A 72,089-nucleotide genomic window follows, 5' to 3' on the forward strand; every position below is an offset into this window, starting at 1 on the left:
TGCTGTGATTTCAGTGTAAAGGGTCCTGAGTGTAAGACCTGCAAGGGCTGTTCATTTTGCTGCTGGGCAGAGCAAGGGCTGTTGGATACAGAGTGGTTAAGGCAGACTGTGTGCAATGTAAGCCACACATGTCAGTATCACGACATTGCTAGGTAGGGGTCTAGTCGCAGTGTTGGCAAGTAACAGTGTGCATGTATGTGGATGGGTCTACAACAGGTTGCAGGGTATACATGCCTCACTGGGCCACCTTTTAATGTGGCACAGGCAATATTCAGTATAGTAATCTGTGAAATGTGTTCAACTGTACCCCAGATATGTCACTGCCATGGTGTCAGCACAGTGACATACCCCATTGTGCAATATGACTACATCCTCATGCTGACACATTTACACCTACAACACACATGGATAACATTTTAGAGACCACAACCAAGCAGTGTTACTAACAGCTAGAAGGCACCATTGCTGGACAGCTACACTACCTGCCAAATATACCTCACACTCTACTCCCTACAACATGTTACATTGCAGGACTGTGGTACACTGATGTACAGTCACTGTGTGCATCAGAACCATATCAGCCTGTCCCTGCATCGATAGTATGGATGACAGGGATGGGGCACAGGTATCATTATATGACAGGGCATCCTCGTGCTGACACATGTACACCTACAACACAATTGCATATCACTTTAGAGACCACAACCAAGAATTGTTACTAACAGCTAGAAGGCATCATTGCTGGATGTCTACACTACCTGTCAAATATACCTTACACTCTACTCCCTACAACAGGTTACACTGCAGGAATGTGGTACACTGGTATACAGTCACCATGTGCATCAGAACTATATCAGCCTGTTCCTGCATCGATGGTATGGATGACAGGGATGAGGCACAGCTATCATCATATGCACTGGGTGTGGTGTTGGTTTGCCAGAGGCCAAGAGTGGGCCATACATTTGACACCATGTGTGTGGGTGAGAGGTGTACTTTGGGGAGCTGGCTGAGGTGATGTGGTGTGTGTAGGTATGAGGTTGCCCTAGATGTGTTTGAATAGTGTGTGGGTATGCATGCACACAGTTCTACCATATAGTTATCCTACACAGGTGTTTATGGACACCTGCAGACCATACCTGGCAGGGTGTGCAGTTCACTGCCTCCGGCCACAGACACATAGACTGTGCCTGCCAGGGATTCCTAAGGAATGCCCAGGTATAGGTGTTGATGTGCTACTCTCACCTGCTGATGGCATTTGTCTGCTGATACCAGGTCCCTCCTGGGACTGGCCAGGACCATATGCACTTGGCCTGCTGTGGTGTGGACAGCATACACCCAGGCTCTGTCGGGGCTGCTACTGCTACTACAGGAGCCCCTTGGTGTCCCAGCACACCCATGTTGACTACCAGCTGCTGGTGTTGCTGGCCCATGTCCACCTGGGTGTCGCTGCATCCCCACCATATGTTGAAGCATGGACACACCACAGCTGATGAGGGCCATCATCTCATCATGCTGTCTATCCTCTTGCTCGGTAGGAGCACGGATGGCACCCGACAGTTCACGGAGGTTGTCACTTACAGATGTGAGAGCAGCCCTCTGCAGCCTAAGGCACTGTCTGGTGTAATGCTCAATATGTGCCTGCACTGCCATTACAGACTGAAACATGCTTCTGCTGGTTGCAGCTATGTCACATATGCCAGGGGCATGATGTTCAGTTGCCCTACCACAAGCACCCTGGGACATCTGCCTATGTGGCAGCCTGCTGGGCATTCAGTTATGCCCACTGTGACCGGACACAGTAGGCATGGTTACCACACTTTCCTGTGCACTGCCACTGAATGCCAGCTGTCCCTCTGATATAGCCACTGGTGATGGGGGTGTGTATAGGCACTGTAACTGTGTGCAGAGGTGGGGTGGCTAAAAGGGGGATGTCAAATGTTGGTGCAGTGTCGCCCCCTGACAACCCCACCTGTGCCTCAACATTATTATCATCATCATCCTCGATGTCTGTATGGAACCTACATCAGATTAGATGCAAGAGGGACTCTGACCCACCTTGCCACCTGTGGGGGAAAACAATAAACATACTTTAAAACCTGTACAGCATTGCACACACACACACACACACACACACACACACACACACACACACACACACACACACACACACACACACACACACACACACACACACATCTCCATAGCTTTACAGACAGTCTCATGTATATGTCCATGTGTTACCCCATCCTGCATAACACTTGTTAACATACACACACTGATACCATTCATTAACATCACAGTCCTCTAAATGCCCACACAAGTGGCCACAACACAAGGCCTGTTGCTACTTTAATTGCCTGACCTGTGTGTAGTGGATTTATATGGCCTCACTGCTGTCTTTCGGTATGCACCCTCTGTATGGCCGGAATGATGTGCATGGCCCCTATATGTGTGGGCTACTATGTTGTATCCATAATAGCTCCCACTGGTGTGTCATGTGTATGTAATGCTCAGTACATGCCAGATATGCTGCTCTGTTGGCCCATTTTGTGTCAGCTGTAATATTTGGATACATTCCCTGGTGTTGAATATTACTTCCCCAATGCATCTGTATAGCTGCATACGTGGGTTGTAGGTGACCTCTCTGCTGACTGCAATATTAAGTGTGAACCTGGAGTCTACCTTCCCTCTGCATGCCTGTTCCATGCTACAGACCATATTATGCTATTTCCTGTCCTGTGATTACAAGACAGGTATTGCTGGTGTGTTATGTGGCAGTCCATGTCCATGTCCTGCACAGTCCCAAAGGGGGGGTACAGTCGTATGAACACCCCACAATCACACATGTGCATACATGGCTGCACACACAAAAGCACACATGCACACACATCATACAAGCATCTACCTCCCACCACTTCACCAGAGTGGTCCTGCAGGCAAATTAACTAACCATCAGGATGCACACACACACACACGCACACACGCACACACGCACACACGCACACACACACACACACACACACACACACACACACACACATACAGGTGAGGTTGCACAATGATTGTACACACAATCCTCCCATTACCAACCTGCCAACATACAGAACATATGGTACAGAAGAGCATGCAGTTCAGCTATAGTCAACCCATGCTAGCAACAGTATACATATGCATGATGCATGTGCTGTGACTAGGTGATGCCCCTTCCCCTGGATACCATTGCAACCATGTACATAGTATTGCTGTGCACCTGTTCTGCACCCTGCCATGTACTATGCATCACAACTCACAGATGTACAACCCATTGCGGAATATATAGTATGGTGTCAGTTATGTCAGCTGTACTTCTCACAGCCCCTATGTGTTTCAGCAACACATACCTGGGATGATATGTGGACAGTTGTCATTGGTGAATGCCTGATGCCTGATATACAGCTGTCAACATCAACAGACCATGTATGACCACTGCAGAAGTGCTTACATTGACAACCATCAGAGCATACCATGGCATGGTACACACCTTTATTGATTTTTCACACACATCCTTGATCTGCCATGGGACCACAGCACCGCATATCTTAGAAGTACACAAGCCCGGTATGTAACATATGTCCTGTACTTCTACATGCAGTGTCTACAGTTTGTGTTAGGTGTGTAGCTGCTGACCGCAATGCATACACACCATGTGGGCATATGTGTGCTCACCCTTATCATGACGGTTTATAGCACCTCATGTTGTGTACTACAGAAGTCACTGCTCAAGGCAGGGTATACCAGAGTGGGCCTTCTGCAATCACCAGTGTATGTTCAGTGTACCCTACACATATCCCCTATTCTGCATGATTGCAAGGTCTACTCATGTGCACATCCCATGGTGTTCACACAATGCTGTCACTATTGCAGTGTGGGTAGGGTTATGACTGCCACAGGTCCTGAACCTGACTATATGCAGATAGAGCCATTCCTACCATCCTTAGGATCCCTGCTGCAGTGCACTGGTGTGTCATGCTGAGACCCCCCCCTCAGCTTTTATGCAGATGCATGATGGGTAAGCCCTACACGTGTCACCTTGCAGTGTCCCATACACTGAACACCACGTGTTGCAGCCTAGACCCAGCTGATAATGTGGACTACTGTAATGCCTTATGCCATAGTGTATCTCTGCAGCAGTTGGCATTGTCCTACAGGTATAGACACTGGTGTTGCACTGTATGTGGTTGTTCTTCAGAACATGTCACTACTGTAGGCCATGCCTACCAACAGTATGTTACTCCCTGTGGACACATTCCACAATTGCAGGATGTTAGTTGTCATGCAGGTGTGTGACATACCCTTTCAATACCCAATCATGGTCACCTCTGTGAGACCATGCATTTCACAGCAACAGTACATGCACATGTTTAGCATGCATTCAGGGTAGGTGTGTTAGATGCATGCATGGAATATACCATCACCATTACATATCCAGTGTGTTGGCATGCATCTACATAAAACATACTTTCCAGCTACAGGCTGCTGCCTTGTTGTTACCCCAGAGGGACCTACATAAGAGGGTGAGAGATGCAATGTCAGTGGCCACACCTGTGACACTGCTACAGGCTGGGTACAGTACTACCATACATCAACGGTAAATTCCCACAATACTGCCACATCTGGACATCTGTTTATCACTACAATGCAGCAACACAATATATCTATGACATGTCAGATATACATGATGTACCTGTACCACTGCAGATATTTACATAACAGTGGTCTACTGATGTGACCTGTGTCCTTACCTGCACACTCCTTGGCTGGTGTGTGGGTGACACCCACCTCCACGAAGGGGTGCAGTGGTTGTTGGTATTCTGGATGGGCAGGTGCCATGAGGCTGGATGGCATGGCCACCCCCTGTGGTGAGGTGATCCCCCTGGACTGTGGCAGCACGCTGAAGGGAATTGTGAAGCAGGTCGCTGCAATGATGCTGAACCTGCTCATAACTGTGGTTATGCAGGCAGACATCATTGACCTTGTGGACTAGATCATTCCACAGGGTGTTCCACTTCTGCTGGTCATGGGCTGTCCTGCCAAAGAGAACCTGTTAGTGCTGTACCAGGTGGTTGATGATGACCTCATTTTCATCTGCTATATACACAGGTAACCTGCTGTGTGACATCTTGCCCGGAAGACATAAAATGGAAACAGGCCTGAGCAACTCATATGGCAAGGTTACCACAGTTTGTAATACACAGCTCTGTCACCCCCCACCATATCAGCTTCAACAGACTGTACACACAACTCATTAGGTATGGCTACAGCTTAACTACCATTTGGACAGATTGTGTATTGTATCACACTTTCTGCTATGTGATTGTAGCCATGTCCCCTGTGTGGGCACTAACATTGCTGGCCTGTTACAGACTATTCACTTGCATGCCATTGTCATGGCCACTGTGGTTACATATATGCCAGTGGTATGGCTGCTCTGAGATTGCTGCACATCTGACAGTCTGTGTTATTGGGGAGATCTATGCATGCTGTTGGACATGTACTGGGATTGTGTAGACTATTAATACCAACAAATGTTCTATAACAGTGACACAATAACATGCATATGTTCTATTAACCAGTTGATCCACCTCTTCACAACCATCTGACCAGGTTACCTGGCCACATCACATATGTGTGCCAACCTGGGGACTCCTCGTGTACTGTTACAGCAATACCATCAGGTGGAACCACCTAGGGGATGTTGCCGCTTGCCAGGGCACACACCAACATGTTCTTGTCCCCTGAACTCAGGCCTAGGGTCTGTTCCATACTGGGCTCCACAGACACATGAGGGATGTGCTACATCAGTCTGAGGCACCCAGTACACATTCACATGACCAACATGCTCCTCCTGCTCGGACTCCAGACCATGTACCTTCAGGACATAGACTGCTGTTGTGAGTGGCAGTTGGTGGGAGCCTTGTTTCAATTGTGCCCATACTGGGGATCATGGGGCATCCACATCACAGACCACACACACACCATCCATGGTGTTTACCCACCATGTGTCACATACCACCCCTGTAGACTGTCCTCTATATCTACCAATCTTGACCACCTCAACATGTGTATCTGCCATACTTCACCATATTCCCATTGCATACTTTACAGATGGGGCAATGTGGTGCTAAGAAGGGACTAATGTGATATACCTGTCCATGGTGCACACACTGCCAGCTGTATATATCTGTGTGTATTGCTATGTGTGCTGCTGCCTCACACATAGCACACATCACTGTGGTAGTGATACAGTGGACATGTCTTTACATACATATGTGTTTGTATGTGTGTGTTTGTACATATGTAGACATGTGCATATAGGTGTATATCTATATATGTGTAGATATATGTGAATTCATATATATGTGCACATATATATGTCTACACATGGGTATATGTATATTTCTGGACATACATGCTGATATACATTTATCTTTATAAATTATATATGTAACATATGTACACATATGCATACCTATATGTGGGGTACATTCAGACATCAGCTCCACAATATCACAACACCTTCCTGCACAGCTGCACTGTTCTGACTTGCTACAACACAGACAGGTGCCACATATGGACAGGCCTGACATTAGTGGGGTATATGTGGGACCTGTTTGCAGGTAACTCACACACCTATGGCATTCCAGCATGCTACATTACAGATTCACCTGAGTATCCTGCCAGTGGTGGTCCCTGGCTCCCACATGTCCATCATAATGGCATTACTTCCACCACCAGCTATTGACCATGTCATATACATACTTTCCATTACACAGCACACACTATGATGGCTTACATCTTGTCTGATAGTGCTGACCTGCACAGTTAACAGCTATGGCCCACTACCCACAGGGACAAACACGATTGTCCATAGCAGTTGTTCAGCTGAACATCATCACAACAACACCTGATAACACACATAACTCATTCCACATCATCTATTCCATTATGACAGACCAGGTACTACATTCTAATACATGTACATATACTACACATGCCTGTTGTGAAAATGATGTATTTATGAATGGCAGCTGCCTAAATGCCTGTGTTTTCAGCTGTTAGTTTGCTGAGCTGTATTTTTTCTGCTTTCCCTTTTGCTTTTTCTTGCTTTCTCTTTCTTTCTTTCTCTCTATCTCTCTCTCTCTCTCTCTCTCTCTCTCCCTCTCTCTCCAGTGAATGGATTGAGCTGCTTTGAGTAGATTGCAGCCTGGCTTTATTAGGTGATGCACTTAATCAGGTGATGGCCTCTGCACCAATCAGTGTCCTACACATGCTAACTGCAAACAGCTTGATGTGTAGCACTTCCATTTACCGCTGTCATGGCAACCACCTACTATAAATCCATACATCATGTGGGTGTGTTCCCTTTACCTTTCTTGTGTGATGGACATCCGTGCTGTGTGTGGGCATTAGTGTTACAGACAGCTGGTAGCAATATCTCTTCCAAGGGAACCGGCACACTCAGGCCAGCTACATATTTGTAGGAGGTTCCAGAACTACAGACAGAGTGTGAGTAGAGTTGTGTTATGCTTTGTATAGTACTTGTGTTACAGGGTGTGTGTGTACATACTAGTTTACCTTGGAATGCAGTCTGTCTGCATAGGTCTCAACTGTGGGCCTATCCTCTTGGTGGCCAGAGGTGTGCCTATCATATTTTGTCTGTCCACCACAAAGGTCCTGTGTCAGAAATTTCACTGGCAGTGTGTGTGTTGAGAGCTATCAGTACATGGCTACATCCATTTTTGTTTCTAACCTCAATTCCCTGGCCAATGGTATGTTGCAGACTATCCTGTAACACCAGCAACTTGCTTAGTGTATGCCAACAGTTTTCCATATATGAGCCTGTGTTCCAGCCTCTGTCCTCCACCTACATACCAAGCTTTGCACATATGACATGCTGTCAGGGGTTGTTCTGTAGTGGGCTCTGTGAGTATCACACTGCAATTGCTGCCATAAGTCCACTGCTGTATATTGTTTGGGGTGTCTCAACCCCATTAATGGTGCATGTGGACATATTTGTTTTTGATATTCTACCATTGCTATCTACACATGTGGCCACATAATATACCCATCTCTCTCTCTCTCTCTCTCTCTATATATATATATATATATATATATATATCTGCTTACAAATATATATAACTATGTCCGTATATACCTGCATAGATATATATCTGCTTACATATAAGTAACTTGCTGTGTATATGTAGACATTTAGGTGTAGACATATATGTCGTTGCAGGCATTTTCATGTATATATGTTCATATATATTTATATATATGTGTATATATTTCTAATTTTATATATATATTGTATCTGTTTAGATATTAATATATTTACACACACACATATATCTAGATGTTGATATACATTCTCTGTACTGTTACATGACTGGGCTGGATGTTATGTTTCTGAAAACATCAGGTTTATGTATATCTGGCATGGCTTAATGGCAAATCACTTTGTTTATGGAGTGCAGGGTCCTGGGTTCAAGACTTGCAGAGGCTGTTCATTTTTTTGCTGGGCAGAACACAGGCCACTGGATACAGAGTGATTAAGGCCCTTTAAAGAAGTTGTGAGTGGGTTTGTGTGTGCTTGCGCGGAGGTAAGCACTGCTAACTTGCGGTTACAGTTTCTTACACTCTGCTTCTAATTTTCTTATCGTGTGTAGGCATTGCTTACCCCCTCGTAAACAGGCATAAACCCGCTTACTGCTGCTTAAACATGCTTACTCCCGCTTACCCCTGTGCTAATTTCTTTAAAAGAAAAGAAAAAGGGGTTGATAGGAAAGTGGTGAAAAAAGGGACACAAAGAGGAAACAACAATAGAGAAATTAGCAAGGGATGTGTAGGAAGGGTGTAGGGAAGGTCCATAGCTGCCCATTTCTGCTACAGCAACAGCTGTGTATATACACTGAATTTGGGGGAAGATTTGGACACTCAAACCCCTGGGTGGGGGTGAGGACAACAATATATCATTGTGATGCCAATTAGACCAAATTACATGTATCCAGTGGACATGTGTGCGAAAGGGACAGCTATGTATGGAGCCAGATTTTTTTGTGGGAACAGATTACCCATTTTTTTTCTTTTCAGGTGAGAATAGGATGTTGGGGAGGGGTAGAAGGTATATTTGGGGAGGTAGGTGGGGTATGGTAACAGACAAGACAAACAAAATGCATACAGGGGCGGTACATGACACATGTGAGGGGTAAACACCTTGGATGGGGAGGGGTGTTTGGAAGTCACAAGCCCATGATCCCCCAAATGGAAACAGTGGGATTGAGGTCCCCACCCATGGACAGTTTCCACTGCAACTTCACTGCCCCAAAGGTGGCTGTGCCTGGGTCTGGGTAGGACGAGAAGGCTCACCCTCTAATTGCACCACGTGGCCCTCAAGCTGGCATAGCTTATCTCAAATCTCATTGTCGAGCTTGCTACGCAGCATGTCCCGGACCTGACATCAGGTGACAAGTACCTCTCCTTCCCTGCTCCCGGGGGGGGCAAGCCCCATCCCCTGCAGTGGTTCCACCCAAAGTTGGTGCAGGGCCAATGGAGGAGGAGGTCCCAGGCTGGGCCCCAGATGTGCTGGTACCTGATGCTATGGCCAGCTGAGGTGGGACAGGTGGGACAGGTGGGTCCGCTGGGACCAACCTTCCCATATGAGCTATGGTGCTGCAGTTTTAAGAAAGATATCAGTTAGTAATAGTCAACAGCACTCAGGATTAGTTATAACAGCATGCATAGGTATTTCCATTAACTCAAGACACTAGATTTACAACAGTTGCAGAGCGAGCAGAACACATGCATATATGGAATAACAGTGGCCATTACAACAGCATGCATGTTTCATTTATGGCAACAGGCCACCAATATGGGAGTATTTTAACATGGCACATGCATGGAACCAAATGTGAATATTTATAAACCAATAGGACATATGTCCCAACAAACGTTTGGAGTGTACATATACCCATTGAGGTGTGTAATTAGACTATTGTTGCACATATGGTGGGGTGAGAGAGGTCAATTAACAACTAATATATCCCTGTAGTTTTCACAACTTTCTTAGTTACTGCAGTGATCTGTCCCTTACATGTATTATTACACTACCCAATATCCTTACTTTGTACAATGATATGTTTGTAGATTAGTATATGCAGGGACTGTGTCTCACTTATACGCTACACCTCTTACCTGTTATAGCTGTTGAGAAAATCATTGTTAACACTACCTGCCAATTTCTACACATACTCCCAGCTTTTATGCTTGTAAACAGGTATATAAGTGAACTTTGTTGTACCTACAGTCTACACCTCTTATCTGGTACAGCTGTTGAGAAAATCATTGTTAAGACTACCTGACAATTTCTACACATACTCCCAGATTCCATGCTTGTAGACAAGTATATAAGTGAAGTGTGTTGTACCTACAGTCTACTCCTCTTATCTGTTATAGCTGTGGAGAAAATCTTTGTTAACACTACCTAACAAACTGTACACATACTCCCAGATTCCATGTTGATGTTATACACATACCTAACAATCTGTTATTGCACACACTCTGGTCAAGGCTTGACAGGATGCATGTGTTAATGTGACATATTTTGAGAATTGCTGTCATACACTTTGGGTGAGATGCTACAGTGACAGGTTTGTTTCCATATACATTTTCTGACTATGTACACGTCTGACTATCAGTTATATGTCAGTAAAAGCTGCCTACATTTCTTGGATCATCACACTGATTTGTCAGGGGAACAGGTTACCGGGCAGCAGATTTGGGCCATTTATCTGGACATGCTGGACAGATCAGAACAGTTGAGAGGTATGACTATGCATGCAGCTTACTACCTGAACATTCTGCCACAGTCTGTGCAGTTGATTGTTATGATTCTGCTTACAGCTTACTATCTGAACATTCTAGCAAATTCTGTACAGTTGGGTCTAATTATGCATACAGCATTCTGTCTGAACATTCTCACATAGTCTGTACAGTTGTGGGGTATGATTATGCATACAACTTACTACCACTCCCGGGATTCAAACCCCTGCTGTGTGTGGTAAAAATATTACAGTTGAAATCACAGTACACTGCACTATCAGGGAATTGGTGTAAAGCATTCCAGTGTTTTCTAAGTCTCCCTCAGTTGTACAATATGACTGACCTCTTGGGAATTCCAACATTGTTATACTGAACTTCTTAAACATTTTATCTGTGTTCAACAATGTGGGTAACACTGCTTAATACAACAGTACTATTTATAGAATGCAACACTACAACATATGAAAGCAGGATGTACACAAGCACTCCAGGGGTTATACTTTTATTCACAAGATATTACACCTTTATTTGCACACAACCTATATGACAGTCTTCCTGCCATATTGTCTAGTTTATTCAGTACATCCCCTACACAATACATTTTTATACTGGTACTACACTTTCTAGAACTGTTATATTTATTTGTTACGACAGTGTGTGCAAGATTATTACTAACCTGCCTCGCAACGCAGCCTTTGCAGCCTAGCAGCATGGGCTTGGTGGTTCACAGCTCGCTCATCTGCAGCTGTCAGAGAGATACAGTGATATTTAACCATTACCTATCCATAGTATACATAAGCTAGGCAATCATTATCTTATGTAGTAGAATGAGTACTTACTTAGTGCTAGGGCATTGGCCATCCCCCTTGATTCTTGGATCCTCTGCTCCAAGAGATCCCCCGTCTGCTGCTTCAAGTCAGCATGGTGATGCCTGACCTGCTCACCAGTCTGGGGGATACCAGTGGCACTGATGAAGTCATGGGCGAGACTGTCCCAGGCCTCCACTTTATACTGAGAGCCCTGGTACTGGCCCTGCAGTAGTCTCTGCTCATGGTGTTTTACCAGGAGCCATACCATGAATCTGGACTCTTGGGTGCCCCAGCACTGTGATCTAAATCGAGTGCCTTCCCCAACTCCAGCCATTCTGCCAACAGTAGGGAGCTGCAACCAGTTATGGGAAGTATTCACACCTGTGGGGTTTAAATACACCCAGTTTCCCTCACTTTTCCTTGACTGGACAGTTTTGAAAAGGCTAAGCTATGGGCACATCTGCTTACCTAATGGTGGCATTGCTTATAGGGGAAAACCACTGGGCAGATTGAGTTAGCCAGCCTACACATTACTTACACCAACTAAGCTGAGCTGTGCAATGCTTAGTATTGCTTAATATTTAAGGTGCATTATATTTTCCTTTTGGAATTAATTTATTTGTTACATCTTATATATGTGTCTGGTATCCATGATTCATGTGTACGTACACTGTATGGGGTCCTGGGGACTTCAACACTTTATTACAATAACACCTCACATCTGACTTTACTGCAATACTCCAGTTCACATATTTATGTTATGTAGCAGGTTATACAACATCACTCTGTACATAGATTCTTTCACATGTTCAGTTTGATTTTCCTATGGTGAGGATTTGTTTGTTGAAACCTCAATTGTATGCACTGCTATGATGGCTTAGTGGTTAACTACTGTGACTGTAGTGTAAAGGGACCTGGGTTTGAGCCTTGCAGTGGTTGTTTATTTTGTTGCTGGGCAAAACACAGGCCGTTGGGTACAGAGTGATTAAGGCACTTTAAAGCAGTCGTAAGCGGGTTTGTACATGTTTGCGCTGAGGTAAGCACTGCTAACTTCCGGTTACAGTTTCTTATACTCAGTTAGCTTCTAAATTGCTTAATCTGTGTAGGCAGTGCTTACTCCCATGCAAACGCACTTAAACATCTTTACTAGTGCTTAAATATGCTTACTACTGCTTATTTGTGCTTAAACCTGCTTACTAGTGCCTTATTCATTATGACACTGACACTTCACATATGCATTTCATGCAGTACTGCAGTTCATAAATAGATGTTATTTAGTGGGTCTTGTAACAATAATATTGGTTATAACATGCTTTGCCATGTAACATAGACTGTGCTGCAGTTGGACTCGAAACAGCAATGCCTGCTCGTTAGGCGAATGCTCTGCCCACTACACTATTGCTGTGCTGCTTCATTTGCATATATATCTTCCTTGTTATCCTCTTCAGCCTTTTAAGCTACTTTAACCATAGCTAAGTGATGGGCACACCCACGCACCTATGGTACAACCTACTTCATAATAAATGCTCAAAAAGGAATTCTTCATTTAATTTATATTTACTGTTGCTGTTGTACATATGGGGGACTGTTAGTGTGGATATGCAGACACCTATGAGCAGTCTCGCTCATTTCTTACCACTTTCTGCTGTTCTACATTCCAGAGGTGTGTTTATTCTGAGAGTTCTGCTCTTAGATACAACCCATGCACTCATACACGCTCAATGTAAACCTAGGAGCTCGAGCAGCGTACCTTATTAATATGCATGGCACGCTGCCATCCTCCTCTTAAACGAACACTTCCATGAAGGACTAAGCTAGTCCTGTATGGAAGATTAGTAAATCTGGGCAAGCATTTCAGGGAGTAAATCACAAAAGTTTACACTGAGGTTTGTGGAAGTATGGCATTAGAGAGAAGTTCAGAAAATATTTAGAAAATATATAACATAATATTACTAATTAATGATAACTTTGGATTGAAAATAAGACTGCGATACATTGTCCCTGAGTGGACCTTTATTTGTATGTATACTGATTCAAGTAAAAGATAGGATAGGAGAAGGGACATGTGACATAGTAGAGCATTACAGCTAGATAAAGAAAAAAAAGTAAAGGCTTTGGTAACACAAGAAATATATTAGGAATATATCTTACAGCTAAAACAAGAGATTTTAGTAGCTAAGTCTGGCACAAAAAGAGTACATTAAGAAAGGCAGGGAAGAGACTAGAAAAGGAGAAATAGTAATCATGAAATTCAATGAAAGTGTCATGCATAAAATGATGCATTTGTTGAACGCGTTTATTCTTGGGTTATTTAATTATTGGTCTGGTGTGTTCAGTCTTCCTGCTGATTTAAAATATGATTTTTTTTCTTTCTTTTTTTTTGTCTGAGTTCTGAACTGAATCCAATAAAATGGGGATTGTTTGTAATGATTATAAGAAGGGATAGATAAAACTAATAATTTTTTTGCAATTTTTGCTGTGTTAAATGTGCACGACACATTAAGAGAAATGCAATTTGAAGTCATATTTTATTGATTTTGTCAGTAAAATATAAGGTATTGTGTGGAAATGTGATGACTGGGAAAAAAAGATTTATAAAGAAAAAAAAAAGAGAGAGCGAGAGACTGTTCTATAAATATAAAAAGATCCAAGGCAAAGGAAAGTACATTTTGAACATTTATTATGAAGTAGGTTGTACCAGGAAGCAATTGAAAATTTATTTGATACTGATGCATGGCTGGCAAGTGTAGCTCAAATTTCCCCCTCCCTCACACCCCAGCATTGAGCCCCTTGAATCTTTCAATGTGACTCTACCCACTATTACTATGGTCCAGATCTCTGGAGCTATCAACAAAGTAAAAATAAAAATTCTATGGACCTGGAACATATGTCAGGTTTCCTTGTTGTTAAAACTGCCTATTGCCCCTGTGTTACAGACTGGTGCTTTTCTCTTTTAGAAGGGTGTTTGCCTAGTTTATAAGATGTTTAGTTGTGTGGGCCTATATTTAACTGTGCTGTGCTGGGCTATACTATGTTTGTTGCAATCACTGCCTAGGTTTTATTTATGAATTGTCCTTGTTCTGAATGAGATTGGATCTGCTTTGCAATGTACAGCAGCCTGAAATGAATTGTATCTTACAGCACCACTGAAATTGATTTAATACTCTTGTCTTGTAACTGGTTTGTGGGTGCCAATGCTTTTTTGTGTTTATCACTGTTTTTCTGCAGTCCTTCATATTTAAACTGAGTCTTTTGATCATGTTCATTTGCTTACAGTTGACTATTTTTTCTACTTAATCTCTTTGGTAATTTACCATAGTTGTTACTGGTCTCTGGTCATAGGATCATAGGATTATAGGAGGTCACTAGAATAATGGTCCCAGGCCCTTACAAGCCTAGCTAAGCTCAACCCATGTTCCCAAGGGTAATAGGGTACCTGGTTTAAGCAGACACCAAAATCATCACCAATTGCCCCCATCCAAGAGAGGCACAGGTGGAACCCCTGGGGTGAATTTCCAGTTATGCAGCCAGTTGTCCAAATTACACTTAAATAGGGCCAATGAGCAGCTTTGATTAACATGAATAGTGAGCTTGTTCCAAAGGTGGGGCAACCTCCGTGAGACAAATCTGTGTCTCCAGCAAGATCTGTTGATGTCACTTACCAGGTTAAGGTCCTTTGGAAAAGTGATCCATATACCATTTGACTTGCAAATGTGAAGCATTTCCATTACAGCTGGGTCAGAGATTGCTCTATATGCAAGGCACAGGTCACCTCCAAGCAGTCTGTATGACACAAAGTAAAGTGACAATGATTTCAGCCTGTCTGCATAAGACAGATCTTGAAGACTATGAATTTTATTTGTAAGGAACCTTTTATGGTCTCTCCAATTGCTGCAGGTGTTTGGAAAGGAACATATCAAAGGGAGTGTTGTACCCTATTATTGGCCTGATGAGGGAAGAGTACAGGGGGTTACAACCTCTTTTTTTCTGGAGGCAATGCCCTTACGTATGAGATGAGCAATATAAAATGACCTTCTTACCACTGTGGAGACATGGTGATCAACGTTAAGGTTGTTGAAAACCTGTGTGCCCAGATCTCTCACCACTGACTGTGTGCTTATAGTATTGCAGTTGATGTGGTAATTTGCAGGAACATCACCCTTGCTGAAAGGGATAATAATGCATTTTTTTTTTTGCATTAAATTTAATACCATGACTTTGGCACCAGTCATTAGTCTGTAAGGCCTTCTTGCAGGATGTTGACATCACTAGTGGTTTCAATGATCACTCCCAGTTTCCAGTCATCAGCAGACTTTGTCAGCCACAGTCCTTTAGTTTTAGCTTGTACTTCAGAGAAGTAGATTCCAAACAGTAGAGGTCTCAGAACCAATCCCTATGGAACACCACTGATGACGGGTCTGCTGGAGGAAGTGGAGTTCCTTATTTTGACTGTATGAGTTTTTCCGTCCCTTGTAATTTTGACTTTCTGGTCAGTGAGAATTATAGTCAGTTACAAGTATCAACCATCTCTGAATCATAGATTCATTGATCCATAAGACATTCAAGGCAAACAGACCAAAGGCCATGTGCAACTTTCCAGTAACTAGTGGCTTTAACACCTTTACCAGGATGGTATGCCTTGTAAATAAATGTTATTAATTGTACTCTAATTCCAGCATGGAGCAACTATATATTTTGAGCAATATTTGGCTTTGACAGTCATGCTTAGAATTTAGGTGAGAGGAAGGGCTCAATTAATATATAAGTGTTGTACTACTATTACTGAATTACTCTGGTCATTTCCTAACAGATGGTAATGGCTCAGTCTTATATTACACCTGCACCAGAAGTATAATGAATGTTTACTCAACAGGTTATGTGCAGCAATTATCTACCTGCACATAAGGGGGTCACTTGGGTGAATGTTTCATATTGGTGCACGTACATACCAGGAAATGTTACAGAAGGATCGTTTGGGGAAATATTTCATTCTGGTGCTTGTGCAAACATCAACACTTTATTGAGGGTGTCGCTTGAGTGAATGCTTCATTTTGGTGGTTGCACATACTAGGAAATTACTGAAGGGTTATTTGGGGAATTTTTCACTGTGGTGATTGTGCATACCTCACTTTTTTCCTGAAGGGGTTGCATGGGTGAATGCTTCATTTTGCTGGTTGCACATACTAGAAAATGTTACTGAAGGGTCGTTTGGAGAAATGTTTTATTTTGGTGATTGTGCATACCTCGACATTCTTCTGAGGGTGTCGATTGGGCAAATGTTTCATTTTTGTGCTTGTGTATGCCTGGACATACTAATGAAGATGTTGCTTGGGGAAATAATTAATTGTGTTACCAGGGAAATGCTCATGTATACATGGTCAGAATGCTGAAGTGACCGCTGGGAAAAATAGTTTATTGTGTCATTTTGGGGCATGTGCACACACAACACAAACAACTGAAGGGGTTACTGGGGAAACTAAATCATTAGTGTGTCAAGGAAAAGCTTTTTCATAATTGGACAATCTATTTGGCCATTTTATGTATTTATTTATTTACTTACTTTATGTTTACCAGGCTAGTGCAGTGATTTCAATGGACAACTTGCAGGCACAGCCTAGGTGAATAGGATCACATAAGACATGTTCATAAAACATGAACAAAACATATTTTTTGATACGAGGCAATGATAAAAAAATATGCATTTACAAATCCAAGAGTGTGTGACATTTAGGTCAAAAAACAATATTGAGCATGTAGTCGAAACATGTTTGGGCGGGATGAAAGGTTTAGTGAGATATATTTTATTGTTGCTTTTTGACATTGCTCATCCAGATATTTTGGGCAATATTTCTGCCTTTTTCTTCTTTGTCTTATTCTAACCAGAGAGATGGTTAGGTGAGATAAAATGAATTACTACTTTTGGAGTATTAGTCCTTACAACATGATAAAAGAACTGTGTCTGTATGCTGTACACACACACAGATATCACAGTATGTTTAGGACTTAAGTTATAGAAATTATGATTTTTTTCATATTTTGGTAAATAACTTTGCTATGGAGTGTGACAATGTGCTAAGTAATACCTCATTTTGAAGACAATATTACTCCTTACAACAATGCAAAAGAACTGTGTCTGTATGCTGTACACATGTATAGATATCACAGTTTGATTAGTCTTGTAGGATTCTGAAAATTATACGTTTGCCATAGTTCTCTTTATTATGCCCATATCTTTGCAAGGGAGTATGGTGACAACATGCATGATGCATTGTTTTGAAGCTGACATTGAGCCACACAACTTGTACACTGATATGTAGTTTCTGTCTCTTACAGGTGATGAAATATTATGATTTGTTTAATTATCAATTATGAGAGCTATAATATTAATCATATTTATGCAAAAATTCCAGTAAAGGAGATTCACACAGTAATGGTTAAGGTATCATTTTAAAGCTGAAATTCACACAAACAAATTCCTTACAAATTCTATGGGTCTGCATGTTACATTCAATAAGATATTGTGATTTGTTTAGCCAAAAAGGTAGAAAATATGCATAATATCAGCATTCATTGGCAAATATTTAATAATAACTTAGATACACACTATCAACATTTACACTGCTGGAAAAGTCAGTGTGTGCTGAACAACTTTCGTGTTTACATTTTTAGTCTAGCTCCTATGGTTAAAGAGTTATGAACATTTGTTTTCTGTACGGTATTAAAAATGGATTATTTGAAAATGAGCTCAGGCTGCACTGTTGTTCCTATGGTGGAATTAAGCAGATAGCATTTTCTGAGCTGCTCTTTTAATTTGTCTAAATCTTTTTGGTTTCTAATACCATGATGGGAATGGACCCCATTCCTAAGTCAAAGTATGATTAAAGTTCATGAAATTAGAATTGTTTCAATCTTTGATGTCAGCCAGACGTACTCTTTGCAGCACCCGCAATGTGCCCAGTAATGATTGCTTCTGCAATTCTTATGGTGTTACATGTATTGGTAACATATTTAAATACAATAGTCGATTCTTTTTTATAAGACCCATTGCTCCTATTACTGTTGGGACTGTCTGGGTATTTTTCTTCCACATTGCCTTCATTTCTGCCTGCAAATCCTGATATTTTATGACCTTGTGTCTCTGCACACAAGACCCTGTAGTAACCCGGTGTGGTGATTTCAATGATTAATGCTACTTTTGTCTTCTTTTCATTGACCACTATATCCAGTTTTCTAGCATCTACCTTTTGAACTGTTGGCAATGGATGATCCCATGTGATGAAAAGCTCAACATTTTCTATGATGCTTTGTGGCTCATGTTTCCAGTGTTTTTCACCCACTTCAATACCATAATGTTTGGACAATCCCCAGCTCAACAATTTTGCCACATTATTATGCCTTTCAGTATACAGACCTTTTGCCATTAGTATGTCACAACCAGTAATGAGGTGTGCGACTGTTTCCAATTTGGTTTTACTAAACCTACATTTGTCTGTTTCTCCCACATGTTCAAAGGACTTTGTAAACTAACGTGTACACAGCGCACTATCTTGGGCCATCAATATTAACCTTTCATTTCTTGGTTTGAATTCGCCTCTCCTTAACCATTCCTACATTTGTTCCTGATCAACATGAAGTTCTTCCAGAAGTTTTCTATACTTGCAACCATATTTATGCATTTTTCACATGTCTTGCCTTCTCATCTGGTCCTTCATCTTATATTCTTTCTTTTGTTTTTTTTTTGGCACATACAGTTGCTGCCTGATTTTTATCTACTTCTGGTCTGATTTCCATTCCTGCTTAATGCCAATGTGCTACTGCTAGATTAAGCAGAGAAGTAATCTCAGACTTATTCTCCTCGGGTTTCAATTCTTTCACTATGTTTGGGTTTTGTGAAGTCAGCAGATATGATAATTGCAGATCTCTACATGTAATCAGCTTCAAGGAAGCCCATCCTTCCTTCAGAATGGGGAATATATAATCTTGGTATGCAATGATTTTTATCAATCATTTGGTGAGCTGAAGCATCCTTCTTATTTTCCTATCATCTATCCAACACATTTTGGGGCCAGTCAATCACTCTAAAACTGTAAGTTAGGACAGGAAGAGCAAATTGGTTTATACCTTGGATTTTGTTCATAGATGTCAATGCTGTTTTCAGGATTAATTTAAGTCTTCTAAAGTATTCCTTACTAAATTTTATTTGCATTTGTTCATGCTTTATTGTAGTCCTTTCATCTTTTCCTAAATATTTATGCACTCCCTCTTACTCAAGTTCTTTTATATAACATTCTTGTCCCAAACTGATGTTTTCCTGGTGAAGCAGTTTTCCTGCTTTAAAGGTTGCTTTTGAACATTTATCAAGACCAAATAACATTTTTACATCATCTGAAAAAGTTTTGACAACTAGCAGTTGTGCTTTCAATTCCTCATCTAAAGAGCTATGCAGTTTTAAATCATCAACAAAGAGAAGATGAGAAGTCTTTACAGTTTGTCGTCTTCTAGGAATTAAATTATAGTCATAGCCTAGAATAAGTAGACAGGTTAATGGGTTAAGGGCAAGGTAGAATAGCAGCGGTGACAAAGCATCACCCTGGAATATCCCCCTTTGAATTTTTATCCACGGGGTAATAATTTGTCCTTTATCATGGCTTAATTGCAAAGTGGTTTGCCACTGTTTCATGGTCACTGTAATGTAGTCCATCACTGTACTGCGTATCTTATACATTTTAAGCACTTTTTTATCCATGAATATGGGATACTATCAAATGTTTTTTGTAGTCAATCTATGCCATACTTAGATTCTTGCCCTTTTTTACAGTTTTCCACTATGACTTTATTTAAGAAAAAATGATCATTTGTTCCATATAATTTTCGTTTAATATAAAAGGAAAAATACGTTATAAAGGAAAAGTACAAAATAAGCTATTTATTGATGACCCAAAAAAGTTATAGAGAATTGGGAAACAAGGTAAAGGGAGCTGAAAGACCACCAAATAAAAGAAGAAATAGATACATTTTGGAGAAGTATCTATGAAGATCCTGTGGAACATAACAAAGATGTTAAATGGATAGAAGACATAAAATAAAGAATAAGAAGTTTAAAGGTACAGTTATGAAATGGGATGAAGTAACAGACACAGAGATTGAAACAAAGTTAAGAAAAGCCTCTAATTGGAAAACCCCAGACCCAGATGCAGTACTTAACTTTTGGCTAAAAGTATTAACATCTTTGCATGAAGATTTAGTCATAAGTAAGAACTATTTATATGCACACCCAAACACACAACAACCTGGCTAACAAGAAAGCAATGCTCCTTCTTAAGAGTGAACCTATAAGCTACCCTAAAAATTATAAACCAATAACTTGCCTTCCATTGATGTATAAACTATACACAGAATTGATGCAGACAGAGTATAAGTTTAAAGCTGATATTCATACAAACAAATTAATTACAAATTGTATGGGTCTACATGGTACATTCAACAAGACATCATGATTTGTTTTACCAAAAAGGTAAAAAATATGCATAATAATCAGAATCCCTTGGCAAATATTTAATAATGACTTAGATATGCACTATCAACATTTACACTCCTGGAAAGGTCAGAGTCTGCCGAACAACTGTCATGTTTACATTAATAGTCTAGCTGTTATGGTTAAGGAGTTATGAACATGTAGTTTCTGTATGGTATTAAAAATGGATTATCTGAAAATGAGCTCAGGCTGGAATTTTGTAAACCTGCAGCTGTCCCTCTTGTTTTGGCTGTTTTGCTGGATGCTTTTTTCAAGGCCTCTCTTGCACCTAATTCTCAGCTTCCTACTCCCAAGAAGTCTGACAGATTTTATAGGATACCATATGATTGTTACTTTTTATATAAATTTCTTGCTGCTGACCCCTCTGTGGTGTCTGTAGCCTCTGGTAAGCTATGTCATTTGCTTCCTTCACCCAAGTTATTACCTTCTGACAAGGACAGCAGAACTATCGAAAGGCTAGGTAAGAAGGTTTACACTTTTGCTACCCTAGCTTTTAGGGCTATTAATTAACAGACACATTTGTCTACGTATGTGTTGGCTCTTCTTTCTCAAGCCTGTCAGCTTATTTCTGATTTTCCTGACTCTGAGAGTGAAACATCTGCTGTTTCCTGGCTAGGGACTTCCTCTCAAGTCATTCGTCATTCTATTAAATGTAGTTATGATGCAGCAGATGCCTCTTCTAGAGCTGCTTTTTTGGTTCAGCAATGAGGAGGTATTCTTGGTTTAGGCTTCAGCCTTGACATGCTCATATTAAAGGTAAGTTGATGGATGCTCCTCTGGATTCTAAACTTTTTGTTGGGGAAGCTATTGCTAGTTTGTTTAACTCCATTCAGGATAAGGTTAAGGTCTTACAGGAGCTTAAACATGTGTTTGTTTCTCCTGTCTGAGAATTTTAGAATAATTACCCTGTTCAGCTTGTCTTTGTTCGTAGTCAATCATGCCTTTCTACTAAAGGTAAGAAGAGTAGCAAATGGGCTCCTCCTGCTAAGGCTGTTCAGTTTTCAGGGACTCCAAAGCCTTTTTTCCAGACAAACCAGGTGCTGTAAGACTACCCATCTGTGTGTGTGTGTGTGTGTGTGTGTGTGTGTGTGTGTGTGTGTGTGTGTGTGTGTGTGTGTGTGTGTCTAGACAGAAGAGCATACGTTTGTAGCCTACAGTTACTTCTCCAGTGGCATGGGTGGCCAGTATTTTGATATTTGCACATGCCTACACATCCATTCCATGCAGACCTCCCAACGTCTTGTCTCCCACATGGCCTCCTGATGTCATCTACTGTAAGTTCACCTGCAATCATACAGTATATAAATCAGACTTGAGCAGTGGCATATGTGTTGCGTGTGTGGTCTGTAGTCTGTGTACTTAGATATGTTGGGGTTCTATTCTTATGGCAGCCAACTTGGGAGGGGGCGAGTGTGTATGAGAGAGAGAGCTGTTGCTTGACATTACAGAAAACCTTTTACACCAGTATGTGGGACACTACTATCTTGTCTTCAACAGACACTGCTGATGTAATCAGCTATATTACATTTTTTGATATGCAGTACTCCCACCAGGTCAGGGTCAGAGACTGGCCTGGGGGCAAGCGTAGAGTCAAACTGCAACCAAACTACTGAAAAAAAAAAACAAAAATAGGCAGGCAACAGTAATTCTTAAACTTTTATGATTAGCACTTTCATCAGGTATTCTTACACTCAACTTGATCAGACACTAGTTAAAAGAATGGTAGCCATATTTAAAACCAGATTCATAGTCACATGTTCAGTCACCTCACATGACACCATGTCATCTGATACAATTCTTATTTCTATAACACGTACCTAAAAATTGTATAAAAAATTGTGTAAAAAATGTATATACACTTTCCTATTGAGTTAATACTCAAATGCATACGTACATATACAAAGAATACATAGATATATATGAAAAAGCCAGCTAAAACATCCAAAAAACAATATTTGTTATTGTGTACATAAAAATTGTTACATGTCACTAATCAACCTGAATACATTTCAGTTGAATGTCATAAATGCATGTACTTGTGTATGGGGGGATTTGTGTGTATATAACAAACAGAAAGAGTGCCCCAAATTAAATGTCTATTCACCTGAGGATTAGCCTTGTGTTAACGTTTTAAACTCCTCAAGGGCCAGGCAGAGGTCATATCATCTTATACAATAAAGTTTACAGTGACGTGGCTTTTACTCTATCCACATACATTATGGCATAGTGTGTAGGCCCTGTGTTATCTTTCTGGGAAAGCCCTGTGGTCTCTCCAGCTGCTACATGTGTCTGGTGAGGTACATATTAAAAAAGAGCGTTATACTCTACTAATGCTGTAATGTGGTTTGACTACAGTGCTGTCATGTAATCCCTAAGATATCAATATAATGGCATGACTTATGATGTGCACAACAGTTGCTTTAATTAGCTGTTTGGACTTTGTAGTCAAAGGTCAGATTGCTAACTAAATGTATTCCCAGTGGGCTCCTCCTGATGGGTTTCTGCAAAGCATGACTTTTGTCAATGCTGTGATTAACATGGAACTCCACTTGTCAGACAGACAATATTACAAGTACATATTTCTGCATTTATTTGTAGACAATGTGTCTTTGTCACCATTCAGTTGTGCATGTTAACTCCTCCTGTACTATGCTGTCACCATTGGTGGTCTCAGTGATTGCAGAAAACATGCAAGAATCAGCAAACTTGGGAAGCCAAAGGCCATTTACTCTAGCCTGAACTGTTTAGAAATACAGTTCAAACAGTGAATGGCCAGGAACAGATCCCTATGGGGTTGGAAATGGTGACAGCTCCACTGGTACAAGTTGATTCATCAATTTCACGATACATTCTTTCAGTGAGCCAGTTGTTTACTCATCAACTGATGTAAGACATAATCCCCAGCTTGGGGGGGTTTGTCAATGATAACTGCATGTGTGATTGTGTCAAAACCCTAGCACAGATGGCAATAGGCAATATGCACTGTCTTATCTTCATCCAGGTCTATCACATGGAATCAGTGTGCTGTGACAACATCACAGATCACCTGTGGCATGACCAAGCACATACACCTTCCTGATATAGTGGAATACACAGTTCAACACACCCTCTAAATGGCCAATATTCCCGTATAAGGGTGTACATCAACATGCATCCACTTCCATTGGGGGACAACAGCTGATACATGCATGTATAGAGACAAACTGACTCTCCTCAACTGTGAGGTACACCAACATGTCATCATGGACCTCTTTTACATGTATACTAGTAATATTCCAGGTGTATGCAACAGACCTGTGTGAGTTGTTAGTGCTACATTAGGTCCCCTACATCTGACAGATGACCTCAAAGAGGTTGTCAAGGGCATGCTTGATGATGGTCTATATTATGATGTCAAAAGAAGAGTTCACTGAACATGTTTTTATTGACACGTAAATCTCGACCTTTTAAAATGTTGAATGACCACTTCAGGGAATTTTTTCCAAGGGGAAAAATCAGTTGGCTGTCATCAGGGATTTGCCCTTTTTCCCACAATAGTGCAAAGTCATAGTTGGTATATTTAGTTGGGGGTGTGTGGAGGGCAAAGCCTCCCACTATGTAGGGTTTGAAAGTTTAGTTTGTTTGTGACCGGCCGAGTGATTTTGTTTTTCCCCTGGGAAAAAATTTGCTGAAGTGGCCATACGGCATTTGAAAAGGTCGATATTTACTTTTGATAAAGATGTGTTTGGTGAACTCATCTTTTAGCATCGTAATATAGACCACATGATGAGAGTATCATCTTGCAGAGCTTGAACAGGTAAAGGCATCTGAGAAAATGTCACACTGTGATATTCAATCAACACTATCATATGTGGCCAGAAACAGCTATATCAGCAAATAGTTAGATCAGTGTGTGACATATTTGGCATTGCACTATGCTGAAATGTGTAATGTGACATATATCTCATGTCCAGTGGTCAGGTCAGTACATCAGGGGTGTCTGATATCCCCTTGCATGCTCCTTTGTTAAGTAACGGACATCACAGATGACATACACATGCTGTGTCCAAACAGCTGCCTGAAGGACTACAGCTTGTGGACAATCGTTGACTACAAATGTGATATTAGTATAATCCACACAGCATCAACACATACCAGAGTCTGCTGCCATAGCCATGATAACATCTGCATTGATGAGACACATGGAGGGGATGTGTTGCATCAGGAAACAAACACAACACCCAAGCATAATGTGGACATCACACTCTGTAATCACACCAATAAGTATGTGACATGTTTCCCTGGGTAGAGGATAAGTGGTATATCCACCAGCATCAAACCTCTTAACTGGCCAGATCTTTACAGAATTGCAGAATGACCTGATCTTTGCCTCATATGTTTGGTCTGTCCCACATAGAATTTTTGATTTGTAGTAAATTACCAAGGACTGAAGTGACTAATGACAAAAATTTGAGTGTCAGACTTCATAGCCTTCAGAAATATGCATGCTAACACAAACCATGTTACTATAAAGTTTGTAAGATCAATATTTAAAATCTTGTCACTATTTTGTGCCTTTGTCCCCCCATTATTTTATACTTTGTCCTGATTTCTTGTGTGAAGAAGTTGTGAGGTATGACCTGCATATGATCAAAGGTGCTGACTCCTCCACTGACTGTAACACAAGTACTGGGTATGTGAAGGACACCACTGGTAACAGGTCTGCTGGTAGGGGTGGAATCTCCATCTATGACTCTAGGCATTCTGTTGGTGAGCCAGTTGGTTACCCATCTAACGACATATGTGTTAATCCCCAGGTGGGTGAGTTCTGCAGTGATGCCTCAGTGGGGGATTGTGTCAAAGCCCTTGGGCGTGTTGAGATAGGCATTATGTAATGATTTGTCTTATTCAAGGGCTTTGGTGATGCTATTGAAGAATTTCACTTTGTTTAACAAATATGATATGCCTTAGACAAGGCCAAAGTGAGTCAGGTAAAGAGTTTGAAGGTCACTAATGTCCTTGTTGATAAGGTTCAAGATGATTCCCTCCATGGCCTTACAGACAAGTATGGTCAGGCTTGTAGGTATATACTATCCTGGGTCAATTGAGGGACCCCTTCTCTGCATGGGTATTATGGTGGCTGTTTTTCCCTTTCTAGGTAAAAGCCAGTACTTAGACTGTGGTTGAAGAGAATACCCAGTGGTTCTGCTAACTCTTGCTTTACACTGTTCAGTAAGCAGTCTGAGATGTTATCCATTCCCACAGAGGTTGTGTTTTTGGCATTGATAAGTGTAGTTCATAGGTTCATAGGTTCATAGGTAGGTGATAGGCTATTGGCCCAAGGGCCTAAGTAAGCCTAGCTAACAAAGTTCCCTGGCTTACGCCACCCAAGAAAGTTAATTTCCTGTGCCCCTGTCGAGCAGAGCCATAGAGGTGATCCTGGGGTGTATTTCCTATTTCCCATCCACTCATCAAGATTTTTCTTGAAGAGTAGTAATGAGGAACTTTGCTTGACATAGATGGGTAGCTTGTTCCAGAGTATAGGAAATCTTTGGGACAGAAATCTATCCCTCCAGCATGTCCAGATTATTGTGGTGACAAGGTTTAGGTCCCCAGAACTTGTAGCTCGGAGGGATTGGGATTTCCTTAGGTGTAGCATGTCCAACAGATATGGGTTTAACATAGCTTTATATGTTAGGAAGAGATCTCCTCAGAGTAGGCGATATGCTGCAGAGTTAAGCTGGAATTTTTTGAGACGGTCAGTGTAGGGCATCTGTTTGAGGCTAGTAATACTCTTTGTGAGGTACTTATGTGGCCTTTCCAGCTGCTGCAGATGTCTTATGAGGTACATTCTAAAAGGGGTGTTGTACTCTATAATGGGTCTAATGAGTGCCGAGTAGAGGGGGAACAATGACCTCTTTTTTCCTGGATGAGAACCCTTTTGTGATGAGGTGTGCCACATAGAAGGATTTCCTGACTACTGTGGCAATGTGATTATCAAAGGAAAAACTACTGTTCACCAGGGTCCCAAGGTCTCTTATCACACATTTGGCATTAAGTAGACTGCCATTTATGTGGTAGTTCATGGGTACAGAGTTTTTAACAAAGGGGATGGCAATAGACTTTTTGGCATTGAACTTGAGCCCATGCCTCTGACACCAGGCATCTGTCTCAGTGAGGCCCTTCTGTAGGATGTCTACATCATTTGGGGATTCGACTATGTTTCCTAATTTGAAGTCATCTGTGTACTTCATTAGCCAGAGGCCATCTGTGTTAGTCTGTACTTCAGAGAAGTAGATACCAAACAGGAGAGGTCCCAGGACTGAAACCTGTGGTACTCCACTTGTCACTGGTTTGAAGTCAAATTTGGAGTCTGCAACTTTTACAGTGTTGGTTTCGTCAGTTAGCCAATTGGCAACCCATCTTGTAACGTAGGGATTTATACCTAGTTTAGTGAGTTTAGCTATAATTTCCGAATGGGGGATGGTGTCGAAAGCCTTGGTGAGGTAAAGATAGGCTGTGTGAACCACATTACCCTCATCTACTGCTTTGGTGATGGCCTCAAAGAAGTTGATTAGGTTCAGAAGGCATGATCTGCCTTTCACAAACCCGAACTGGGTGGTGTCTAAAATTCGGAGGTTACCAATGTCTTTGTTTATGAGTTCTACGATGATACATTCCATGGCCTTGCAGACCAGGCTCATCAGGCTAATAGGACGATAGTTCCCAGGATCAGTGGTGGCTCCCCCTTTGTGGAGTGGGATAACTGTTGCTGTGCACCATTCAGTGGGCACAAAGCCTGATGTGAGACTATGATTGAACATGGTGGTTAGGTGGGGAGCCAGTTCATTCTAAAGTTCATGTAAAACACAGCCTGGGATGCTGTGTTTTTGGTTTTAGAGAGTGCAGCTTTTACCTGCATAGATGTGATTACAGGGACTCTGCATTCCTCCTGTATAAATATGGGGGTTAAAGTTAGCACTGAACCTATCTGCCAGGATGTTGGCAATATCAGTTGGTTCTGTAATTTTCATGCTGTTGTGCTGTAACTCAGAGCAGATCTGGGTGTTGCCATTGAGATTTTTGACATAGCTATAGAATGCTTTGTGGTTGCCCTTAGATCAGTGGCAATTTTTTTCATAGCTAGCTTTGGAGGATCTTATAAGGGATCTCAGCTTCTTACTGAGGCTGAACAGGTTGCTCCTCCACTCATGGGATTTTACTCTCTTTTGCAACAGTTTCTTCCTTCTGTCGTAGAGTTCTTTTATGGCAGGGGACCACCAGATTGGCTTCCTTTTTTTGGAGGATAGCGTCTTGGTTCTGTTTGGGAAAGCACGATCCATGCACTCATGTAAGTGCTTATAGAGTGCATCTGTGTAGGATTCAGCAGTCATAACTGTATTGTCCATCTGTATGGGTGTCATGAAGTTTGCCACTTCTGTCTTAAGAAGCATGAAGTTGGCTTTGGAGAAAATTTTTACTGTGGTTTCCTTAATGGTGGGTGGGGGCGGGATGCGGATATCTAGGGTGATTAGTTTATGGTCAGATCTGACCAATGAGGAGTTGACTTCAGGTGTGGAACACCAGTCACTCATGTTGGTAATGACTAGGTCTAGGATACTGCTGCCCCTGGTGGGGTGTGGATAAGTTGATCTAGGGCATTGGAATTTATGAATTCCATAAAACATTGAGTGAAGGAGTTGGTACATGAGTAGTTTTCCTAGTTAATGGTGGGGTAGTTGAAATCGCCCATTATTAGGGGTAGTTGAAATCGCCCATTATTAGGGTGTTTGGTTGAACCCTAATATTTTCCAGTATATCAAGAAATGAGATACCCTCTGATGCATTATGCTACGCAACTAGCCTGGAGGTGTGGATATCCTTAATGAATATGGACACACCTCCACCTTTGGTGTTCTGGTCCAGGTTAGATGGCTGAAAAGTGCGGTATGAGTTATAGCCTGGTAATACAGGGGTGCTGCCTAGAGCCTTGAACCAGGTCTCTGTTACTGCACAGATATCGATGTTCTCCATTTTAAGGAGTGCCTTGAGTGAGTGCATTTTGAGATTTAGACTTCTAGCATTGAGTAGCATTACCCTCAGTTTTTGCTTCCCTGTTCCTGTTAGGGTGGTGACTTTGTCATTTGAAACTTGCCTAAAAAAGGCACTATAGGGGTGGCAAGACCCTTAGCCAGTATCCAGAATCTCAGGGACGACAGGTGCAGGCCATCTCTGGCAAAACATTGTGGTCTGTCTACCATGTTATCCAAGGCAGACATATACTGGATCCCCTTAGAAGGACACCAGAAACTTAGGCAATTGTTGAAGTCAATCATTTTGTCCTTGTACTGCGGTATCATTCTGGGCAATGGCTGGATGATACTCAGGGCTAGGGTCATACTTGCCTGGGCTATAAGATTGGAAAGCTCTTCCATGTCTCTTTTCATGTAGACCAGGGAGGTATGTCTCAGGTCGTTCACAATAACATAGACAATGACAGAGTCATATTTGTACTTGTTGTGGAGTGACCTGAGTGCATGGGTTATATGGCAGATCCTGGCACCCAACAGGCAGCTGACAGTAACCTTCTCCCTGTTTAGCCTGGTGAGTGGGACATCAGTGTGCCTAACTATAGAGTCACCTATGACTAGTGTGTCAGGTACGTTGTTTTGCCTTATGGGCTGTGGTTTATTGGCACACTAAGTCTGTGGGCTATGTGTCATTTGGGTTGCGTTGGGGGGGTGGAGGTTGCTTGCGTTTATGCTTTGGACGTCTCTGTTCCTTGAGCAGATTATTATTGAAAGCATCTGCAAATGTTTTTGTGTTTCTATGTGTGGATTTTGGTGGTGTAAATTTAGTGGGACTATGTGATGAGTGTGGTGTGATGCAAGTGTTTACCTTTTTCTCTTGACTGTCAAGTTCAGTCTTGGTTGGAGAGAGCTTTACCTTCAGTTTGGCTAGATAAGTGCATCTCTCACAGGTTGTGGTGTTGGGTGGTAGGAGGAGAGGGTTGTCTGTGTACATGAGGCAATTTCTACATTGCCCCAAGATGCCCCAATTCATCAGATAGACAGGAGAGAACACTGGGAGCTGACCCTTGGACATGCCTGAATAAAAAACTACTTTCCTCTAGAGAAGTGAGGAAAGTGAGTATAAGAGCTGTTTTTCTCTAAGCAAGTGAGGAAAGTAAATACTAAAAACTGTTTTTCTTTAGGTAAAGAGAAAGGTTGAGTGCTGTAGTAATTTGTAGCTTATTTAGTGCTAACAACAAGTTCTGAACAAGTGCTGAGCATGAATAAGCAAATTCAAGTGCTAAAACTAAGAATCTGTACCTGGATCTTGTGGTAGATAGGCTGCCTAGTGCTTACCACTCCCACTGATAAGTTAGAATGCTTCCCTCCAACACAGAAAGGCATGGGGAGCTCAGAAGCTTACATATAGTCCTGGATACAGCAAATTTGTAGCTGGACTAGACTAGTTACAGGAAAAGTGGAAAACAAGCGCAATTTAAACTAGAAAGTTGAAAGTGATGGAAAAACTGATCAAACGGCCAATAAACTACAATTACTGGGCCAGAAACCACTCTTGTGGTAGATAGGTTACCTAGTGCTTACCACTCCCACTGATTAGCTAGAAGGCTTCCCACCAACACAGAAAGGCTTGGGGGGCTCAGAAGCTTACAAGGAGTTCTGGATACAGCAAATCTCTATCTGGACTAGACTAGTTACAGGAAAGATGGGAAACAAGTGCAAACATGAGCTTTTAAACCAGTAAGTTGAAAGAGATGGAAAAACTGCCAAATGGGCAATAAACTACAATTTCTGGGCCAGAAACGAGTCTTGTGGTTGATAGGCTACTAAGTGCTTACCACTCCCACTGATAAGCTAGAAGGCTTCCCTCCAACACAAAAAGTTAGGACTGTTATTTGTAGATAATAGGTAGAGAACTGTTGACAGGTATGCTATGGGTATGATCAGTGCAGACCGGTGTGCTAACAGGTTGGCTATGTCCTCCAGTTCAGCATGAGTAGTATTGTCCACTGAATTTGGTGCAGGGACAGGCCTTCCGTTTTACATTACAAACATAGCTAAAGAATACCTTGTAATTATCCTTAGCTATGGACACTAATTTAGCTTCATAATTAACTTTAGAGAACTTTACAAGATGTCTGCTTTGCTTGTTCAAGCTATGGATGGTGTTCTTCTCCTGAGAGTGTTACCTGTTCTTTCTGGACATCCGTTTCTTTCTCTTGTTGTGTAATCTATTTATGCTAGATGTCCACCATGTTGGCATTTTTTTCATGAGCAATTTTTGATCTGTTCTGCTACAGCTAAGGCTATACACGTGTAAAGCTGTTTATACAGTCCATTTGTGTACACCTCTGTATAGGTGTCTTTACTGTTAGTGGTGGTAGTATGTTTGAAACTATATATGTCATCACTTAGGAAGCTATAGTTTGCTTTGGAGAGATTTTTCCACCTTTTGGATCCGGAGGGGGGTCAGGCATGATTGTTCCATTGAACGTGACTGATTTATTGTCAGACGTGGGGTGGTGCACTGATCTTCCACATTGGTGAGTTTTAGGTCAAGGGCATTTGAGGCCCTTGTGGGTGTGCACACTAACTGTTCCAGAGCATTTGTGCTTGCAAAGTGCAGGAACTGTAGGTCAAGCATGTTTAAACTCATATATGTATCCCAGTCTATGGAAGGATAGTTACAGTGACCCATGCCTAGGACCTTTGGCTATATTATGAGTAACTCTAGTAGGTCCAGGAAGGCACTATTAGTTTTTTGTGGTTCATGTTGGTGGACCTGTAGCTGACAATGATGTGGAGGGGGTTCTCTCCTACAGTTAGCTAGAGAGTGTTACTGCTGAACCACTCTTGCGGTGTACTTGTCTTTTATGAAGATGTATACACCTCCCCCTTTGGTTCTTTCACATTCCTTTTGCTGCCTGAAGGTTTGGAAGACATTATAGGCTTTTATGGCTGGAGTACTCTCTGTGGCCCTAAACCATGTCTCTGTGGCTGCACAAACATTGACAGTTTTCAAAGTAAGAAGAGCGTCCATTGAGTGTAATTTCTGATTTAGACTCCTAGCATTAAGCAGCATAACCTTGAGGTTTGTCTTTTGAGGATATTTTCATGTCAGGAAGTTTGTTCTTATGACATTGCCTAAAACATTCACTATGGGTGAGGCAAGTCCCTCATCCAGTAACAAAAAGGCAAGAGGTGACAGATTAACACCATTCCTAGCAAAGCAGCATGATCTCACCATATCATCCCAGCCTAACAACTACTGGATCCCCATGGAGTGACACCAGTAGCTAAGCCAATTGTTGAAGTCAATAATTATTTTGTTTCTATTGAGGCATCATCCTGAGTGAAGGTAGAATGCTGCTTAGGGCTAAGGACATACCTGTCTGGGACAGACAGTCTGAGAGGTTAGTCATATCTCTCTTCATATAGTCCAGTGAGTTATATCTCAAGTAAATTACTCCAACATGGAGTATGACAGAGTTGTACCTGTGGATGTCCTTACATTCCCTGCTGCAGTATTCTAACATATGCGATTCCCTGCCATGGAAGCATGACACTTGGCCAGTCTAGCAAAGACTCCTGTTGCTTTATAGATACTCTGAATGTCACCCAAATGCTGCTTGCATTGTATGGGGTATAAAGGTGTCATTCAGGCCTACCAAAAACAGAACTTCTTTGCTGCAAATCTGATTGTATTTTTTCACTATTGGTCTGTTTGCCTGCATCCATTTTCTGCCAGTTGAACGTATTTTCATTCTACAGTGACTACCTATGCCTGTTTGCTGATGGCTTCTTTGCAGTTACAGATAAGTGCCCTGGTGGGCTTTTGTTTTTTTCTTACTTTCTTTGTGCTCCTTGGGGTAAATGTCATCCAAGAAGGGTAAATGCTAGTGTGAGAGACAGATTCACCATAAAGACTTCCACGATAAGTGTCTTTTTTGCCTAGGAGCTTGTCATGACCATACATCTTGCTCTATTTGTCAGATATTCATCCAGTAAACCCTTCACTGTAGACCTTCTCCCCTTTCTTTGTATCTTAAGAACCAGCATCTTAAGCTTCTCGCTAATGATACAATATATGGACTCTCCTGCCCTGAGGGACAACCATTAGGGAAGAAGAGGGTGAAAAAGGTACAATAGGAATCTTCTACTGTCCAGCCTCTGCCAAGTGTTTCTCATGAGGTCCTTACAAACCAGAAGCTTGCCCGGCTGTGTTGTTGGATTTCTCTGCTGCAACCATGTTGAAGGCCAGTGAGGATCCAGTTGGCAGCACATACGAAGAGACTTTGCACGCATCAGTCTTGCACATTCAGGGGAGCCATGGTTACTTTCTCTGAGGGGTCTATGGCAGTTCCTCAGTTTTAGTTGGAAACTAAAACAATGAGTAGAAAGGTCACACAGGAAAACCAATTGGTTAAAAAACATCAAAAGAAAAATCTAGCAAAGACAGCCTTTCTACTGTGTGATACCTTAAACCTCTTGTATCAGAGGCAACATGGGATATATGCAAATTACCCTTTAAGAATATCAGGTGTTTCAGCTAAATGGAAATTCTGAATGTCCATGACTTTTTCTTGTACTTTTAAGTATATTTATGGACAATTTCAGGCCAATAAAGCCAGACCCTCTAGATGTGGACATGCATGTTTCTGCAAGAAGTTCCTACTACTGTTCTCTACTGTTGTCCTGGGTCTGATCCTTCTCAGTTTTTTTAAGGGGACATCCCCAATAAAATAAACAACAAATTAAACATATTTCTTCTTCTCCCGGGGATCCACAAAGTGAGTGGTAGACCTTCACTCAGTGGCTATTTACTACTTTAATGTCTTTAGATCATCCTCAAGGGGTTTTGGTTTCTGCTCCTCCTTGGTCCTTTACTCTCCATAAAGGTCTAAAGAACAAGATTCTTCTGAGGATAAATTGAATTCCAATGATGATTCCCTCAGTTATTCTACTCAAAGTCCTTCTCCTTTGGACTATGGGTCAGAGGAGGAGGACCCTATTAGTCGTGATGTTCCTTTTGAGGAAATTTCCTTTGGGGACATACTCTCTAGGATGATGGTATTATTTAAAGTAGGATTGTGCTCATGTCTCTGATATCCATAAGAGGTAGTATGAGTTGCTGCAGTTGGAATCCCCTAAACCTGTGACTGTCCCTCCTGTTTTGGCTACTGTGCTGGATGATTTTTCCAAGGTCTCTCTTGCACCTGATTCTCTGACCCTGTTCCAAAGAAGTCTGAGAGGTTTTATAGGGTACCTGAGAATTGTTACTTTTTGTATAAATATCCTGCTGCTGACCCTGCTGTAGTGTCTGTAGCCTCTGCTAAGTCATCTCAATTGCTTCCTTCACCCAAGTTATTGCCTTCTGACAAGGAGAACAGAACTATGGAAAGGCTGGGTAAGAAGGTTTACACTTTTGCTATAATAGCTTTTAGGGCTATTAATTATTAGACATGTCTAGGTATGTGTTGGTTCTTCTTTCTCAGGCCTGTCAACGTATTTCTTGTTTTCCGGATTCTGGGTGTAAAACATCTGTTGTTTCCTTGCTTGGGACTTCCACTCAAGTCCTTCATCATTCTATTAAATGTAGTTATGATGTGTCAGATGCCTCTTCTAGGGCTGATGTGTTTGGTTCAGCAATGAGGAGTTATTCTTGGCTTAGGCTTCAACCTCTTCCGGATGATATTAAAGCTAAGCTGATGGATGCTCCTCTGGATTCTAAACATTTTGTTGGGCAAGCTGTTGCTGGTTGGTTTAAGTCCCTTCAGGATAAGGTTAAGACCTTACAGGAGCTTAAACATGTGTCTGTTCCTCCTGTGCCTAAATTTCAGAGTAACTACCCTGTTCAGCCTGCCTTTGTTCGTAGGCAATCATGCCTTTCTACTAAAGGTAAGAAGAGTAGCAAATGGACTCCTCCTTCTAAGGCTGGCCAGTTTTCAGGGACTCCTTTTTTTTCCAGACAAACTAGATTCTGTAAGACAACCCATCTCTTCCCAACAACATTCCTCTTTCTCTTCACCTTGCTTTTTCCCTTCCTGTTCGGCTTCAGATCACTAAGGATGCTTAGGTTCTGTCAATCATTGGTCAGGGGTTCTTCATGGTATAAAAATCCCATCCTCCTTTTATAGGCATTCCTCAGCCTCCTCAGAAACAACTTCCCTTTTACCTCAGAAAATTTTCAAAATCTCTTGACTCAGGGTACTATTCAAGAGGTATTACAATTAAAGTTGTAAAATAAAGATGTATAAAGTATATTTACTTTGTATTTAATATGCAAATAATTCACTATTATATTGTACTGTGATATGTGTTGGTATATATTTATTTGCTTATGCTATTTAATATAGTGTTTGTATCTTTAAATGTTTAATTGATTGATTAGGGGTTTAATGTATAAAAGTATGGCTGTTGTTGAAATGATTTCATCCGCAGAAGGCAAAAACCCGAGGTACCAATGTTTTGCGCTTCATTAAATTGCTTCAACAGCTCATTTCCAGCTCTATTTACTGTTTTTTTTTTGGTTACTATTCAAGACGTGCCTGTGTCCCAAAGGGGGAAAGGGTTCTACTCCAGACTGTTTCTAGTGCCCAGAAAAGAGGGCACTTGGAGACCTAATCTAGACCTCTGTCATCTAAACAGCTAAACACCTTTTTAAAAGTGCATTCCTTTCGGATGTTGTCTCTCAGATTCTGTTTCCTGTCTTGCTCCCTCAGGCCTATATGGTTTCTCTGGATCTCAAGGATGCTTATCTCCATATTCTGATCCATTCTCTTTTCATGAAGTTTTTGTTTTTCTCTGTTGCGTCTTCCCATTTTCAGTCCTCTGCTTTTCCCTTTGGCCTTTCTGCTGCCCAAAGTGTGTTCAGCAAATGATTTGTGCCTGTGATTTCTCCTTACTGGCTCCAAGGGATATACATATTTCCATACTTAGATGACCTACTGATTCAGGCATCCTATCCAGAGATCGTTTTGCAAAATTTCCATTTTGCAGTTTTCTATCTTCAGATCCTGGGGTTCACTATAAATTTCAAAAAGTCTTCTCTAACTCCATCTCAGGATCATGTTTTTCTTGGTTGCAGAATATAGATGGTGCAAATGTTTGCACCCCTGCCACCTCCAGGGGCCTTAACTCTCATTTTTTCTTTCATACTCTTCTTCCTCTGGCTTCCATTACCACCAGGGAGTTTCTGAAAGCTCTGTCTTTCATGGCATCTACTATTCTGATGGTCTCTGTCCAAACTTCACATGAGAAGTTGCTGTCGACCTGTGCCCAGATATCATACCACAGATTGGGTACTCAAGGTGGTGTTGTTAATGTACTTTGCAGGGAAGTCTCCCTTGCCAAAGGGGATGATGATGCACTCTTTAGCATTTAACTTGAGACTGTGGCTTTGGCACCAGTGGTTGGTTTGAGTAAGACTTTTTTGGAGGGTTTCAATGTTGCTAGGGGATTCAATTATCATGCCCAGTTTGCCAGTTGTCTGCAAACTTTGTTAACTGCACACCCTTTGTATTAGCCTGCGCTTCTGAGAAGTAGATTCCAAAGAATAGGGGCCCTCAACACTGAGCCCTGTGGTACAGCACTGGTTACTGGTCTGAAGACTGATGAAGAGTCCCTATTTTAACTGTGTGTGCTCTATTGGTGAGCCAGTTTGATACTCACCTGACTATATACTGGTTTACTTGCAAGTGGGGAAGTTTATCTATGATACCCAAGTAGGGAATGGTGTCAAAAGCCATTTCTAGGTCTAAGTAGGTGTTATGCACAGATATGCCTTCATCCAGGTTTTTGGTGACTGTCTCAAAGAAGCCCACCAAGTTTAGTAGGCACAACCCACCTTTGACAAAGCCAAATTGGGATAGGTTGACTGTTTGGAGGTCACCTATATCCTTTTTGTTAAGGTCCATGATAACTCTCTCCATTGCCTTGTATATGAGGCTGGTCAGACTTATGGGTCTATAGTTCCCAGTGTCAGCAGAAGAGCCCTCTTTGTGGAGAGGAATGACTGTGGCAGTTTTCTAATTAGCAAGAACAATTCCAGTGCTTAGACTATCATTAAAGAGGGTACTCAGAGGTGCAGCTAATTCTTGCTTTAAGCAGTTTAGAATGCAGCCAGTGATGTTGTCTGGTCACATAGTGGCCATATTTGTAGCCCTAGAGAGGGCATTAAGGACCTCTTCCTTAGTACTTTCTGGGGGAGGACATGAAGGAAGGATGTCTTCTGGTTATATTGGGCAGAGACAGGGGGGAGATGTTCTCGCTGAACCTGTCAGCCAGCAGGCTAGCATTACCACCAGGTTCAGTATATGTTATACCATTTACTACATGTCCTGTGCAACTCTGTGATTTACCTTTGAAGCAGCCAAAAAATATCTTATGATTATCCTTGGCAAGGGTGGCGAATTTGGATTTGTAGTCAGCTTTGGATTTTTTTACTAAGTGCCTTATTTCTTTATTTAGGCCAGTGAGGCATTCCTTTAAGTTAGGGGACTGCCTCTTACTGCTTTTAGACAGGAGTTTATTTCTCATTTTATAGCCAGTTTGTGGCAGATGTCCCCCAAGCAGGTCTGTTCTAACGTGATGGGAATACTTTTATCCTGTCAGGTATAGATGAGTCTATGCAGCTGTGAAGGTGTTTATAGAAGGCTTTGGTATATGCCTTGACATTGGTATACCTGCCATCAGTAGGGGTAGGAGCTGTGAATCTAGTAATATCTTCATGTAAGCGATTTTAGTTTGCTTTGGAGAACTGTTTAAGTCTAATTTCAGTTGGGGGAGAGTCAGACATTGACAAACTGTAGAAAACCACTCAACTGCTCACACGAACACACCACAAACTCTGGATTCTTTACTGTAAGTCTCCAAATTGTAATAACTAGGAATACGTAAGAAAATAGTTTATTAAGCGTTCAAAATAAAAATACACTTTTCATCAAGTACACAGTACCTAACTTCCTCAGATAAATTCGTCAGATAGCCAGCTCACAGTGAGGCGCTTAATTTAAATCTAATCTCGAGACACTTGCAAGAACCAACATGATTTCTATTGGTTCACTGTTGTTAAAACCATACTTTTGTATCTACCTAGTAGGTACATTGTTGTTTAACTGTATCTAAATTGTCTTGTTCATAAAGTACCTCACTTGTATAACACGGACAATACAAGGATAAAAAGGTTCTATTCTATTAATTATACAAACATCGTAAAATACATATACTGCACAATACTACACTATGATACACTCCACCATAAGTTAAAATATATACAATTCTTTTAACATAACTACTTTTTATCGTCGGAATTTGTTTACCAATGTTATTGAACATCCTTCTTTATAAACCTTAACTATCACTTATGTAGTTGTACCGACCTTGACAATATCTCTGTTGTTAATAATCCTGTTGTTGATTTTATTATTAACTTCTATTCAATTACCAACTAATGGTTCGCTCCAGACATTATATACATATAAAACTACATGTTATATTTAACTGTGTATTACTGAATCTAACCCAGTAATAATGTAGCTAATAACAATGATACTGGTAGTTTTGACCTATGCCAATAGAGACAAAAATTAAAAAAATAATAATAATACAAAATTTAAACATGAAAATATTAAAGTTGTTAACCTTAAATCCTATGTGTACACCGTCAATAACTTGAGAGACCGTCTGTGAGTATCTATTTAGCTATTATCTAAGTAAGTTCTTTAAGTGTAAAATACACATTATAGAACTTACTTCATTAATGCCTGGATTTTGACAAGCATTCAACTTCAATTGCCAAATTAACTCACTTCTTTCCATTCTTAAAGATTCAGGTCCCCCTCTCCCATCACTTAAAAGCTGCTGGATAACTCTGAATTTGAATGAATGTCCTGGGTCTTCACTAGTGTGTCTAGCTAGTGCGTTTTCCAATTTATTTTTAGCAATACAATATGTGTGCTCATATATCCTCTCACTTAATTTTCTATCGGTCTTCCCGATATAAAAAACAGGACATATCACACACCTAGCAAGATAAACAACCTGCTTACTCTGACAGTCATATTTTCCTCTAGTTTTAAATTTTTTGTTTCTGATTTCAAAACTCAACCCCGTGTCGATATGTTTACACATACAGCACATATTACATTTGTACATACCCTCTCTTCTACTAGTACTTCTACTATTGGCCTCTAGAATTGACTTCAAATTACCTCCTCTTCTAAAAACTAGCTTAGGTTTTTCTGGAAATAATAATCTTAGATCTTCATCTCTAATTAGTATTTCCCAGTTCTTCATAATAATAGCTGTAATTTCACTAGAATCTAGGGAAAATGTACAAATAAAGCTATAGGGGCTTAGTAGTTGCTTTTCTTTCCGCTCCCAAATTCTATTTACTGAACTGTCATTTAAAATAGGGGTATATGTACCTAACTCCCTTTTATGTTGGACCTCTCTAATAATTTCCTGTATAAGCATGGTTGGATACCCTCTTTGTATGAAAAACTTCTGTAGTAAAATACATTCTTCTTTAAAATCCACGTCTCTTGATATCATCCTAGCTGCTCTCACCAGTTGGCCCTTTACTACTGATTTTTTCTGAAATGTAGGATGACAAGTAGTATATTGAAGATACGTATTTGAATGTGTGTCCTTCCTGTAAATTTTTGCTATGTAGGTCACATTATGATAATCCTTACTTAGTTCAACATCTAAGTACGCTATCTTGTCTTTGCTATACGAAAATGTAAACTTTAAGAAGTTAGTACTAGCATTAAACCCATCTATCATCTGTTGGACACTGAGTGAGTCATTTTGAAACACAATAAAAATATCATCTAAAAATCTGGTGTAGAACTGAATGTTGTATTGTATCATAGGATTGGATAGGACATGTTCTCTCTCCCAATATGCCATTATGAGGTTAGCTAAACTAGCCCCGCAGGGAGAGCCCATTTCCACTCCTACCTTTTGATGGTAAAATTTAGTGTTAAAGATGACAAAGTTATAAGACAATACTATGTCAAGAAGTTCCTCCACCAGATTAATCTCACTCTGCGGTGCTCCATGTTGGCACATCATGTACGATGTCCATTCTATTCCCTCACAGTGGGGAATGGACGAATACAGGTCTTTTACATCCACAGTAATAAATAAACTTTCTCCACTGAAGGGAAGCTTGTTGATACTTTCCAGGAAGGTCCATGAGTCCTTTGACATCTGTGACTCTTGCATAACATATTTTTTTAAAATGTTGTCCACTACCTTTGCGCAAGGATATGTAATACTATTCCTTGCATCTACTAAAGGGCGCATTGGGGGGTAGTCTATACTTTTATGGACTTTCAGAATTCCGAACAATATTGGTGTCCTGGGAACTGGTTGCACTAGGTAATTATATAGAGTTTTATCTATTTTTGACTCTATATAAAGATCTTCTATATATGCTCTAACTTTCCTATAGGCACCATTTAGTCCATTTTTTGATACCTCTACATACGTGTGACCCTTTAGTATATCAGACATTCTGTTATTATAATCTGTTATGTTCATGATAGCTAGACCTCCACCCTTATCGGGTTTCATAAAACGTACTGGAGTCTGGCTTAAAAATTTCAGTGTTTCTCTATCTTCCTTACTAATGTAATGTTGTTTTGTGCTACTTAGTCTTAAACTAAAAGGCCTGTTTGATAAATCATGAATGTCCAATTCTGAGACCTGCTCGAAGAAGCTATTAATGGGTGTAAAGGTGGATTATATACACTAGCTACATAGTAGTCACTCCTAGTGTTCATTCTTTCACCCATTAGTGCCACTAAGTTCAACTTCAGAGCAAATACTTTTAAGTCTATCAAGGTTTTTGTCACATCAAAGTGGGTCGAAGGCACAAAGGTGTAACCTTTAGCTAACAAATCAGACGTTTCGGATGTTATATTTATGTCTGAGTAATTGTATATTTTAAAATCTTTGTCAGAATTACAACAAATATTACATTTAACTGACTTAGGTGTTGGATTTGTCAAAGTCCTTCCTTCTACCGATTGTTGTTTCTGTTGTTCTTTGCCTGCCTCCCTTTGGGTCGTGTGAACTTCGAGGCTCGATTCCGAAAATTTTTGTATTTTGTGGGACTGATGGGTTTTTCTGATTAGAGTTATTAGATGCTATTCTCTCACTACGGCATATAAATCCACTATTTTCAGTCTGTTGGTTTCCATTTGATTGTTCATTGTTACTGTTATTGAAAGGTGTACACTGGACATTCGATTCAGCTACTGAATTAGACCTATGTGTGTCTGAAACAGGCAAGAAACTTCCCTGGGAGCTTGGCAGCTTCAGATAAGCAATGCCAACCTCATAGTCTCTCAAGTCTCGTGTTATTTTTTTAATTTTAGTCATATTAATTTTTGACAAGTATTGATCAATACTGTCAAATGTTCTGTCATAGTCGTAACGATACCTTAAAAAATCGGAATTGTTTCTAATTTCAATGTCTAGAGCATTAACTTCAGCTGACAAATTGTCAGCCGCTTGCTAATATTTTCATGTTTAAATTTTATATTATTATTATTTTTTTAATTTTTGTCTCTATTGGCATAGGTCAAAACTACCACAACTATCAGTATCATTGTTATTAGCTATATTATTACTGGGTTAGATTCACTAATACATAGTTAAATATAACATGTAGTTTTATATGTATATAATGTCTGGAGCGAACCATTAGTTGGTAATTGAATAGAAGTTAATAATAAAATCAACAACAGGATTATTAACAACAGAGATATTGTCGAGGTCGGTACAACTACATAAGTGATAGTTAAGGTTTATAAAGAAGGATGTTCAATAGCATTGGTAAACAATTTCCGACGATAGAAAGTAGTTATGTTAAAAGAATTGTATGTATTTTAACTTATGGTGGAGTGTATCATAGTGTAGTATTGTGCAGTATATGTATTTTACGATGTTTTTATAATTAATAGAATAGAACCTTTTTATCCTTGTATTGTCCGTGTTATACAAGTGAGGTACTTTATGAACAAGACAATTTAGATACAGTTAAACAACAATGTACCTACTAGGTAGATACAAAAGTATGGTTTTAACAACAGTGAAGCAATATAAATCATGTTGGTTCTTGCAAGTGTCTCGAGATTAGATTTAAATTAAGAGCCTCACTGTGAGCTGGCTATCTGACGAATTTATCTGAGGAAGTTAGATACTGTGTACTTGACGAAAAGTGTATTTTTATTTTGAACGCTTAAAAACAATTTTCTTACATATTCCTAGTTATTACAATTTGTAGACTTACAGTAAAGAATCCAGAGTTCATGGTGTGTTCGTGTGAGAGTCAGACATTATTATTACCTCTAGTGTGACTGACCTGTGGTCAGACCTCACTAGAGATAATTGTACACTTAGAGTGGTACAGTGGCCACTCATGTTCATAAGTTCAAGATCCAGAATGTTTGAATGCCTAGTGGGGACAGTCACTGACTGTAACAGGACATTAGAGTTCACAAAGTTCAAGAATCTCTGTGTAAGAGCATTAGTACAGGTGTAGTTAGACCAGTTTATTGATGGGTAGTTAAAAGTCTTCCAGAATTAAGGTGTTAGGTGTTATATTGATGGACTCCAGGAGATCCAGGTAGGCATTGTCGGTGTCCTGGTTCATGGAGGGAGACCTATAGCTGAAGATAATTTGGAGGTGGGGTTTACGTACAGACAGTTGTATTTGGTGTAGTTCAAGGGACTCATTTAACATTACCAATCTGGAGGAGTATTTATCTTTAATAAAAAGTGATACTCCTCCTACTTTGGATTTCTCATTTTCCTTTGATGGTCTGAGGAAGTGGAAGGTGTTGTAACCTGGTATGGCCATGGTGCTTTCTGCAGCCTTGAACTAAGTTTCTGTGACAGCAGAAAAACAGGCATTCTCCAAGTTAAAGGCAGCTTCCAACGAGTGCAGATTTAGGTTAAAACTCCTAGCGTTTGGCAGTATGACCCAGATGTTGGTTTTTGAGGAACAATTTGTTTTGGAAATGTTGGATTTGTGAAATTGCCTAGCCTTTGCCAGAAGCCAAAAACCTAGGGGATGACAGGTGGGGACTGTCTCTGGCAAAGCATCAAGTTCTATAAACCATATCATCACAGGTTGACAGGAACTGAATCGTCTTGGAAAGACACCAGAAACTAAGCCAGTTGTTAAAGTCAATCATCTTTTGCTTGTATTGTGGCATCATCCTAGGTGAGGGTAGTATACTGCTTAAGGCTAGGGACACATAATCAGGGACCTCAATCATGTCTCTCATCATATAGTCCAGAAAGGTACATCTGAAGTCATTCACACTATGTACTATGACAGGGTCATAACAGTAACTGCTGCTGTGAGAGCATGTGTGATGTTGCGGATCCTGGCACCAGATAGACAGCTGGCCATGACCTTATCCAACCTGATGAGTGGCACATCAGTGTGTCTCACAATAGAGTCACTTTATACTAGTGTATTTGGTTTTGTGTTATGCCTTAGGGGCTTACTTGATGAGACACTGTCATGTGAGTTTTTATTTGACCTGTGTTCATCTACAAGTAAGATATGTGTGTTGTCTTTGTGTTTGGGAGGTCTCCGTGCTTTGAGTCAGTTTTTATAGAGGACATCTGCATATTTAGATTTATGTGTTGCTTGTGTGGTAGGTGGCTCTTCAGGCCTTTCTTCCTCTTTTCTCTCCAGGACCTCTCAATGTGTTCACAGACAATACCACAGTGATGTGGTATATAAACATGGAGGAATGAGATCTTCTCTTCTTTGCCGGTTGGAACTTTTGGTATGGGATATTGCTGTTTAGTATCAAGTGACTCTTCAGGCAGTTTAAATCCCTTCCAGTCAGAACACTGTGGCAGACACTCTGAGAAGGTCCTTAACTCAGTCCCATGAATGGATGCTCCATAGGGATGTGTTTCTGTACATTATCCACCATTGAGGTACTCATCAAGTGGATCTTGTGCCTCCCCTCTGAACAGAAAAATTCCACTGTTTTGTGGTAGAGTCCCACATCCTCTGGTATGGAAGGTAGATGCCCTTTCATTTTCATGGAAGGGGGTGTTTCTTTATGCATTCCCTCCCCTTCCTCTTATTCTGAAAGTCTTGTTCAAACTTCAACAGGGTGTTCCCACAATCTTGTTGGTGACTCCCTTTTGGCTGTGACAGGACTGATTCCCTCAACTTCTGCATCCAGCCAGGGGCAATCATCACAAGTTACCTCACAGGGTGGATCTAATTGCACAAGACAAGGGATCTTTCATCCATCCCCACCTGTCCATGCTTCATTGCACACTGTGGCTGACAGGAGTTTGATTCCTCATAGACACCTTTTTTTCTGAGGATGTGCTACAAATCCTGCAGGGGGCCAGCAAACGTACTACTAGTAAATCATACCTATCCAAATGAAAGAGGGTTTTTATTTGGTGTCTCTCTCATAATCTGGAACCACTTACTGTGGATGTTTCTTTGGTTCTCTCTTATTTGTGTGAGTTGCTCAGTGCTGGTTTGGCCTATTCTTTTATTAAGGCCCATCAGCTATCTCTGCTTGTCTGCCTTTTTTTCTCCTTTAGCTTCTAGATTTTTGGTGAAACAATTTCTTAAAAGCATCCTTAATATTACACCTCCCAGGAAGCCTTTTCCTCTACCCTGGGATCTTAATTTTGTTTTGGAGAGGGTGAGTCAGGCTCCTTTTGAGCCTGATGCTTCAGCGTCCTTGCAATATTGTTCTTGAAAGACTGTTAGCTCTTACTTCTGCCAGGCAGATGTCTGGGTTGCAAGCCCTTATGGCTTGTCCTCCTTTTTTGATATTTCATAAGGACAGGGTGTCCTTGTGTACTAATCCTACTTTTATGCCTAAGGTGTTTAATGAGTTGACACTTAATTAATCTAGTCACTTGCCTTCTTTTTTCCCCCTCTCCACAAGCTGACAGAGAGAGGGTGCTGCATACATTGGATGTGCATAGGCAACACATATTGATCCCTCCCTCCATCCCCCTAGTCCTTTGCCGTCCTGGATGTACAGATTATCTCCTGGGTTCCTTGAACTGATATTCCTGCTGGGGAAATCAGCTCTGGGAGCATTTGGTTGACATTTGCCGTACCTTTAAAGAAACAGGAGTTTTTAGTACACTGGCCAGGTGTAGGGTTTCCATGGCAGGGAATCTCATATGTTAGAATACTGCAACAGTGAAGGCAAAGACATCTACCATTATGGTAAGATTTTACATGAATGTACTTTATTGTTGAGAGATGTGAGTGCATACATGACTTTGCAGATCCTGGCACTTGACAGGCAGCTGACCGTGACTTTCTCCTTGTACAACCTGTTGAGGGGGACATCTGCATGTCACACTATAGATTCACCTATAGCCAAGCCATTGGTTTTGAGGTGTTTTGCCTTAAGGGCTTAATGGGTAAGACACTGACACATTTGTTTTTATGGGTAGCGGGTTCTGTTGAGACTGTAATGCATGCAGAAGGTTTGTATCTGCGAGGTCTCTACTCTTTTTGTAAGTTTCTAATGAGAACCTCTGCATATATGAGTTTATGTGTTATGCGTTTGGTTTGTTGAGGAGGTGAAGTGTGTGTGCTGACAACCTATTTGATATCTGGTTCATTGTTACCTGAGAGAGATCATTTATTTTAGATTCACTGTAAACTTGCATCTCTCACATATTGTATTAGTAAGTTGTAAGAGTACATAGTTATTATTATACCTGAGGCCATAGAAACTTAGATATGTAAAAACATGAGTACCCATGTTAAGCATATGTAGATGGTTGTTGTTAGCAGAGCAATTTTGTGTGCAGCACCAAATGGGCCTGTCTATGAGGGACATATGTGCCACAGTGATCCCTAATGAATATGGCTTAGAATCGCTTTACGTTTTTTATGTGTGCCCAGTGATTTGTCTACTAAGGAGATCAATACTATTTGTGAACTGATGGACTTGACTTTGAAAAATAATGTCTTTATTTTCCAAGATTTGACATTCCATCAAAAGGCAGGTGTGGCTATGAGTACTACAGTAGCCAACACCTATCCAAATATTGTGGTAGGATGTTGGGAGGAACAATTTGTTTATGATTGTTCAGTACACTTTAAACAGCAAGTGATCTTTTATAAGCACTTTGTTAATGACATTGTTTTAATCTGGAAAGGTGATTCATTTGAGCTAATGCAATTTGTTGAATATCTGAATAGCACTACTCTGTTCCTTATATTCACTATGATGTGCTCAACTAGTGAAATGAACTTTCAGATGTTAAGCTGGAAAAGTGTAATAATGAGATTAACACCTCAATTTTAGGAAAAGATGTACAGGCTGATAGATGTACTCACAGAACGAGTATACATGCTGCCCATGTCTTTAAAGGCATACAAACAGGTTTTAATAGTCAGTTGATTAAATACAGATGACAATAAATGTGAAGAACAGATATTAAATATGATGAATGAATTTAGAGAAAGGGGTTATAATGACACATCACTAGAATATATACAAAATCAAGTATTATAAAGGATAGGAACACTTCTGCCAAGCCTTACTTCTCAGATAGAAAAATGTTATTCCCCCAAACAACAGTATTACAAATAAAATAGGACAGTTCCATTATATAACTGGTTATAATATAAGAACTTCTTCTTCTTCTTTCGGCTTTTCCCGGTTAGGGGTCGCCACAGCGGATCACCTGTCCGCTCATGATTGGCAGTGGAGTTTTACGGTGTCAAGTTGCCAGCCTGTCGCCCAACCTTCCACAGAAGGCACACATATGAACTCATTCACATCTAGGGTCAATTTAGAGTGTCCAATCCACCTACAGCATGTCTTTGGGATGTGGGAGGAAACCGGAACACCCTAAGCAAATTATAGGTGAAAGACCTAATTTTGCTTATAGAACTAGTTTGAACTTGAAAAAAGCATTTATGTTATCAGGACATGAGAAATGTAGTAACCAAACAAATATAAAAGAAAGGGACTTGTCCATACTTCATCTGTATATGTTGTAGAGACATAATGGCAAATAATGCATTTGAACATCCTATAACAAAAGATAAGTATACTTTTAATCTTCTGCAATTTGTAACACATCAAATGTAATGTACTTAGCTACCTGTATAAAATGCCCTGCATTCTATGTTGGGAAATCTACACAAAGGTTAAAATATCATATTAAAGAACATAAATCTGAAATAAGAAGAAATATTAATACTAATGCACTTGCCAAACACATTGAAGAAAAAGGTATGGAACATGAATTACAGTTTAGGATGACTGATGTTTTTTATAAAAATGTAAGAGGTGGAGGTTTAAACAATTGGTTGGAAATACATGAATATGAATGGATTTTAAGGTTTCAAGCAGATGAATACCCAGGTATTAATGCAACTGTTAGCTTAAAACCTGTATTAAAAAAGCAAATGGTTTTAAAGTGAGAAAACACATGTATACAGAATGTGTATATGTGTGTGTGTGTGTGTGTGTGTGTGTGTAGATATATATATATATATATATATATATATATATATATATATATAATGTTATGTTTTATATGTTATATATTATGTTTTTTGATGTCTTTTAATATTTTAAACTTTATATATTTCTGATTATAGGAAGGTTTGAATGATGTTTTGAAGGAGAATGCTCAATTGCATTAGTGGAGCTGTGTCATGTGATCTATTGTAACTTGTGTAAATGACTGGTTGTTTTAATAGTTTGTATTACACACTGAGGAAGGGCAGGAGCCTGAAAGCTTTGTGATTTTGAAAATCTTGGTGCTATTAAAGTTTTTTGTCTGCTGAGCATTTCCTTCTACTGGATTTTTGTTTGGACATACGTGCCAACCCAGAGGCTGAAATAGGTTCCCACTGTGTGTAAAGCAGTACTCCTCAATAACCTTGTTCAATGGCAACCTTGACTACTGGCTGGGCAATTGTACAGTTGTTTCTGAATTGGCACCTATGTCCCTCATGGACAGGGCCAGCTGGTGCTGTTCACAAACATGGTCTGCTTAAAACAACCATCCAACTATGCTCAGTAACCGTACTTGTGTTTTTACATAGCTAGGCTTTTACACACCATAGAGCTAATAGGCTATTAGCCTTATATGAACCTGCAAAGCTATGTGCCTATGCAGACCTCACAACCTATTGTGTCCCACATAGCCTGTCGATGGCATCTACTATAAGTTCACCTGCAGTCATATATAAATCAGACTTGTGCCATGGCATGTACATTAAGTGCTGTGTTCTGTAGTCAGTGTACTTAGGTAGAAGTTCTCTTCTCACTGCAGCCAACTTGGTGAGTGCGTGTGTGTGTGTGTGTGTGTGTGTGTGTGTGTGTGTGTGTGTGTGTGTGTGTGTGTGTGTGTGTGTGTGTGTCTAAACAGAAGAGCATAAGTGTGTATCCTACACTTGTTTCTCCAATGGCATGAATGGTAAGTATTTTGATACTTGCACATGCCTACACATTCATTTCATGAAGGCCTCCCAACCTTTTGTCTCCCACATGGCCTGCAGATGTCATCTACTATAAGTTCACCTGCAGTCATGTATAAATCAAACTTGTACTGTGGCATGTGCTTTAAGTACTGTGTTCTGTACTCGGTGTACTTAGTAGGGGTTCTGTTTTTACTGCAGTCAACTTTTGTGTGTGTGTGTGTGTGTGTGTGTGTGTGTGTGTGTGTGTGTGTGTGTGTGTGTGTGTGTGTGTGTGTGTGTGTGTGCACCTAGACATAAGACCATAAGTTTGTACCCTACAGTTACTTCTCCAATGGCATGGGTGGCCAGTATTTTGATACTTGCACATGCCTACACATCCATTCCATGCAGGCCTCCCAACTTCTTGTCTTCCACATGACCTGCTGGTGTCATCTACTATAAATTCACCTGCAGTCATGTATAAATCAGACTTCAGCAATGGCCTGTGTGTTGAGTCGTGTGGTCTGTAGTCTGTGTACTTAGATAGGTAGGGGTTCTATTCTCACTGCAGCTAGCAGGGGGGTGAGCTGGTGTCTCCCAGCCACTGCTGATGTCATCAGCTATAAATTGTTGTTTGACAAACTCCAAGTCACACATGAGTAGTGGCACGTGTGTTAAGTACAAAGACTACAAACCACAGAACTTAACTAGGTAGGGGTTCTATTTTAAATGTAGCCAACTTGGGGGGTGGGGTTGTGAGCTGGTGTCTGAAGTTGCAAATTGCCTTTTTGTTATTACCATATTCTCCTCACCAGACATTGCTGACATCATCAGCTATAAACTGTTGTTTGACATACTGCAAGTCAGACTTGAGCAATGACACTTGTGTTGAATAGTGTGGCCTGTAGTCTGTGTACTTAGACAGGTAGGGGTTCTATTCTCAATGCAGCCAACTTGGGATGGGGGAGTGTGCATGAGAGAAAGAGAGAGAGAGAGCTGTTGCTTGACATTGCAGAAAGCATTTTACACTAGCATGTTGGACACTGCTGTCTTGTCCTCAACAGACACTGCTGATGTCATCAACTATATTACATTTTTAGATATGCAGTACTCCCATCAGGTCAGGGTCAGAGACTGGCCTGGGGGCTAGGCAGAGGTCATGACATCTTATACAATAAAGTTTACAGTGACATGGCTTTTAATCTAGCCACATACATTATGGCATAGTGTGTAGGCCCTGTGTTATCTTGCTGATAAATCCCTGTGGTCTCCCCAGCTGCTACATGTGTCTGGTGTGGTACATATGAAAAAAAGAGCATTATACTCTATTAGTGCTAAAATGTGGTTTGACTACAGTGCTGTCATGCAGTGCCTAAGATACCAATATCATGGCGTGACTTACGATGTGCACAACATATGCTTTAATTAGCAGTTTGGACTCTTGGTAGTCAAAGTTCAGATTGCTATCTAAATGTGTTCCCAGTGCTTGCATCACTGGGTTTCTAAATAGCAGGACTGTTGTCAATGCTATGATTAACATGGAACTCCACTTTTCAGACAGACATTACAAGCACACATTTCTACATTTATTTGTAGATTGTGTGTTTTTGTCACCATTCAGTTGTGTGTGTCCCCCCATTATTTTAGACTTTATCCTGATTTCTTGTGTGAAGAGGTTGTGAGGTATGACCAGCATGTGGTCACAGTGTTGACTCCTCCATTGACTGTAACACAAGTACTGGTTAAGTGAAAGACGTGCACATCAGAGGGCATAATAGTGTCATGTTTCCCAGTCTTCATTACACCAATAACTGAGTACAATGCATCCTTTTCCATGCACCTCCTTACACATGTTCCAGTGATGTGTAACTGCAGTGTACCACCTTTGTCACAGTGAGCTGTTACACAGCTTATTGTCCATACCTACTGTCTGATGGTGTGGATCACCAATGAAGTTGTTACACCAGAAGCATGTGTGCTACCTTTTCACTTTATGCACACACTGCATACATCGGTGTTTGACAACATTAATGTCATGTATATCATTTGTGACAGTGTGAATTGTGCCATTGATATATGCCATACACACAAGGCAAAGAGCCTGCAGCGCCAATACTGTCACATACAGGTATAACAGTATCTCTCCTAACAACTCCTGCAGATGTTACAGTACCAGGATAGTGCTTGTGGTTACTCTCATGGAGCATGGATGTCTCATACTAGTTGTCCAGTGTGTGTGCAGGCTCATCTGTTATCACTCCACATTATATATGTTATGTCAGAAGCATGGGATTAGTGATGGGATTATTCAAATATTGTCCATGATTGTGGCTGGTTCTTGTAATGTTTGCCATGATCCTTTACCTGTGACCACCTTGCTGGAGACCTCTGCAAAGAGTACAGTAATATTCAGGTATATCATTTTGCACAGCTTCCCAATATGTACCCTACCTAAATTGCATGTTAGATCCTTGATAGATGTCATCTGCATTATTCATGTAAGGATGCTTGGCTCACACAGATGTCCTCCCCATTGTTATGTCACCTTGTGTGACAGGTACAGACAACACATTTTCACTCCTCAGTCCATACTGTACCATATAGATATGTGCTTGGTGTTGCTGGTGCAACCATCTTCCATTGACGTGCCCTCCTCTGTTGTACATTTGGCATTTTCACCTGTACTCTGTCCCTGGGTTCATTCATACAATTCATCTGTGTGATCCTATTCAATACACACCCTCCCCCTGAGTGAGCACTTGACATGGTAATCCCATGTCCTGTTACAGATCATTAGCTCATCTTCATTACAGAATGGCAGGAATGGTATATCACAATACTCTGCACTGTATGTACACTGTCCTATACGGTGTTTGGACCATGTACTTCAAATTCATATCTCTCAAATGTCCAGATATTCCCAGGATGTCCAGATGTTTTCCTTTTCCAATATGTGGCTTTCTGCCATATCACTGGGATGATCTCTGGACTGCTGAGACTCAGAATTGCAGACATTTGGGTGCCTACCTCTCAACTGTCCAGATCTGTGCAAAATGTCCAGGTTTTGTCTCATATTTGTGATTTTTTCATCATAGCATGTTGTTTTCCTGGCAAAGCAATGGCATGTCATTGCAGAAAGCAGTCAGTAACTGATGACTGACATTAGTGTTTCACACCTGATGCTATTCAGAAAGTTCATGCTAATGTACAACCTATTTATTCTATCAACTTCATACGTTTGGACTTGGAATATTGACAGTCTATCCTGATTTCTGGCCCTTTGTCCCCCATGTTTATGGCTTTGGCCACATTTCTCAGTCTAAGAGGTTGAGAGTGTTACATTAAAACACATTCCCATGTGACATCTCTGTCAGATATGTCCCTGTTACTGGTTATTTGTCCTCTCATTAAGTTGGCCTCTGTGCAGATGTGTTGCACTAACAGAATGACAGCTGTTTGTACAGCCATACCTCTCCACTCTGCAGACTTCTTCAGAAAGTCCAGATGTTGCCTTATATTTTGCTTTATTTATCATACAATTGTGGTTTTCCGGCAAATCAATGTTAAAAAATTGAGGGTTGAAGTCAGAAAATAGTGAAAGACATTTGAGTCTCAGACATCATACCCTTCTAACAAATCATGGGAATACACAACCTGTCATTCTATCAACTTTCTAAGTTTGTAAGTGCAATATTTAATAAGTGTATCCCTAGCATACCTCTTAACTGCCCAGATTTTCAGAGAATATCCAGATTTGTACCTCTTATTTTTGGTGTGTTCCTCATAAACGTTATGATTTTCTGACAAATCACTAGTATGATCTGAGGATTAATGTGAGTTTATAATGACATGCCTTTGAATTTTGGATTTAATGTGCTTCAGACAATGCATACTACCACAAATTCTGTTATTCTAGCAACTTTCAGTGTTTATAAGAGCAATATTTAACATGTGTCTATATTTGTGCCTTTGTCCCGACTTTATGTAATGCTTTTTGTCCAGATTTCTTGTGGCAAGAAGTTGAGAGGTATGGTCCCTACTTGTCATCCTTATATTGCTCCCACATTGTTTATAGCTTTTGTCCATATTTCTTGCTCTAAGAGACAGCCATGATGATCAAAGTGATTAATTAATGACGTGCCTTTAAGTTTCAGACTTCATGTCCTTCAGACAGTGCATGCTAACACAAATTTTGTTATTCTACCAACTTTCTACATTTATAAGAGTAGCATTTAATGTGTCCCTATATTGGGCCCTTTGTCCCCACATTATGTCATGCTTTGTCTAGATGTCTTGTCCTAAGAAGTTGAGAGGTACGGTCTGCCTTACTAACAATGTGCACTGCTCATTTGTGGGCATGGCAGCAGAGCTGCATTCTGCAAACCTGGTGTTCTATCCAATTTCTAAGTTTGTAAGAGCTATATTTAAAAAAAAATATCCATATGTCTGCCCATTTCCCCACACCATTATTGATGGCTTTGTCTAGATGTCTTGCCCTAACAGGTTGACAGGTCTGCATGACTTATGATGTGTACTGTTCCTTGGGAGGGTTGCAGCAGAGCTGCATTCTGCAAACTTCTCATTGTTCTATCCAATTTCTAAGTTAGTAAGAGCTATATTTAAAAAGTATCCCTATGTCTGTCCTTTTCTCCACCCCATGATTGATGGCTTTGTTCAGATGTCTTGCCCTAAGATGTTGACAGGTCTGCAAAACTTTTGATGTGTACTGTTCCTTGGAGGTATGGCAGCAGAGCTGCTTTCTGCAAAACTGGTGTTCTCTCAATTTTCTAAGTTAGTAAGGGCAATATTTACAAACTGTCCCTAATTCTGGCACCTTTCCCAACCCCATTATTGATGGCCTGTCCAGAGTTCCTGCTCTAAGAGATTGACAGGTCTGCGTGACTTAAGATGTGTACCGTTCCACTGGTGGTGTGGCAGCAAAGTTGCTGTCTGCAAATCCAGTGTTCTATTAAATTTCTAAGTTTGTAAGAGCAGTATTTAAAAAAGTATCTCTATTTCTGGCCATTTCACCACCCAATTATTTATGGCTTTGTCCACATGTCTTGCCCTAAGAGGTTAAGATAAATAGTCTACATGACATAATGTGTATTGTTAATTTGGGGGTAGGGGATCGTCTGTTCCCTCCTTTACACAGACTCAGTGTTTGTGTTGAGTTTCAAGGTTTCATGGCCAGCAATAGTAGCATGAGGTATGAAACCTCACAAGCATGTTGTGCTTCATTAATATGCATTGAGCACTGCCGAGGACTGATTGTGGTCTTGTACATGAATCCACTTCATATAGGCTCTACACGGAGCCTACATGGTGTTTACTGAATCCTGGGGATAGTGAAAGTACCAATAAAAAAGCAGGTAGAACCCCATCCAATAATGTTCACCCCTTAGAAACGGCAGTGAATTACTCTCTACCACAAAAAACAACTACTGCCCTCAGCACATTTGCACCATGACTAGTAAAATGAAGGTGCTATCTAACAGAATAATGAAGAAAACCCTCATCTTTACAAAGTGGAGGAGTTATTTTTCACAAAAACAACTGGGCAACTACATAATGCATGATATAAGTGCTTTTAGGCAAACAGATTGAAAGTACTGCTCAACTGGACTGTTTTTCCTTTTTTATTATACATAACAATTTTGGCCATAAATTCAGTCACAATCTGATTTCATCCCTTTTTCCACTTTAATAAAAAATCTTTTGTAAATAAAGTTAAAGGTGTGGGTGAAAATAAATGTTCATGATCCTGGGGCTTTTAACTAAAATAATGCTTTTAGCACTTTGTAATCAATAATGGAAATATAAATGTTTTTTCTTTCTTTTTTTTTTCATTTAGAGCCTTAAACCCATCCATGTAGAAATGGTGGCATATACAGAGAAGTGCTCTCCAAAACAAAACAAAAAAATAAAGCAGCAAGTAGTCAGAAGGACACAGTATGTCCTGTTAAGCAGCAACATTTAATGTAGTCACAGCATAACCCAAAGGGCCTGTGCAGGTCAGACTGCCTCCTTAATGCTACTTGTCCAGGTCATTGGGATGGAGGCTCACTGACTTAGACAGCAGAAGTAACAACAGCAGTTACATGATTTCTGATCCTGTGACAGTTGACCTGGTGGCACAAGTACAGCACTGACGGATGTACACTAATGCCCTCTGTAGAAACTTATGGTCTAGACTAATGCCCACAGCAGAGACTTAAGATATGCACCCTCTGAGCAAGACTTTCTGCAGTCTCATTTATGAAATTCCTTGCAAAATCTAGTTGACCGACTTATCACCACTTTCCCACTGCCTGCTTCAATGATTCAGCAGAAAAACAGATTTGATTTCTTTAATCCTACCATCATGATTATCTGCCTATGTTAAACACTTTATTTCTATTTGTTGTTTTATTTTGGTCTGATGCACCTTATCTATGTGTATTGTCTTATAGCCTGATAGGGGCTGAAAACAATTTTGCCAGCCCATATATCCAATTATCCATCTATCCATCCATCCATCCATCCATCCATCCATCTATCCACCCACCCATCCATCCATCAGTCAATCAATATGTCCTTCATAGGGTAGCTGTATTTGGAGATTAGCTCCGTATGATTGCATTACCTATGTCTCTGCTCTAGATCAGTTTAACTGATTTATTTTCTTCAATACTTTCTCCAGTTTCTTTCTGATTTCTACGGCTACCTAGTCTGTGCTGTCAAGTATCAAACAGGATGCACTTGTGATAACTACTTTCTAAAATATTCAAGAATTATAATAATCTGGCCAAAATTAGTTTACCTTGCTAGAATTAGAAGTTTCCTGTGCCAGGAATAAATCTGATCCTTAAAACTAAATAACTTTCCCATGTATGTAAAATGTATGTCATAGAGCTTTTTTTCTGTAATGTTAGCTACTTATAAGGAAACAACTATGATTATATAACACTTATTTCCCTGATGCTAGCTATTTTTTGTAGGAAAACAATTATGACTGTATGCTTTTATGGTCAACCTGCATTTGGGTTTCAAATGGACTTTTTCTGAATTTTACATTATTTCTCATTGGACCAATTTTACTACTGCAAGGAAATTAATTTCACAGGGATATACACTTATTTAACAGAGGTTATAGTGCTAGATAAAGTATGGTTTAAGTAGAAAATAATGCTTGAAAATGTATCTATAGTGTAGGAGTTGATTCATTAATAGGTCTTTTTACACATACAGTAAAGTGTAGAATTTCTGGAAAAAGTCCAGACCATTTCCTCAGGTGTGGAACAAATAGAAATGAGTTTAACATTTATTTAAGGATATTCATGAGTATTATTTTTATTTACCAAGTGGTTGGTGCTGGGTAGTTTTCATATGGAAGTGACTGATTCTACTGCACACCTTGCAACTGCTCAGAATTTCATAGAATGTCAGGATTTTAGCTTCATATTTCTGGTCTGTTCTTCATAAAATTAGTGGGTGGGGTTGACATATACGTGAGGACTGAAGGCACTAAATATTGACTAGATAATTGAATTTCAGTCTTCATGTGCTTCAGAAAATGCATGCTAATGCAAAACATGTTATTCTATCAACTTTTTATGCTTCTAAGAGCAATATTTAAAATTAGTCCCTGATTTTGATTCTTTTAATCAGAGGTATAGCAATCTATTCTTGCACAAGGAAGTGTTTCCTGATATGTTTATCGTCCTCTTTAACTGTAAGTTGGGGGGAGCTTTGCCTCTGTCTCCACAGACTTGAGAAAAAAAATTGTTTGTTGCAAATCTTAGTCTGTAGTAATCAGCTGCTACAGTACACATGTGTAGCATTAAAACATTTAAATTCCAAAGTCCTGGCTGGACAGAACCTACTGAAAAGAAAAAAAAAACTTCTTTCATTTTCAACTGTAGCAACTGCTGGCAGCATACACTCCACAAATGGGGTGGTAAACTATTTCATTTCTGAAATGCCAGGACAGGACTTACTGAAAAATAAAACTTTCTTTATTTTGAACTGTCTCAAATGCTTGCAAAAATAAGCATCTACTGCAGCCTACATATGCAGCGCCAATGTGTTTCAGTTGTGAAGTACTGGGACAGAACTAAATGAAAAATAAGGAAAAAAAAACTCTTCTTTCATTTTAAAATACAGCAACTGCTTGCTACATCTGTAGCAAGTTTCTTCTACAGTCTACACAGAATGCTAAGGGGCTTAATTTCCAAAGTCTTACTGAAAAAATAGTTTTAATTTAAACCGTAGCAACTGCTTGCTGCATAAGTAGCTGCTACTGTCCACACATGGAGAGTAAAAGTGCACCCATTGCTGGGATGAAATAAAATCTTTCCTTTTAAGCTGTAGCACATTGGTTGCTACACTTGAAGCATGCAGCCACTACAGTTTATGCCACATGTAAAAAGCTAAAGTGCTGTAAATGCAATACTAGCATTCATTTTTGAATCCATGTTAAAGTACATTCACTGAAAACTCATTGGGATCTGTCAATCATGTCCACTAACACTTTGCACAGAGGTGATGTCACCCCTGCCCCACCCTAGCTGAGATACAACAATCTCCATCTCTAAACAAAAAAGAACCAATTGCACATTTCTGATTGCGTATTGCAGTGTCAGTCACAAATGAATAAGCTAAGCCTGGCACCCATTATGCCTATGACTATAGCAACAGCTGTATGTAGCATACCACTGATATTCCACTTGTATTTGACCACATATGGCAAGTAAAAGATTTGTGTTCCAAGCCAACTGGGAGTGATCCCAGTAACTGTGTCGGGTAATTAGTTCCTTCCATGCCATCAAGACTGGCAGCGTTCCTCCTGATTATCTTTTGGGCAATGCTGAATACTCCCCAACAGCCATGATTGCTCATATCTCAGATGACCACATATTATCTGCGGGACCTAGTGACCAGGAGAACAGCAAGAAGACTAAATATATTAGATGGATGTAAGCTGGTGTCCTGTCTTACAAACATGGTATTGTGGTGCACGATCACTAGAATCATGGCATCAAGGGATTATGAGTTTCAGTGCATTTTCATGGAAGTGTGATTTTCAAGGAAAGAGAAGTTTACTGTTGCTCATGCTAAGTCTGATTTCAATGTGCAACTAACTGTCTTGTTTAGCAATTGGCAGTCACTATTTGTGCTATAGAATTTGAAAGAAGTGTCATTAGCATAATTGTCTTGGGTGTAGAAGGCTGTGGATTCTACTCCCACACCATGTAGATAGAGTGCTGGTATTGCAGTGCCCTGTCAATTGCTGATTATTTTTAAGGGGGGATAGGGGTTCTGAACTCCTGAGTGTGTACTCTTTGCATGAGATGGCTCATCACTATGAAACTGTCAGCTTCTCAGTCATTCCCTATTGCAATATTACCAGCTTACTATTTTTTTTAATGTTACGTAGGCAATTCTTCAAGGGCAGCAGGCATTGAATTTGTAGATAAAACACTGAAATGCAAAGTGTTTGACAGTCACAAGCTCTTCATTTGTTACAGATCTCGTTAATGTGGAATTATTTGTATGACTTTTACTTCTGCACAGATTGTGCTTATTGACTGATATTGGTGGATTGTAATGACAGATGTCTGAGTGGCCTTTGATTGTTGATTTTTTCTGAAACGGGTAGTGTTGTCATTATTGGTTCATATGTTTTGTTTCATTGCTTACTGGAAGAATGGCTGTGGTGGGGGGGGGGGCTATGGTGGGGGAGGGGGGGGCTCTGGGGGGGGCATTTATTACCTTGTCAAGGGCCCCATTTGCCCTTGCTCCAGCTCTGCAATCCAGCCAGCACTACTGGCCCAAAAACACAAACCCAAAACAAAAATATAATAATATATACATATTCAAAACAGCCCAGCAAAAACTTACTCAGCCAGTCCATCCTGGATTCCTTTCATCGTCATGCTGAGGACAACAGAAAAGTTACTCAATGTGCATCTCACCAGGCTGCTGAATGAGCAAAGAAGATCATTTGTTATTTGCTCAGGCTGCCTCAAGTGACTGAGACAGCTTGACACAGGAACAGGATGGTAAAGAATTCAACTTGTCTGTACAGAACAAGCACGGGAATATGTTAAGTATGTAGATGGATTATTATATATATTATTTAAGGTAGCAGGGCTGCTGCTGTTTGAAAGTAAGTGTTTCATTTATTTAAGTCTGTGGATATGTCTACGCGTGTTTGTATGTGTGTGTGTGTGTGTGTGTGTGTGTGTGTGTGTGTGTGTGTGTGTGTGTGTGTGTGTCTGTGTGTGTTTGTGTTTGTGTGTGTGTGTATGTGAGTGTATATACGTATGTATGCATGTATATGTGTGTAGAGGGAAGGGGAGGGATAGCTTAGATGCTGTCAGCTGTCCCTGATGTTGCAGAATGGCTGTTATTTGTTGCCACATATTTTGTTCTGTTCCTTGTAAAGTTTCTGTTTTTAATGGAAAATAAGTAGGGGTATAGATGCTCACAGATGACCTTGATTTCACATAATTTGTCTGTTTTTTTACTCACATTTTGATATGTTCCTTGTAGAGATTTTTGCATGGGTTATGCTGCCTTAGATGTTCTTTACTCTCCCCGATGTTACAGAATGGCTGCGATGTTTTGCCTGTTTTGGTCTACTCCCTGTAGTTTGTGGCTTTTCTGGCAAATAAGTAAGTGGTGGAGGGTGTAGATGCTGTCAGATGACCCTGATTTCACAGAATTTGTCTGATTTTTTTTGCCTCATAACATGTTCCTTGTAAAGGTTTTTGCTTTTTGACATATCAATGAGTATTACAGTCACTGAATAATGATAACAAACATTTGAGTTTCAGACTTGATAGCCTTCAGAAAATATGCTATTCTGTGTTTCATGAGCTAAGAGGCCGAGAAATATGGGTCTGGGGGTTCATTGATTACCACACCGAATTCTGGCAGCACTGAGAACATAAAATATATGTCTGTATGGCAGTTAGTTATGTGTGTATTTATTTGACTGCAGTTAAAGTTCACATGTGTACAGTTATACAAGGTAGCTTTAATTAATGATCAAAGGTCAGTCAATGGTTTCCTCTCCAGTCCAGCTGGTGAATCTGGGAATTTTGAGGCAATGTTACAACTGTCTCATGTACACGGACAACCCTCTCCTCCTCCAAACAGGTTCAAATATATGTGAGAAATGCAACTATTTAGCCAAACTGGAGGCTGAGCTCTCTCATCTCAAAACTGGTGTAACCAGTCAGGAGGAGAAGGTAACCTCACACAACACAATTCCAGTATCACATAGTCCCACCACATCAGCGAACCAAACACATAAATACACAAAAACATACTTGGAGGCTCTAAATAAAAATCTACCTAAGCAACAGAGACCTCCAAAGCAGACATCCAAGCAAACGCTACCTCAAAACAAAACACACACAACACATAACCCACAAAGTCAGTGTGCCAAGCAGCCACAGCCCTTAAGGCTGAATAACACACCTGATACTCTTGTAATAGGTGACTCTATTGTCAGACACACTGACGTCCCGCTCACCAGGCTGAATAAAGAGAAGGTCACGGTGAGCTGCCTGTTGGGTGCTAGGATCCGCCACATAACGCAAGCACTCAGGTCACTCCAAAGCAAATACAAATATGACTCAGTCATTGTACATGCTGGTGTGAATGACCTGAGACGTACCTCCCTGGACTACATGAAAAGAGACATAGAGGAGCTCTCTGATCATGTAGCCCATGCTGGTATGACCCTGACCTTGAGCAGCATCTTACCCTCACCTAGAATGATGCCACAGTACAAAGACAGAATGATCGATTTTAACAATTGGCTAAAATTTTGGTGTCATTCAAAGGGGATCCAGTGTCTGTCAGCCTGGGATGACATGCTCGACAAGCCACGTTGCTTCGCTAGGGACGGCTTGCACCTGTCACCACTGGGCTTTCGGATATTGGCAAAGGCTCTTGCCACCCCATAGTGCCTTTTTAGGCAAGGCACAAAAGTCAAACCCACCCCATAGACAGCACAAGGAACAAGAAACTAAGGGTAATGCTGCTAAACGCCAGAAGTCTTAACCTCAAGATGCACGCACTCGAAGCTCTCCTCAGTACGGAGAACATCGATATCTGTGCAGTGACAGAAACCTGGTTCAAGGCTCCAGAGAGCACCCCAGCACTACCAGGCTATACCTCATATCATGCTTTTCGCCCCAAAACCCGGACCGAACCACAAAAGGAGGGAGTTTCCATATTTATCAAGGATATCCACACCTCCAGGTTAGTGGCATTGCACAAGTATCGGAGACCATCCATGTGCAACTAACAGTGGGCAAGACTGCTTTTCAGTTTATAGCATCCTACAGACCACCCTCTCAAAGTCAGGAATCCCACTCAGCTTTCCTGAAAACATTGGAGAACATGAAGATCTCTCCAAACACCATTATATTGGGCGACTTCAACTACCCAAACATTGACTGGGAGCACTACTCAAGCCCCAGCACCTTAGCCCAAAGGTTCCTGGAAATTATAAACTCAAATGCTATGGAACAACTAGTCACCACTCCCACAAGAGGGGACAACATACTAGACCTGATCATTACCAACATGGGGACTCTATGCTCCACACCAGAAGTATATCCCTCATTGGTAAGATCAGACCATAAATTAATTTCACTGGATGTCCACATCCCGACCCCACCCCAGCCCAGAAAACCACAGTGAAAAACTTCTCAAAGCGAACTTCTCACTTCTCAAAACCAAAGTGGAATCCTTCAAGGCCCCAGGGCCAGTGGAAACTATGGCCCAAACTGCAGAATCCTATATAAACGCATTCTACAGACATCTCCAGGAATGCATGGATCATGCTATCCCAAACAAAACCAAGACCCAATCATCCAAAGGCAGGTGTCCAGTCTGGTGGACCCCTGTCATAAATAAACTGTACAACAGAAGGAGGAAGCTACTACATGATAGAGCAAAATCCCTAATAGGGAAGGCATCTCTGATCAGTACTAGCAAAAATTACGATCCTCATAAAATCCTCCAAGGCCAGCTTCGAGGGAAAATTGCACAGGACACCAAAGACAATCATAAGGCTTTTTCAGTTATGTTAGAAACCTGGGATGCAACTCCCAGACTTGTTCTGAGTTGATTCTAAACGACAAAAAATACACTGAACCCACAGACCTCGCCAATATCCTGGCAGACAGGTTCAGTGCAAACTTCTCCACCCCTCCCCAAAGAGCAAGTATCTATCCCGGCAGAGGGCTGCCTCCCAAACATCTCTGATGCTCAGGTGAAGGCTGCCCTCTCCAAAGCAAAAAACACTGCTTCCATGGGACCAGATGGCGTCCCAGGTTGTGTCCTACATGAACTCCAAGAGGAACTTATCCCTCAAATAAAACAGCTATACAATCTCAGCCTCACTACAGGATATGTGCCCACAGAATGGCGTACAGCAACAGTGGTCCCACTCCACAAAGGTGGAGCCTCACGGACCCTGGAAACTATCGCCCCATAAGCCTGACTAGCTTAGTCTGCAAGGCTATGGAGAGGATCATCATGGAGCTCATAAACAAAGACATTGGGGACCTACAGACACTAGATCCTACCCAGTTCGGCTTTGTCAAGGGCAGATCCTGCCTTTGGAACCTGGTTGACTTCTTCGAAACAGTCACCAAAGCCATAGATAAAGGGAAGGTAGTCCACACAGCCTATCTGGACCTTGCAAAGGCATTTGACACAGTACCCCACTCGGGCATCATAGATAAGCTATCCAGCTTAAATATAAACCCCTATGTCACAAGATGGGTCGCAAACTGGCTCAAAGACAGAACCCACAGAGTGAGAGTTGCTGGAGCCATGTCAGACTCGAAACCGGTCACAAGTGGCGTCCCACAGGGTTCTGTCCTGGGACCACTCTTGTTCGGTATATACTTTTCCGAGGTACAGGCAAGCGTGGGAGGACTATGGCTCACCAAGTTATGAGCGACTGCAAACTGGGTGCCATAATCAACTCTCCAGCTGACACAAACATCCTTCAAAAAGGTCTCACAGAGACAGATAACTGGTGCCAGCGCCATGGTTTAAAGCTAAATGCCAAAAAATGTATAGTCATACCCTTTGGCAAAAACAATGTGCCCACAAATTACCACATAGGCGGAAACCCTACTTCGAGGCGATCTATGCCTGACATACAAAGCTATGTCAAATCCAGAATTAATGGACATGCTCCACCTCAGTAAATCTAAATCCCTTAGAGCCACACGCTCGAGGGACTTGAACCTCAGCACAGAAATAAATAGAACTTGCTGGAGGGACAGGTTCATAACCCAGAGGCTCCCTTCGCTCTGGAATAGAATTCCAGTTCATGTGAGGCAGAGCACCTCACTGAATCTCTTCAAGAAGAATCTCGATAGGTGGATGGGGGATCGTAGGTTTGTCCCAGGGATTACTCCCGTGTCACTATTAGACAGAGGCACAGTAAACTAAACCTTAAAAAGGGCACAGTATACTCAAATCAAGGGGTGGCGTAAGCCATACAGAATCGGGCTAGGCTTATAATTTCCCCAGGGCAGATAGCCTAGTATGAACCTATGAACCTATGAACATGTGTGTGTATTGTGTTGGAGGGAACAGATACTCTCAGCTCTCCCTGATATCAAGGAATTTCTTTTTTATTTTTGACTTATATTTTGGTCTGTTCCTCATAAAGTTTTTTGCTTTTATTTTTAATCTTGCAAGTAAGTGAGAACTTAGTCACTTAATAATAATGACATTCAAGCTTCATACTTAACAGTTTTCAAAAAAGCATGCCAACCCAAAGCATGTTATTCTAGAAAGTTTTTAAGTTTATAAAGCTAATAACTGTTGCAGATTTTTGACCCTTTGTCCAACATTATTTTCTAGATGTTTCAAGTGCTAAGAGACTGAGACCTGTGCTGGAGGATTCTGTAGTAGGTTGCACTGTAGACTGACCAAAGTGAACTGAGAAGCTGATAAATTCTTGTGTGACAGCTAGTTTTGTATGTATTTATTTGATCACAATCAAACATCTGAAATCTTAAGATACAGTCACATTAGTAGCTGTAATTGATGGTCAGATTTGCGTGTGTAGCATGGGTTAAAATATACTGCTGTGGCCAGTTGTTAGTGTTTTTATTTTGTTACATTCTGATGTCTGAGGGATATACATAGTCAATTAAATTGGCTTTAATTGCTGGGTACAGGGTTCCTCTATAGAGAAAAGGGACTGACACTTGTCATTTAAACAAGATGAAACCCCAGATTCAGTAAGCTTCCATGCACGTATTCCTGCACAGAAGGAGCCGTTCCCGTGCAGCATGGCAGCGCACCATGCATATACATGAAGGCATGCTGCCGTGCTATAATACTGACATGGTTCTGTGTATGAGTGCAGGGGGTGTGTCTGAGAGCAGTGCTCTCACAATACAAATCCCCCTGCACACCAGAATTGCCGTACGGCAATTTAAATAGAGAGAGATCACTTGTTACACCTCCAAACCCATAAGAGTAAGAAATCTGGACAAAGCCATAAGGGACAATTTTCCCTACAAACCCAGAAAGTTGTTAGAATAACAGGTTTAGCATTAGCATGAATTTTCAAAAGGGTATGAAGTATATAACGCACACCTCTCAACCCATCAGAGTAAGAAATCTGGACAAAGCCATAAGGGACAATTGTCACTACAAAATTAGAAAGTTGATAGGATAACAGGTTTAGCATTAGCATGGATATTCTGAAGGGTAAAAAGTAAAAAACGCATCTGCAATAAAGTTTAAGTGTAACTGCGTGGGTGTGCCCGTTGCTTAGCCCACCTGAAATAAGTTAAATAGCAATAGACATCCAACATGCACAGTAGTGCAATAGGTAGCAGTTAGTGTACGCCTTGCATGTAATTATTCACGGTTCGAGCCTCACCAAAACCATTTCCATTTTTATGTGTAATCATTAAAATTTTAATTTATTTGTATATTTATGTAGGAAGTAACTTATATTTCTCAACCTGAGTAGTGTATTAGGCCCAGATGTGAGTTGTCAGTCAGGTAGCAGTTAGTGTACGCCTTGCATGTAATTATTCACGGTTCGAGCCTCACCAAAACCATTTCCATTTTTATGTGTAATCATTAAAATTTTAATTTATTTGTATATTTATGTAAGAAGTAACTTATATTTCTCAACCTGAGTAGTGTATTAGGCCCAGATGTGAGTTGTCAGTGTAATAAAGTAGTGAAACCCCCATATAAACACAAGTGCCCCATACAGTATAGCCACACAAGAATAACTGTAATTACAGCACATTGGGGGATGTCAGGGAAGGTAAGCAAATTTATAATATGTAATGAATGATGAATCAATCCTATACAGGTGGTAGTCCAATAAAATAAAACATAAACAATGCTAAGCATTGCACAGCTATGCTGACCAGGTGTAAGCATTGTGTACATATGAATGCTAAGCAATGAGTAGCCCAGCTAACTGGATTTGCCCATTGGTAAGCAGTGCGGAACCTACCCCTTTAAGCACTGCCAATCTTAGCTAAAGCAGGTTTTCCCGTAGCTTATCTTAGCTCAGCATATTCAAAACAATCCAATCATGGCAAAGGGCGGGAAATTGGCTGTATTTAAACCTTGCAGGTGGGACTACAGCTCATAACTGGTTGTAGCTCCCCACTGTAAGCAATATGGCATGTGTTAGAAAGGGCGTGTGCTTTCAGGTGCAGCACTGGGGAACACAGGATTCCATGGTCATGGTAGGACTCCTTGTAAAAAAAACATGATGTGAGAGTGCTGCAGGACCAATACCAGGGCTCCCAATACAAAGCAGAAGCCTGGGAAAGTCTCACCCATCATCTCAACAGTGCCACTGTTATCCCTTGGACTGGTGAGCAGGTCTGGCACCACTATGCTGACTTAAAACAGAAGACGAGGGAGCTCTTGGAACAGTGGGTCCAAGAAGCAAGACATAGGGTTGATGTCCCAGCAGTGTGTAAGTATTCATAACAATAACTAAAGTCCAGCCTGTGTATGTGATGGATAGTTATGCATAAATGTTTCTCTATTTTCATTACAGCTCCAGCTGAGTGGGTTGCGAACCAGGAAGCCCATGCCAGTAGGTTGCAAAGGCTGTGTCGAGATGCTGGTGAGTAACAATCTAGCTTGTACAATACATACCAAATAAATAGAAAGGAGTAGAATGTCAGCTGGCATTATTAAAACTGGGTATGGTTTAAAGTGAAAAAAGCTGACAATATTATAGTAATAGTCTCATATAGGTCATATATTAATAAAATGTAATTGCCTGTGAATAAAAATCTAAACCCTGGACTGGTTGTGTTTACTCTGGTATGGTATGATTTGAAATGTGCACAGGTATTGCATAGCAACTATAGCTCTGAAAGCATTAAACAATCAAGTCTCATCTGAAAAAGTTAGTGCCTCTATAACACACAAAATTAAGTGATATTACAAATGTTACACACCAAGATCTGATATGTGAATAGTAATGTTGCGTTAACCACTGTTTTCCACACTGTGCTATTTGAACAGGTATATAATGTTGTAAATACAAGGTCAGATTGTACAACAAAAAGAGAATGATAAATAAATCATTAAAAAAATGGCAGTTTCACAATAGCTCCCTGTGATGAAACACACACTTGTCATATTTTAGCAGACACAGCAACGATTCAAATCCCAGGAGTAGTATTACTACCATACTCACTTTATCTACTCCTGGCTGTGTCTTATCAGACTCAATAGATCAGCAATATCCACCTACCTATACCCGCCTGGGTATTTCACCTCACCTGGAGTATCTAAGTGCCCTTGGACTAAAAGCCTAAGATTCTGTTCAAACCTACCATACTCACTTTATCTACTCCTGGCTGTGTCTTATCAGACTCAATAGATCAGCAATATCCACCTACCTATACCCACCTGGGTATTTCACCTCACCTGGAGTATCTAAGTGCCCTTGGACTAAAAGCCTAAGATTCTGTTCAAACCTACCATACTCACTTTATCTACTCCTGGCTGTGTCTTATCAGACTCAATAGATCAGCAATATCCACCTACCTATACCTGCCTGGGTATTTCACCTCACCTGGAGTATCTAAGTGCCCTTGGACTAAAAGCCTAAGATTCTGTTCAAACCTACCATACTCACTTTATCTACTCCTGGCTGTGTCTTATCAGACTCAATAGATCAGCAATATCCACCTACCTATACCCGCCTGGGTATTTCACCTCACCTGGAGTATCTAAGTGCCCTTGGACTAAAAGCCTAAGATTCTGTTCAAACCTACCATACTCACTTTATCTACTCCTGGCTGTGTCTTATCAGACTCAATAGATCAGCAATATCCACCTACCTATACCCACCTGGGTATTTCACCTCACCTGGAATATCTAAGTGCCCTTGGACTAAAAGCCTAAGATTCTGTTCAGACCTACCATACTCACTTACCCGTATTTCACCTCACCTGGAATATCTAAGTGCCCTTGGACTAAAAGCCTAAGATTCTGTTCAAACCTACCATACTCACTTTATCTACTCCTGGCTGTGTCTTATCAGACTCAATAGATCAGCAATATCCACCTACCTATACCCGCCTGGGTATTTCACCTCACTTGGAGTATCTAAGTGCCCTTGGACTAAAAGCCTAAGATTCTGTTCAAACCTACCATACTCACTTTATCTACTCCTGGCTGTGTCTTATCAGACTCAATAGATCAGCAATATCCACCTACCTATACCCGCCTGGGTATTTCACCTCACCTGGAGTATCTAAGTGCCCTTGGACTAAAAGCCTATGATTGTATGTCACTAAGTAAATTGCATTTTTCATTCCTAACCTTTATGTATATAGTTGTCCACTACACATCCTAGGTGTAGTAGTTTAACTGCCAAATCTGCCAGTAGCCATACCCCTACCTGTCTACTACAGTTGCTCTCCCCGCCTGTCTCAAAAGACATTGTACCACCTCTATTCTCCAACCACGCTAATCCCCTTTTCTTCTCCATTACTTTTTCTTTTATTGGTATCCACTACTATTTTATCCTTGCTTGGTACTTCCAGACTTTGACCACTAGATGGCAGTCTTTACCCTCCTCTAATTCTCCTATCTGCCACCCTCCCTACCTCATACTCTACACCTACGTGCTTGTCGCACTTGTCTCCTTTCTTTTTTTCCTTCCCTAGTCCTTTTTAACCTTACACCCTACTCTCCACAGTCCTTATAAACCCTCTATCAAACCCTCCTCTCCACCTGCACTACTCCTAGCTTAACCATTACCCACTCTGGCCTCCCTTCTCTCTGTTTTTATAATTCCCCCTTCCTCACACACACATTTGCCTTCTACCTACTAATTTCTGTTTCTACCTTCTACCTACTGATTGTTTTTTCTCACTGCTTTTTCCTTTCTTTGCTGTGAGCTGCTCCGTTCGCCCTTCGGGCTCACTCCGCTCCCCTACCCTACCCCCAAATCCCACCCACCCCCAGGACCCCTAGTCTTATACTTGCTTAGCCACACCCCCAATTTTCTCACATCCTATCTAATTTCCTGCCTCGTTCACACTTAAAACTTTCCTCTCCCATCAGACTGCCACACCCCATTCCCTACCTTCCTAATACTAATCTCCAACCTTGTCAAGCTCACTATCTCAACATGTCCTTGCCTTTTAAACTACTTTATCTACTCCTGCTACTTAACATCCTTCTTTTATACTATACCCTTACTTCCTATGAGTACTACACCCTCAGCAAATCTCCTAGCTTAGCTAAACACACTAGCTCTGTCCTTCCCCTACCTCAACAAACCTACATTAACCTCCTCTCATCCTGCCCTTACCTTCCCACACACTATCACAAAGTACTCCATAAGAAGTATCACACAACTAGAAAGTTCTACCTAATACCCTCTAAAAACTCAAAATTATTTCCACTCCCTCAAACACTCTTACTGTTACATGGGGACATTCACCCCAACCCTGGCCCAAATACTTCCCTCCTCCACACCCTCTCAAACCAAACTACTAACAATTTGAGTTCACCTTTCTCTTCTAACTCCCTTTCTATAGCACACCTAAATATTCATAGCATTAACAATAAAATTACACAACTCCATGCTTTAATTGACCTCTACTCATTTGATATTCTCTGTCTCACTGAAACCTGGCTTAAACCAGGTACCAAAGACAACGAAATTACTCCCCCTGGCTTTAGCATTTTAAGGCGGGATCGTCTAAACAAAAAGGGTGGTGGAGTTGCTTTACTCTATAAATCTGAACTACAGGTGTCCTCTATTGACTCCCTCCCCCCTCCCCCTGCCAATGCTGAAATACTCTGCAGCAAATTCCAAGTAAATAAAAGAAAAGCCATATATATAATATCTTCCTATATCCCTCCTGGCAACAACTCGGATACCCTTGAAAAAATTCTCAGCTGGCTCTCCTGTAGCTTTCCTCAGGAAACCATACTCTTAGGAGATTTCAATATTGATTGGAACTCCTGCATATCGCCCAAACCCACCTATCACCTCAACCTCTTTAATTTTCAACAAACAATAAACTCCCCAACTAGGATTCACAAATCTACCAATAAACAGGCCATCTTAGACTGGATATTGGTCAACAATAATCCCCCCTCTTATAAAACTGGAATACTCCCTGACAATATCAGCAACCACCTTTTCACCTATATCACTAAACAAACAAATAACAATCTCAATCAGGCCAGCTATCGTACTATACGTAACAAAAAAAACTTTAACCTTCCTATTTTCCTCAATGAACTCAAACAATGTAACTGGTCAGCTCTAAAACACCTTCCATTGGAGGAAGCAGTGGCCCATTTCAACAGCACATTCCTCCAAATTCTTGAGTATCACGCTCCCTCACGCTTAATTAGAACAGGGTCCAAAGCTGCCCCTTGGCTTTCTAAAGAAACCAAGCAAACAATGCTATTAAGGAATAAACTATGGACAAAATGGAGAACAACTAAAAAACCCAACTGACCATCAAAACTTCAAACACCTTAGAAATACCACAAAAAAACTTACCCATCTTGATAAAAAGAATTATTACCTTCAATATCAAGAAAATCAAAATCATAACCCCAAAAAATTCTGGTCAGGAATCAATAAACTGCTCCATCCTGGAAATACCAAAACACCTACTCCAGCTAACTTAGCACAGACCCCACTCAACTTAATAGCCAATACATTCAACAACTTCTTCACTGAAACAGTCACCTGTCTTGCAAAGAACATGACTCCCCACACTTCCCTTAAAAACACCTCCCCTCAAAATAACACCCCCACTCTAACATTCGGTACAGTCTCCACAAACTATATACAAAAGTTACTCTCAAAACTAAAACCATGCACTCCTTCAGCTGACCAACTACCAGCTGAAAATTTGCAGCTAGCATCAGCAGAACTAGCATACCCAGTCTCCATTTTAATTAACAGAACAATAACTGAATCTACTATCCCTTCCCTCTGGAAAGTCTCCTATATCATTCCTCTGCATAAAGGAGGAAACTCTAATGAACTTTCTAATTTCCGTCCTATAGCCTTATTATCACCACTATCTAAAATCATGGAGCGTTGTATACACCAACAACATTTACATCATCTTTTACATAATAGCCTACATTCAGACTCTCAACATGACTTTAGACCTTTCCATAGCACTTCCACTGCTCTTCTCTCCTTCACAGATACTATCAACAAAAATTGCAATAACAACCTATACTCTTCTGCTTTGTTTCTTGACCTCTCAAAAGCCTTTGATATGGTCAACCATCAACTTTTACTAGACACTTTGAAATCTCTCTCACTTGAACCTTCGGCATTGCACTGGTTTGACTCTTATCTGAAAGATAGACAACAAGCAGTCCTTTGGGACAACCATCTCTCCTCTCAGCTCCCAATCACTATTGGTGTCCCACAAGGATCCATCTTAGGACCCCTTCTCTTCTCCATATTTATAAACAACCTGTCTATCTCACTCCCAACACCCTCATGTATTCAATATGCAGACAATTCAACTCTCATCTGTTCTGCTGTATCTCCAGCTGAACTTCATTCTTCCACCCAAAAAGTCTTTACAGTAGCAGAAAAGTGGTTCCAAGATATCTGTCTCCTCCTTAATCCCAAAAAAACTAAATTATTACTTTTCTCTCCAACCCTTAAATCTGCCCTTCTATCCTTTTCTATTGTGTCTGACAATGGCACTATCATTACACCTGATAGTTCTGCTAAACTACTAGGTGTTACAATAGATAATCAACTAAACTTTGATTATCACATTGACCTAACTATCAAAACTGTTAATAAAAAGATAGGTGCCCTCTATAGACTTAAGCCCTTTCTAACAGCAACCACCAGGGTGTCTTTAGCCCAAACTCATCTTATCTCTACATTATTATATGCCTCCCTATCTTTTATAAACCTTTCAAAATCTAACCTTCAGAAACTTGCCACAGCCTACCACAGCATTGCCAGGTTTGCCACAGGTTCGCCATTTCTCACACATCATTGTGTTAATCTCAAAAAGCTTGACTGGCTTGAACTTCAAAATCTCATTCTTCTACATCAATTAGTTATTACCTATAAAATTCTCCATTACCCTTCTAATACACCCATACTAAATAACCTTGTTGTCCCTTACAGGAATCTTACTTCCCTTCGCTCAGCTAACAAATTACTAGTGGCCACTCTCAAAACACACAATAAAGCTGGGGTCTCCTTGTTTACAAATACCATTGGCTCACACTGGAATAAACTTCCCATAGAACTGACCACTCTAGGCTCATCACAACTTTTCAGAAAACAACTAAGAAACTATTTTAAAACTCACTGGCTATGCCCTTGCTCAAATCCTGACTGATCTCAGCTTCCATCTCTCTTTTCAGCTCTTTCCACTACTGTTCCTCATGTCCCTATCACTACCTTTACCCCTCCTCTGTACTTCACCTACCATCCACTTGGATATTACTTTTCCCATAAATTTACTTCTCTTTATATTACTGCAACCTGTCATCTCACCTTGTATCTAAATCACCCAGCTGATGAAATCTGTTTCTTAAAACTAGTGCCCTGACACAAAATGTTTATCAAAATTGTTAATACTGTAAATAGTTGAATAGAGTCATGTGTGAGTTATTGCTTTATTTCTTCTTTAATTACTCTTCCAAAGATTTTGTAATAGAAATCTTCACTCTATGTTTAGTTTTTATATATTACTTTTGCACTGTTACTTTGCTACTTGGGAATAGTTTTTTACATGCTTATAATTTCTATCTTATTGTGCTTTTTTGTTTATTTTTATCATTATTATGTACTAGTATATAGTGGAGCTTTTCTCATCGGGCCGCTGCTGAAAATGGACATGTATCCAGCCAGACTA

The sequence above is a fragment of the Protopterus annectens genome, chromosome 2.part1 (assembly GCF_019279795.1).
Source record: "Protopterus annectens isolate FY-2018-M chromosome 2.part1, PAN1.0, whole genome shotgun sequence".
Taxonomy (NCBI): Eukaryota; Metazoa; Chordata; order Ceratodontiformes; family Protopteridae; genus Protopterus; species Protopterus annectens.